The sequence below is a fragment of the Trachemys scripta genome, chromosome 1 (assembly GCF_013100865.1).
Source record: "Trachemys scripta elegans isolate TJP31775 chromosome 1, CAS_Tse_1.0, whole genome shotgun sequence".
Lineage (NCBI taxonomy): Eukaryota > Metazoa > Chordata > Testudines > Emydidae > Trachemys > Trachemys scripta.
The window spans coordinates 297,726,818-297,786,821 of NC_048298.1; the positions used below are offsets into that span (position 1 = coordinate 297,726,818).

Genomic DNA, 60,004 nt, shown 5'->3' on the forward strand with positions numbered 1-60,004 from the left:
ACTTCTTCTCCAATCCCATAAGTGACACTTGGTTTGGTCAGTGAATCTTTTATTAGAACTGATTCAGAGACATCCACTTGTCTTGCAGACTTAACAATGATGCCAGATACAAATTAACATAATAAAATGTAACATGTAATTCTTTATTCCCCACACCTCAACTGAATCGCCAAACTTTTTTTACAGAAATTTACAAGATTATACCAGGGTGGATTTGATTTAAATTAAGAGTAACAACTGTATTTTTTGCTCAAACATGAGAATTCAAGAATAGTCCAGAAGGAAGACAGGCAGTCCTTAAGAAAGAAGTATGAAATAAAAAGTTTACCAACCTGAAGATCCTGCATGTTCAGACGTGTTCCTTTCATCATTTTCAACGCAGCTTCCTCCTGAGAAGGAACACTTTCATTCGGGCAACCAGGCCTTGCAATTCTTTGTTGCATTGTTTACATTTTGCACGCATGCTTGTTTTACCCACAGGTAGAGGAACTTTATTAAAATATTCCCAAACTGGATCTCTCTTACAGCCTGCTACCATTATAGGTTTTTCCTCCTAGTGAGAGAATGGCATGGTGGATCTCAAATCAATGAAGGCTACACTGGGAAAGAGATTCCTGGAATATGCTGCTCAAACAGTTTCACTTTTGTTTCTACTGCCTGTCTCTCCCTTCTCACATTTATCTCCAGACTTCTTCTCCTTGTCCTATTTCGCCCCCAACAATCTCCTATTCATTGAACTTTTTGAAACTTTGCACTTTCAGAGAGAGGTAAGGGATTGACTCTGTGTACTCAAATTTGCAGAGGGACAATAGAGTTGAGGTCTGTTATTTCTCACCTCTCTACAGATATTTATTTATTAAAAACATTTTTGCTGTTAACAAGCATGTTATCTCTGGAGACACAAATCCACAGTTTGAGAACTGCAAAACTAAGCATCTCTGATGGTATCTTCTAGACCAAGCACTGAGTAGATAGAAAGATTGGGTAGATAGAAAGATTAACCTAAATAATCTATACAGAAGGCCCTGGAACCCCATAAGATTGGGTCCCTAATCCATGAACTATTGGAACTCATTTACAAAACTTTTCTTAAACATAATATATTCATGTAGTCTCATACTATAGAATTAGAATTTATAATCCCTATTCCATTATGAGTTATCTTTGAGCTATGATGTATCTTAATTAAAACTATCTTTAGATAGGTGTCTTTTTTTTTTTTTTCAAAAAGCATTTTATCAAAAAAATCCGATTTTTTTTTTTTAAATAATTGATTTTTATCCACCCTGGATTATACCAATGTTCCTGTTTATAAGGGCTGTTTTGTTATATATCAATACATAATGGACTTGATTTTTCATCTCTTTGCCCTCAAATAAAACTAGTGTAACTCCATTGATTTATGCTTGATTGATAGATTGATTTAGTCTTGTCAATGTGGGAGTACCTGCCAGTGCTTTTATTGTTTTCACACAATTTCAAAGCTGTTAGCTTGTCTGTTTCTAACAGGAATAAAAAATATTGGAAGTGAATTTGCTTTCACAATGTGACTTTGAAAATGATGCTTATTGACATTTCTGTTTTTATATAAAATGTGTGTGTATAAAAAGCCCTTTTCTTTAGCAATAATTTGGGGGCAAATTGCTCTGTGGTATAAATATAGAATACATGCACTAAATTGACTACATACTTCAGTGGAGTTGTTTCAAAGTTATATCAGTGTAACTGAGCAGATTTTGGCTCCAGTGTCTTGAATGTGTGCATAACACCCCTTTTTAAAGAGCAATGCTTCGGAGAATGGGCCAGATTCACACGTTTTTTACATTATGGAACCTTTGCATTACAAAAGTAAACTCAATTTAACTGGCCCAGAGCAGCACACAGCAGCCAGGGGATAGTGGTTAATATTGCCCAACACTGGCAAAATCTTCCTGAGAAACCTGGCTGGATACTGGGCTGAGGAACCTGTACAGGGGGAAGAAAGTGGATTCCTTCCTCCACGCTGTGGAGTCTTTCCACTGCCCTTCTGAGCTGAGGTTTCCATAGCTATCTATTACAGGACCTGAATTCCCAATTTCCATTGGGATTGTGAATCTGTATCTTTTAGGCAGTTTTGAACATCTAAGTCCATGAACCTAGTACTCCCATCTGTGATATGAAAGGGTTAGAACATAGTTAAGTGGTGAATTCCCCCTCCCCAGGCTCCCCTCTACTCTGTCCTATCCCTGTCTTTTCTACTCCCACCCCTACTTCTCCACAACAGCACTCAGGGAGGTACAACATACTGTGGCTCCTTGCTGTGGGGGAGGAGTACATTTCTTTTATACAGCTGTAGCCAATCTTAGCCCTTCTCACATACCGGCATTGCAACAGCTACCCTGCATGTGGGGCCCTCCAAACCTATGGAGGGGAGAGCAGGATTTCCCCCATCCTCACCGCTTGGATACTTTGAAGGCACAAGTAACTGCTTTTTATTTTAATTACTTTACATTTATTATGACTGTTTTTATTAGGTTGAATAGCACCCTGGCAAGGGCAGAGAAATGTTTTACGAAGCCGTTATGTGTTAAATAATATATGCAAATGGGACCATAGCTGGTGTAAATCAGTGTAGCTCCACTGAAGTCAATTTATGCCAGCTGAAGACTTGGCCCATAACTTTGTGGTGAATACCTATGGCAATATCCATATGTTACTAATTTTTAGGAGCTCACTTACAGCTTTAAAACACCTGTAAAATAGAGGGGTATTATGAAAATGCTGATAGGCTTCTATAAAATACATACAGTGCCAGATTCCTTGCTCTGTCATATTGGAATGAAGCCAGAGTAACTGTTGAGTTACGCTGTCAGAGATGAGAATCTAGCCCACAAATGATTGATTGATCCTTAAAACCTAAATATTGGTTTTGAAGTCTGTACGGATTTCCCTTTGAGTCTCTCTCTCTCTCTCTTTGTATTGTGATTGTCTTGACCTGCAATAATTCAGGGTTTATTCATGGCTCTTCCTTGTTTTTTATTTTTGTCTGAAGATAGTTCTAGAAGTTTTTTGTTTAGTTTCTCTCAAGGTAAAAAGAAATGCTGTTATCTCTTCCTTTGTGTGGTAGAAACCAGTGGAGAAGAGCTTCCTTGCCCTGGAGATCTCTAGGGTTTTTTAAGTTCTATCTTTCTAAAGCTGAAAGGGTTTGCAAAATGATGATCCTCTTTCTGTCTGTTTTCATCCCAACAACAAGGACCTTCAGGCTATTCAGGTGAATATTTGCAGACAGGTTAAATGTTGTATTCTCGAGGCCTACAAAGCTAGAGCCTTGTGACTTAGCTGTCAAAAGTAATTCTTGCCAGGAATATGGCAGCTTTGTAGTCAACATCTATAAAGCAGCCACTTGGAATTGGCTGTGAGTGGAGGACAAAACAATAGGCACATAGGTTGTATTATCAAAGACAGCTGCAAGAGAGGAATCCTGCAGGCTGTGTTTTTTAGCATCTCCTGTCTGGACCATTTTGGTGCTACCGTTCAAGTTCTGATGATCCTTTCTGTGTGGCTGTAGACTGCTTTGCATCTTCTTTCACCTTCTCTGTGCTAGTCTTCCCTCAAGCTCAAGTACTGGTTGTATATTAAATCCATTGTGAAACCAGTTCTGAACTCAAATATTTGAAGTCCTGTTCTGCTCCCATTGATGTCAAATGGAATATGATTGGTCCCTAAATTTATCAGCTTTGGCCCTACCGTATATCTTGTCATGTTAGTAAAGATGTTGATATTGAATTGAATACAAATTCCCGTCTCTTTTTCTATGTGCTGGTGTACGTCAGATACAAAACTTTCTAGAATAATGGATCAATAAGTAGAGCTCTGTGTTGTTACTTCACATTTGTGGGAAAAAAAAGAAATAAAACAAAAAAACAGCCTATAAAATGGAGAAAAAACAAAGCTCCTGTAGCTTCCTGTCCCTCATGGCTGGGTCCAGCTTCTCACTCCGGGGGTTGGGACTGGATAGCCTGCCTGTTCCTGTGTCATGAGAAACTGGACATGGGGCAAAATTTGAGTGACAGTGGTGTGTCCTGGCACACAGGGTTGCAGCACCACTCAGTCAAATTTGACCCATCCACTCCCCCCATCATTGTGGAGGGGCAGACAGCCCAAACCTGAGCAGCACTACCACACCATGGACTAGGAAGCAACACCCAATACGGGGAGCCAGGCCCAGTCCTGCAGGACAGGAGCCACTGCTGACAGCTGAGTGCAGGGAGGGCATGCTCTGAAACCTACCTTGCCCCCCAACTCCATGGCTTTCCTACCCACCCCCGAGGCAAGACCTGACATTTTCCCTCCGGATCTCCCGCAATAGAGAAAAAACGAACAAAATTCCCCCAAAATAAAATTGAAATTCTTTTTTATATTTTTTCGAGTTCTATCAGTAAGCTTATTCAAATGTGCAGTGCAACTGTGTTCTCTGTTTGCTTTTGATCTTCTCATCCTGAACAAAACTACTCAGGTTAGTCCACCTTTGATCATTTTGGCTTCAAAATTTATTTTTCACCAATTCTTCCTGTATATTCATTTCCCCCGTTTTGGCCTAGATTCCCCAAACATGTATGTGTACAATAGTCCTTTTGAAGACAATGGGGCTTCTTCATGATTCAAGTATTTTTCATGTCTGAGACCCATGTTTGTATGCTGGGGTGGCTGGACATAGCTATAACTTTGATATAACTTTGGTTTATTATGTACATTTGTCCCAGACACTGTTGTGAGATAGGTGTTCAATAAACCAGTTGAGGACCTGATTCTGTCACCCTTAGGTTAGATCAGTGTTACTCCCAGACTGCAGCGCACGAGCTGCAAGTGGTTCTTTAATGTCTCCCCTGTGGCTCTTTACAGTACATGATGTTAAAACACTGTGATTTAATTATTAATCAATTGAGATGCTTTTACTACGTTATTAGTGCAAGTTGATAACTTGGTTATCAACGTATTTGCTCGGAGAATTGTATATATTTTTATATATATAAAAAACTAAATCTTTCCCCTGTCATGCTGTTTAAATATGAATTGTACTATGGTAAATTCACACTACTGTGCCTCTTTTGGGTAATGTTGATTGCTAATTTGGCTCCTGAACCTCTGAATATCACTGCGTTAGTAACTTATTCTACAAGTAGTCCCATTACTACTGGGCAGCAAGAAAGGTGGTAGAATCAGGACCTAATTAAGTAAATAAATTAGGTGGAATCCTGTCCCCACTGAAGTTAATGAGAATTTTGCCATTGATTTTAATGGGACCAGGATTTCACCTCTAAGATTTATTTTTTTCTAAGCTGCAGAACTTTCTCTTTTCCGTCCTTAAATGTATTAGATTTCCCATCTTTCATCTTCCAGGCATTTTCCTGTTCATCTTGTTTATATATTTCTTCATACTCTTTCCTTCCCTCCCTCCCCATTTTGTCTGTTGTCAACTAGGCATACTGATCTTTGCTGCCCGTTGGCTATCTGCTCGACTTTATTTTTAGTGTGTATGGTATAAATCAATATTCTAGCAGATAGAGAGCAGAAGTGGCAAGAGAACCTTCTGTTATGGAGCTGTTTTACAAAAGATATGCTAAGATGGGCAATGGTTTCATTTTTAGACTAGCTTATGTTTTTATGACAATTCAAACATAATTTAGACATCAGGTTATCGACTTCTATTTCATGACTGCTAATCTTAATTGCTGTTTTGTACCTGCTTTGAGTTTCCATTTACTATGTGCTTTTGAAAGCTGTGTAATCAAATAAGGCATGTAGTGATGTGTTTATTTAAAATTTTTATTTCAGAAGCAAACAAATGGGCTTTTGCATTACAAAAGTAGTAACTGTCACAAATAAAATACAGCACTTGGTTTGACTAAAATTGTGCAAACCCTTTTATTATAGAGATTCTCTTTTTAAACTGGTTGTAGGTTTAATGAGGAAGGTCCCTTTCTTCCCACCTGCTCACATGGGAGAATATCAGGCAAGGAGCCCCTGTCATCCACCCATGGCTAGAGTCACAACCAGGAGAGTAGCTAGGGAGTGGGCAGCTTATTTGCCCTTACTCCTATATGGATCAGGAAGACCAAATGCAATAATTGAAGTGTGTAATGGACTGATTTTGGTTCTGCACTAAGTACAATCTCAGTGCAGCCTTCACTATGGAGTTGCTGTCTCCAGAATAACAGCTGTGATCAAACAAACAGAGATCAGAAGACACAGATAAGATTGGGGATGATCCAATAGCATTATAAAACTCTTGTATCCAGAAGACACAGGTAGATTTGTAAGAGGTGTCAGATCATCACACGTATGGGGTGGGTTAACAAGAACAGTAAACAGTATTTGTTTGTAGTAGTAGAACAAGAACATAGCTGTATCAACAAAGGAAGGCCCTGATCCTGCATGTGCAGTTATTGACGTCTGCTGCATGGGTGGAGAAGAGGAAGCTGCTTACCTGGGCAGTTGGCAATGTTTTCACATCTTGTTCACCGCCAGCTGCCTCCAGGAAGGAACTGTAGTTACTCCTGCATGCATTAGGGGCAATTTTTTTTCTTTCCTTATGGCTGCTCTGATCCCAAGTGAGAGGGCCGCAATCCAACAGTAATCTGTCTGGCAGTGGCCCCTACCTATGTATCGCCCACTCTGTCATCATTTCCCTCTTGTGTGTCTGCTTGTAATATTGAGGCGTTGCACAGAGATTGCCACTGGATAGACTGTTGTAGACACCGACAGTGCCTTATTGTGAACCAGGGGCCTGATTCTATATGGGGCTACCCATCCTCTGCTCCTGTTGCACTCAGTTGGATGTGATGGAAGGCAGCATCTTTCAGGATCGGGTCCCAGCCAATGTTCCCTTAAATTTTTTACGTCCATGTGCAGAATGAATTTTGTTATGTGCACCAATTTGGAGGTGATGTGTGGCAGAGCTGGGGCTGAGGGGTTCGGACAGAGTGTGGGAGTGGGCTCGGGGCTAGGACAGAGGGTTAGGGTGCGGGGGGTGAAGGCTCTGGGGTGGGGCCGTGGATGAGGGGTTTGGGGTGTGGGAGGGGGCTCAGAGCTGGGACAGAGGGTTGAGGTGGGGGGGGTGAGGGCTCTAGGGTGCAGGCTGCCCTGGGGCTGCAGGGGGGAGAGAGAGATTTCCCCCAGCCCTCTCTCGCTGCAGCAGCTTGGGGTTGGGGGAGAGGCTCCTCTCCTGGGCAGCAGCAGCTCTGGCTGGGCTGGGCCAGGCCAGGGGAGGGGTCCTCTCCCAAGCCGCCACAGTTTTGGCTGGGCTGGGCTTGGGGAGGGGTGCCTCTCCCCGGCAGCTCCAGCGGGGGGGCTGGACAAGGCCAGGGGATGGACGCCTCTCCCTGCCTGTGTGGCCCTTGATAGCTTGCTGCATGGCTGCGCAGCTTAGAGGAAACATAGGTCCCAGCTAGGAATAGCATAACGTCTCAAAACACCCATCCATGTCATATAGGGCAGGGCAGGATATGGTATCAACGCAGCTATCTTGGAACCCATCTATTGTCCACCAAGGCAGCTGTGTTCATCAGCAAAGATGAAGTGATTAAGGCCTAGAGTGAAACTTTCATGAGCCAGAGGAAGAGCATTTTCAGCGGAAAATCCTCATCTGTGGGACTGTCTTCTGGATGAAATCCAAATGAGCCTAATCTCTTACTGATTTCTGATCCCATTGCAAAATCCACCATTACTCAAAAGCCTTCCTACAATATCAGCACCTGTGGAGAGGGGGAAAGAAGAAAAGAAAAATATGCCAAATCTAAGCAGCTAAACCAGAATTGGAAAGTATAAGGATTTATGTCGTACACATTTCTGTTCTGTAAGTATGACCTACATTCTTTGTTCCTAGATACATACATTTACATTTAGCTGTACTAAAATGTATATTATTAGCTTGTGCCTAATTTACCAAGCAATCTAGATCACTCTGTATCAGAGACTTGTCCTCTTCATTATTTACCACTCCCACAGATTTTGTGTCATCTACAAACTTTATCAGTGATGATTTTGTTTTCTTCCAGGTCATTGATTAAAAATGTTAAATAGCATAGGGCCAAGAATCAAGCCTTGCGGGACCCCACTGGAAGCACACCCGCTTGATGATGATTCCCTGTTTACCACTACAATTTGAGACCTATCAGTTAGCCATCTTTTAATCCTTTGAATGTGTGTTATGATAATTTGATATTGTTGTAGCGATGGCGTGGGCACTTTTACTCACTTGCCACAAGTTACAGAACAAACTGGTTTGTAATCCATTGAGTTATCTGAATTATTGCTAGGAGGAGTGTTGGGACCACATTTCTATCTGAAAATGCCATGTATTGACAAGCCCTCAGAAATGTAGATTGCATTAGTCATTTCACTAAACAGAGAGCTCAGAATATGAAAAATTCACCACATTTAGTTTCTTGATGATCTGGTCAGCCTACTTTTGTACAGAGAAACCTGTATCTAAAAACCAAAACAAAAACCTATTTCAAAGGATTTTTGTATATGTCTCTGGCATCCCTTGAATTGTCTATCATGTCACATACTATTTTACTCAATTGACTAACTGTGTTTGCATCTATGCAAAGAGAGAGCAGGTGGGTTGGTAATATCTCTTATTGGACCAACACAGCTACAACAATATTCCAAACAATCTATAAAAAGACTCAGTCTTCAGTGGACAGAGGCTCATCATATTATTTTCTTCCCCCTAATGATTTTTTCCACCCACAAAACATTGAAAATGTAAATGTGAGTTCGATGGTTATTGAAATTTCTTATAAACTTTAATCTTTCAAGTATACTTCAGCTATGCAAAATGCGGATTCTGAGTAAATATTAGTGCAGTTAATGGAAATTGTGTAGTAAATGCTTAAGCACAAAGCTGAAAACGAGTTCCTTTCTTTGTTCCTAACAGCACAATCCCCTTTCAATGCTTCAGAGGGTGTGTGTGTGTGTGTGTGTGTGTGTGTGTGTGTGTGTGTGAGAGAGAGGGGGGGGGGGAAGGATGTCTGAGGATTTGGCCATAATGCAGCATGTAAAGAGAGATTTTTTTAAAAAGAACTCGAAGAAAAAGGACAAAATTCTTATGGATTACACTTTATTCTATTTAGTTTTATACTTTTTCATTTGTATAAACATGCCCATTTTATAATAGTACAAAGTAGCACTACAGCATTCAATCCAAGATAATCCAATTACTGTTTCACTCTGTTTCTCACTGTTGTATTCTATGGCTTTGTATACACGTTTGAGGTGTGTGGAGGTGCCCCTTCTATTTTCCTGTCCATCTCTTTAATGGTGTTACTGTATAAGGTTCTGTACCATCAAAAGAGATTATGAAATTACTTCTTAAAGCTAAAAGTATTAAATGAACACACTTATTGCAAACAAATTTGTCAGTGTCTCAAACAGCTGGAACTTGACTTTCTAAAAAGCGGTGTACCACTGTGCAGAGTTTAATTTAGGCACTTGGGTTTTTGCGTGACAAAGAATTTGATTTTGTAGAAATCACATTTTGTAGAAATGCTGCAGGTCAGGCTCCCAGCTTGTCTGATGGAAGTGCATTTTGAGGGGCTTATTTAGTTGGATGATGGTGCCCCCGAGGCTCTGCATTAGTTGCCTTGTTTAAAATTTACATGCCATTTGGCATACTGCTATCAGGCAATGTCAGAGTCTGCTATAATCTGGGTATTCATTTTTATGTCCATTTACTTGGTATTAATACTCATATTTACTTAGCTGTCCTACAGACTCAAAATGTGGCATTGTACTGACTATTTGGCACTTTGACATGTTTCTACCATGCACTCTGCATAGATGTACTGAAGAGGGATTTGCAGAATGGTTTGAAAGACTATATTACAGTTTCTCTGCCTATTTGGGGGTTGGTTTGTTTTTTGTCCACACTTGTTATGATCTATATGTCCAGAATAGCATCAGCTTTCTCGGAAACACGAAGATTTGTTGCAGTGTCTCAAAGTGAAGTTGAATTATACAAGTCCCTCTGCTGGATATATGTCTGGATCAGGCAGGCAAGGTATAATTATGTAAATTTGTTGATTACCAGCGGCGGCTGCCATTGTGTGTTTTATAAAAATTCTCTTTAGATAACAAATGAATTGAGCAGGACATCCAATTTTTGTCATAATTGTAGCTAAATAAAATTAGAGCTTCTGTTTTAAGTTTTAACCATTAAACACCCATAAACACCCCTGATACAAATGATGATGATGATGATAATAAAATTGCTGTTCATACAATACACTTGGGGGGGGGGGGGGGGACCACCAGAAATGGATACTTGTACCTAAGGGCTTGTGTACACAGAGCAGTAATGAGGACTACGGGGTTTGATTTCTAAAGTGCACGAATGCATTGCACATTAATTGGACTTTATAGATCCTGCTAGTGGGCACTATTGGTTCCATAGTACACTTTAACATAATGCTGTTTGAAACAGTACAGTGTTAAAGTACACTAGAGAACATTACAAAGAGATTACTCCTTACAATATATACAAAGGGAGAATCCCAAAAATCCCCCAATTTTTGGACATCTACATAAAACTCAAAAATTGCAAAAAATGAAATTAATAACCCCCCCCCAAAAAAAAAAAAAACAGAAGCCCGCTTATACCAACCACATTAGTATTGTTTGCAGAGGTGACAAACCACATACACATACAGACCCCAGAAATCTTTCAGGCTCTGAATATATGAAACTTATTTGGAAAGAAACTGTTCCTGCATTGGAATCTCTAGGGAGAGAGATGTGTTAATACCCATCCCCAAAGAGGCTGAGTTTGTGGGGGCCTGCATCAGTCCCAGTGTCTGCTGATCCAAGGCGTGAGCAACCAAGCTTGGTACCAGATTTTGAGGATCTGTCACCCAGCCCAGCCCCCTTTCTGTTGGAAGGAGAGGCAAAACCTGACCCTGTTTGCTTAGTACCAGCCACATGATGCGTCTTTTATTTAAAACCCAGTAATCTTTGTACGAGCATATTTTTACGGTTATTTATTTTACCATTTTTAAGACAACATTGATGGTACAGGTACCAGCAGGGCCGCCGAGGGGGGGGAGCCGGTACAAATTACCGGGGCCTGGCGGTCCGGAAGGGGGCCCGGCTTCCCTCCCCCCCTCCCCCCCCATCGCCTTACCGGGGCCTGGCTTCTCTCCCTCTCGTCGGCCCTGTTTAGCCGATCTGCCCTTGTGGGGGGTCCGAAAAAATTTTTTCACCGGGGCCCGAACCCACTCTCGGCAGCCCTGGGTACCAGATAAGGAGAAAAATTAAACAATCCTAAAAATCCTTAAGGTAATAATACCTATTTAATAGAGAGCAAAAAAGATTGTCACCTTCTCTCACAAAGTAGTAAAATAGCTATGTCAGAGAGATGTTTGGCTGGTTTTTTAGCTGCATTAGGCCAGCATTGCACCACTCTGCTGGTACAAAGCTACCCTAAAAACAAATTCACTTGCTGCTGGAAATTTCCCCTGTGTAGCTGATTAGCAGCTGCTCTTATGCCACCTCTCTACAGTCAGCACAGGTGGGAAGGCATCTCCGTGTCCTGTTTCTAGAATGGTTTGTTGAGACCTTAGGCAGCCAGGTCTCCTAAGATTCTGCAGGCTGTTCCAAGCTTGTCTTGGAGGAGGGGTGGGACCAGTGCAGAGTAGCCCTAGGATGGGAGGTAGAGTGTAATGGTGGCTTCGGGGTAGTCAATTATTTTTTGCCAGGATCCATATTACTTGGTCAAGGTATAGTCAAGGTTCAGACTCCAGAGAAAATAATAATTATAATTAATAATAAGTAAATAAAAACATTTCAGGGTCATTCAAAAGCATCTGGCGGTCTGGATTTGGCACGCAGTCCGCCTATTGACTACCCCTGTTTTAGGCTACCTTTGCACCTCCCCATTCTGAGTTGTACTAAGTGCTCTTGAGCTGCAGGTTAGGATCTTGCCCAAGATTTGCACAATCCTTGACAACATTCACTCCTGGAACTATATAACCACAAGCATTCAAATAGTGATAAGAATTTCAATTAACTAATCATTTTATAATCTGGAGGGGGGCAGAGAGACCTAACAGGTAGCTCTGGGGCAAGTAAGAATTGGCATTTTATAAAATTTGGAACATGTTTCTCTAAAAGATGCCCTGTATCAAAAGGAAGCCCCCTTACATTAACAATCCCAGCCTTTACAGCCCAGATTAAATCATAGATTAGCTGAGTCATATTCAACAGAGGGTCCTGTGGCACCTTTAAGACTAACAGAAGTATTGGGAACATAAGCTTTCGTGGGTAAGAACCTCACTTCTTCAGATGCAAGTAATGGAAATTTCCAGAGGCAGGTATAAATCAGTATGGAGCAAGTTTCTTCATGAGGTTGATAGATTTCCATTCCATACGGCTAAATGCAGTGCCTTGCATAGTGTCAAGTATCAGAGGGGTAGCCGTGTTAGTCTGAATCTAAAAAGCAACAGAGGATCCTGTGGCACCTTTAAGACTAACAGAAGCATTGGGAGCATAAGCTTTCGTGGGTAAGAACCTCACTTGCTCTATACTGATTTATACCTGCCTCTGGAAATTTCCATTACTTGCATCTGAAGAAGTGAGGTTCTTACCCATGAAAGCTTATGCTCCCAATACTTCTGTTAGTCTTAAAGGTGCCACAGGATCCTCTGTTGCTTTTTACAGATTCAGACTAACACGGCTACCCCTCTGATACTGAGTCAAACTGACATCATTGACCTCTACCCAAAGTGGAGAATTATTTCTTGATTAAGATCAAAAAGAAAAAAATCCAACTTTTTTACTTAAAAAAATTTTTTTTCAAGAAATCTCTCAGAAAAATAGAAATTGCAGCACACAGCGGAACAAATTCTGCTCTAGATCCAGAAGCCCAACCATGACCTCCCCACACTGGGATGGGGCAGGACTGCATTATAGCTGAGTGGATTGGTGTTTCTGTCATAGTTAGAACATAACATAACATAAGAACGGCTGTACCAGGTCAGACCAAAAGTCCATCTAGCCCAGTATCCTGTGTACCGACAGTGGCCAATGCCAGGTGCCCCAGAGGGAGTGGACCTAACAGGCAATGATAACATTCTACTTAGAACATAACATAGTTCCCCAAACAAAGTGAAGTCACTCAGGCTTTGTGGGGGCTTTCATCTCATGAGGACAGTCGTAGGTTTCATAAAACATATGTAAGTAACAAATAAACGATCACTTTGAAGACAGCAGCTTACAATGAATCTTAAGATGTTTGATAAGCACAAATTTAATCTAATTTTCAATCAAATTGTGCCAAATTTAGCTAAAGAATATGTGACAAATGATCATTCTGAACTGGTGCTGTGTGCCTCTTAATTTTGCTTTTCACCCAATCCTTCAGAAAAGCATATTTTATTTTGTATAAGATAATAGTTTGTTTGTGTACTAAATAAAGTATTTACATTCCCAAAAGTCCTGTTTCTGAACCAGCATACAGTCCAAATATAATTATGATATTGCATAATATGTACACCGCAGAAGCAGTCTCTTCCTTAGTGACTGCTTAGTTCCTACTAGTTCTCCCCACGTATAGGAACTTTATTCCGAGAATGCCTTTCTGGATTACGCCTTTACATTTGGCAGAGTCCTAAAGTGGCTACTATCTAAATAGATGCTGCTGCTTCTTTCTTTCTTTCTTCCAGCTGGTAAGTACTCCTAACTCCTATTACATTTTCCTCTAATTTTCCTTTTCTTATTCCAGAGGAGAGGGCATTTTTACACGGAATACTTGTTAAATTATTTTGCCATTGAAGTTTCTTGCCTTTTTTTTAAACATCTAAAGTAAGCCTTTGTGTCTCACTTTTACCTGTCACCTACCTATTTTCTTGCATTATTGTATATTTGTTTGTTTTAATGTGTCTCAAATAGGAAACAAGTTTTAGGCTGTTCATCCTTTGAAAGTAAGGTGTGCTTAGCAGGTGCAAACTTGAAAACTTAAACTCCTGCTTTTAAACATAACATAAACAATACCTTTCCACCACTCCCTTAGGCTGATATCAGCCTACAAGTTATTTTCTCTTGTGTAATAAACCGATAGCAAACCTTTGAAATGATGTTGCAGGTTCTTCAAAGAACAGTTTCCCTTTTTATTTCTCTCTCCTCAATATATTAGATAGTACATCATCTTCCCCTTGAAATTACTAACAGCAGAGCATTTCAACTATTTCCGCCTGCATTTTTCTGAAGGTATTTTTTTTTTCAACAAGCAGTTTGGTTATTATGAAGAGTAATAATAGTAATTAAAAAACCCTTCTCCTCCAAAGCTCCTTGCATACACTAATGCATGTGATTAATTTTAGGCCCATGAATAGTCCCATTGAATTCACATTCAGCGAGATTACTCATACATGCAGAGTTAAGCACCTGTATATGTGCTTGAAGAATGGTGACCTTAAGCCTCTGCAACAGCCAAAGAGGAACACGTTGCTGTGCAAGAAAGACTAAAACAAGACAACTAATGGTCATTACAATTTCTCTTTTTCTTTGTATGTGCATTTCTAAGGTAGTCATCATTGCATTATCTAGACACCATCACTTACATTAAAAAGAACAACAGTGGTCTTCCAGGGTGAAAAACCAGTTCTCCACCCCTCTCCTATGCTTTAAGACATTTTCTTGGGATCATAAGAATAGCCATACTGGGTCACACCAATAATCCATCTAGCCCAGTATCCTGTCTTCCAACAGTGGCCAATGCCAGATGTTTAAGAACAGGGCACTACTGAGTGATCCATCCTAGCATCTGGCAATTGGAGGCGTAGGGACACCTAGAGCATATGTTGCATCCCTACCATCTTGGCTAATAGCCATTAATGGCCCTGTCCTCCATAAAATCATCTAGTTCTTATTTGAACCAGGTTATACTTTTGTCCTTCACAATATCCCCTGGCAACGAGTTCCACCAGTTGACTGTGCATTGTGAACAAGTAGTTTGGTTTGTTTTAAACCTGCTGCCTATTAATTTCATTGGTGACTTCTTGTGTTATGTGGAGGGGTAAATAACATTTCCCTATTCACTTTTTTCCCCACAGCATTCATGATTGTATAGACCTTTATCGTATCCCCCTTTTTAGTTGTCTTTTTCCTTTAAAGATGAACAGTCCTAGTTCCTCCTCGTTGTTTTTGCTGATACAGACTACGGCTACCACTCTGAAACCTAGTCTGTTCAGTTTCTCCTGATATGGAAACTGTTCCATACCCTTAATCATTTTTCTTGTCCTTCTCTGTACCTTTCCCAACTCTAATATATCTTTTTTTGAGATGGGGTGACCAGAACTGCATGTAGTATTCAAGTTGTGAGGTACCATGGCTTTATATAGTGGCATTATGTTATTTACTGTCTTATTATCTATACCTTTCCTAATGGTTTCTAACATGGTTAGCTTTTTTGATTGCCACTGCACATTGAGCAGCTGTTTTCAGAGAACTATCCACAATAACTCCCAAGATCTCTCTTGAGTGGTAACAGCTAATTTAGACCTTATCGTTTTGTATGTATGGTTGGGATTATGTTTTCCAGTGTGCATTACTTTGCATTTATCAACATTGAATTTCATCTGCCATTTTGTTGCCCAATCACCCAGTTTTGTGAGATCCCTTTGTAACTCTTTGCAATCTGCTTTGGACTTCACTATCTTGAGTAATTTTCTATCATCTGCAAACTTTGCCTCTTTGCTGTTTATCCCTTTTTCCAGATCACTTATGAATATGTTGAACAGTATGTTACCCACTTAATTTAGGGCACCCTGCCTATACCCTACCGAGAGCTCAAGGCGTGACCTGGTCAATTTAGGGCACCTTGCCTATACCCTACCGAGGGCTCAGGGTGTAAGGCACCTATCCTTACCCACGGGGCTCAGGAAGAAACCTGGTCAATATAAGTACCTTCCCTTTGTCTCAGGGCTCATGGCTCTATGGGTCTGCAGAACCTTTTCCTTGGAAAGAGCCTTACACAGTGGTGCTCTAAACATCTATTTATTTGCAACACACATAGAATATATATATACCAAGCAAATATCTTATGCTCACCACTCCCTATATACAGACAAATTTCATCTGATGGCCAGTCAGGATCCACTCATCTGGGGGTTCCCGGCAATGCCTCTGCACATCAGTCTTGAGGTCAGAATTCCAGCAGCTTCATGTTGTACTGCAATCTGGAAATGATTCCCAAAGAGCATTGTTTTTCACTTACATTATATAGGTAAAACTAGCTACCTCTTTCAATTTTACTAAACCTATCACATTATCCCACACTCCTAAATAAAAATTTTAACCAATTACATACTGGCACCTGTGTGTCCTTCTTCCTGCCCAAGTTTTTTTACATTTTAATTTTCATGCCCAAATGATAACTTAGTTGTGACTTCTGTTTATGCAGAAAGTCAACATAAAAACACTGGTTAGAGCTTATTTACTGAGTCTCTCTCTGTATCTTCCCTAATTTCCTAGCGCCTGGGTGTCTCTACTTAATAACCTTGGTGGTTATAACACTCATTAGGGACCCCTGGTTGAGAACCACTGTTCTAGGTCAAGGCACAGGGCTTGGCTACACTGGCACTTTACACCGCTGCAACTTTCTCGCTCAGGGGTGTGAGCAAGTTACACTGGCGCTTTACAGCGCTATAAACAGTGCCCCAGCGCCGTAAACTAATCCCCTCATGGAGGTGGAGTACCTATAGCGCTGGGAGAGCTCTCTCCCAGCGTTGGCGCGCGACCACACTCGCGCTGCTGCGGGAGCGCTCCCACGGCAACGCTTTGAAGTTTTCAGTGTAGCCAGGGCCATAGTAATCCAATCTAAAGGTGACAAAAGGATGGATTGCTATGGCTCAGAAGTGCAGAGTGTACTAGAATTGGCTGTGGGTGTCTCCTCTGGTAGTTGTAATGACTTCCATCAGCATGCAGGGATCGTAGTTCAGCAATGATGCTATTAAAGGATTTTCATAGTGGTGATGGCCCTGATTTTGCCACTGTTTCTGACCTTGAAATTAACAGGACTATCCAGTATAAAGTATTATTTACACAATATGATACTCCTGGGGGAATTGTGCGCCACTGTGCGCACTCATATTTCATGTGTTGTGCATATTTTAAATATCTTTTTGCAGAAAGTAGCTTCTGCTGAAAAGTTGCTGCAGTTCCACCTTTTGCTCACCAAAAGGTGCTGTGGCACTAGAGCAGAGCAGCAGCTCTTGGCAAGCCCCAGCTATCACAGGCAAGAGAAAGAGCCTGCCTTCTTCACAGTGCCTGTCGGGCCACGTCCGGAGACGGGGTCTATGGGGAAACAGACAGCGTGGGGCTGCTGCGGGGTTAGACGGGCTCATAAGGGCTGGTGGGGGAGGACAGACTGGGGTAGTGGCTGAGTGGAGGTGCAGGTCCACATGGGTAGAGGGGTGTGTGTGTGTGTGTGTGTGTGTGTGTGTGTGTGTGTGTGTGTGTGCGCGCGCGCAGACCTACAGGGGGAAAGTGGATGGCTGAGTGGGGTCACAGAGACACGTGGTGACAGGGGTGGATGTGCCTGACTGAATTGAAGAGGCTAGGAGTCAGCCAGGGTCTGCATGGGGATGCTCCCTAACAATCCCTCCCCACCCCCTAAAAACCCTGTTCCATACTTTTCCCACCCATACCCAACAACCCTTCAAGTTCATACCCAGGTTCCTTCCCAGCAATTACTTCCCTCTCCCTCAGCTCCTTTGTTACCCCTGACTCCCCCAAGCCTTTGCACTGCTTCTGAGGGATGCGGGAAATACGGTTCTGTATTGTAGTTAAATGAATTATTACTCAGAGTTCTGTATTAATATATGCCTAGTAAGGAATCTGTTTGTCAAAAAAAAAAAAAAAAATCCTGAATCCCATACTTGCTGACAAGTATTTTGAAATAAATTACTGAAATAATTGAAACTGGTGTGATTATATAGTATTATTTTGACAAATAAAATATGCAGAATTTTAAAATATTGTTTACAGATTTAAAAAAAAAATGGGTGCAGAATTCCCTCAGAAGAAATGTGAATAAGTGTTGCTGATTTGGACGCAAAATTAGCAAGTCTTAGTCACGAGGACAGGTTAAACAATGCTTTTTGCCTTAAAAGTCTTGCATGTGAAACACTTATTTATATCATACAATGTTGTATAATGTCAGAAAGCAACACAAATTAAACAGTGCTTTTTGCCTTAAAAATTGTTTCTCTTTGTTTATGATGATAACTCATCCCAAGTAGTAAATGGAGCTTCAAAACCAATTGCATAATACTACTTAAATTTTATGGTTGTATTTTGGAAAACGAGACCACACAGGTTTCTGAGATGACCTTCTTTTTTCTCCTTTCTGCTGCTTTAGGAGTATTGGATGGGGCTCAATGAGGTAGTGTAGCCTTTTTGTGATGGAGAAGGAGGCAAGCCAGTTGGAGAAGGACCATGTCCATAGTGTGTATGAGAAAATTGCTCCTCACTTCCATGATGCACGCTACAAGGCTTGGCCAAAGGTACAACAGTTCCTTTCAGATCAAGAACCAGGCAGCTTGATTGCTGATATTGGTAAGTTTCATCCCTGAGTATGACAACTGTTTAAAAAGGAATTTAATTTGTTTAGTGTTGATAGTGATCAAAGCCAGGGATGCCTCTTCTCTGTATTAAGCAGTACTTTTGGGGATGGTCAAGGTCACCTTGCCTTAAGCTGCAGGGTTTGAAATGAGTGCTCATCTGCAAAACGAGTGTTTTGGAGCTGGTAGGTACTCTTTTAATCATCATAGCCTGTCTGCCTATCAAATTTGTCTCTTTCTTCTATAATGGACCTGCTTCCAGAGCCACCCATAGATACATACAAGCCATGTGGCTGTGCAACTTTTCCCATTATCTACTTGTGATGGAGTGTACCAGGCCTTTGAGGCCCCTTGCTGGAGGGCCCATGGTCTTACCATACCCTGCCCCAAGAAAGGAGCAGTGAAGATGGGTCCTCCAGGCCTGCCTAGAGAGGCTGCACAGAAGCAGCCAATCTGAGCCCAGCAGGCTCAGCTAAAAGGCGCTGCAGGGCCTGAGCAGGTCAGTAGGACCAGAAGAGCAAGGAAGGGTGCTTCTTCCTGGTCACAAGAGCCCGAGAGAGAGCCAGAAGATGGTTTTTGGTGGCATTTGTATTTCATAGAATCATAGAATATCAGGGTTGGAAAGGGACTTCAGGGGGTCCTCAAAGCAGGACCAATCCCCAACTAAATCATCCCAGACAGGGCTTTGTCAAGCCTGACCTTAAAAACCTCTAAGGAAGGAGATTCCATCACCTCCCTAGGTAACCCATTCCAGTGCTTCACCACCCTCCTAGTGAAAAAGTTTTTCCTAATATCCAACCTAAACCTCCCCCACTGCAACATGAGACCATTGCTTCTTGTTCTGTCATCAGGTATCACTGAGAACAGTCTAGATCCATCCTCTTTGGAACCCCCTTTCAGGTAGTTGAAAGCAGTTATCAAATCCCCCCTCATTCTTCTCTTCTGCAGACTAAATAATCCCAGTTCCCTCACCCTCTCCTCATAAGTCATGTGCCCCAGCCCCCTAATCATTTTTGTTGCCCTCTGCTGGACTCTTTTTCCAATTTTTCCACATCCTTCTTGTAGCGTGGGGCCCAAAACTGGACACACTACTCCAGATGAGGCCTCACCAATGTCAAATAGACGGGAATGATCATGTCCCTCGATCTGCTGGCAATGCTCCTACTTATACAGCCCAAAATGCTGATGATTTGGTGAGAAGGAAGAAGATCTGAGAACTTCAGCCCTTAGGTAAGAGTGAAGAAAAAGGGGCTACATGGGAAAAGGCTCAGGCTAGCAGCAGCGAACTGGAGGCAACTGCTGTTGATAGTGTCTCTGTGTTGGGACCCGGAATAGTGGGTGGGCCCTGGTTCTCCCACTGGTGAAGTGGTCTAAGCCCCAAGCAGGGGACAAGTCTTAGAATCCCAAAGGCAGGGCGGGATTTAAAGGGCCCAGAGATGGGGCTGAATACCCTGATGAAGGCAGGCAGTGTGTTGAACTCTTTGCTACCCCAAAAGGGGTTCATCCATTTGACTGTGTGAGTTAGCCTGGCTGCCTATCAGATTTGCCTCGTGCTGCCTGCTCTCCCTTTTTCTTCTGTAATGGACCTGTGTGAGTTGGCCGGAGAGCTGAGCCTCTGAAGACCTACAAAGAAAGGCTGACACCCTACTGAAGGCACTAGGGGCCAGAAAGGCTTGCAGTATCACACCCAGCCATTAGGAGACACTTGGGAGGTGAATGTCCTGTCACCACTATTAAAGGAAAGTATGAAAGGGCTAAATAGCTGAATAACGTTGCAAATAATTTTCCCTTTTTTATTTTAAGATGTTAGTGGATATTAAAACTCTGAAATTTGAAGTTTTCTATTTTTCTAAAGTTAAAACATGGACCATGCCAGGGCAAGTTTCCCTGTACTACCATGCCAGTGTGCTTCCATGCCTGCAGGGACAACAGGTGCTGGCCAGCTGGTAGTTTTGCCACTGTCCTCCTTCATTCTTTAAGAAGTAACATTGTCGACAAGGATGTTAATAGTGATATGGACACCTCCCCATTAGAAACTAAACTAAGACCATGGAAGGATTTCACGTTGACCACCAAACAGAGGTCTGATATGGCCAGCTTATGACTGCTACTGACCTGTGCTGGATTCAAACTAAAAATAAATAGCTTCTCTACTCCTTTTTCAGTTTGCTAAAGTCATCTCTCCAGCCCCTTTCTTTTTTTCTTTCAATTCTTAGTGTTGATGAAAGTGAAGTATCAATAACAATGGCTTGGACCAAACGTGTAATGTCCGATGTTACACTGACTTCCCTACATTGCTCTCTGTATGCACACTGGGCTTTCTGCTCTGCGTGTCTCTTTTATTTCTGGGTGTTCTCATGAATGGTTGGGGTTAATTTCATAGTGGTTTTTAGTGTATTGCAGGGGTAGGCAACCTATGGCACGTGCGCCGAAGGCGGCACGCGAGCTGCTTTTCAGTGGCACTCACACTGCCCGGGTCCTGGCCACTGGTCCGGGGGACTCTGCGTTTTAATTTAATTTTAAATGAAGCTTCTTAAACATTTTAAAAACCTTATTTACTTTACATACAACAATAGTTTAGTTATGTATTATAGACTTATGGAAAGAGACCTTCTAAAAACGTTAAAATGTATGACTGGCACGCAAAACCTTAAATTAGAGTGAATAAATGAAGACTCGGCACACCACTTCCGAAAGGTTGCCGACCCCTGGTGTATTGTGAACTGTGAAAACTGATCAGAGGAGGGCACTATAAAATAGGCCTCACTCCTTTCACGTGAACAAATACATATGCATTATGAACCATCAAATTGAATTTTGCCTGTGACATAGAGGATTTGAACTGAAGTCTCCAGAAGTGAAAGGCTATTATATTAACACAATGCACTTCACTCCCTTTTCTTAATTGGGTCTGTGATTTCAATGACAGTCATTCAAGCAAGAGGTGAGAAATCACATTTGGTAACTTTTTAGATTTTCAAAATGTAAACAGTTTTTCAAACTATCAGACTTAATAGTATAAGGATTCAGATACCTGAGCCCAGATGAAAATGCTAGCAGTAAAATAGTTCTAGTCTAAAGTTTTTGTTATTTCAACACAGATTTTTTTGTAGTGTGGGAAGGCTGTACATCTCCACATCCGAAGCATACAGTTATGAAGAAACTGCAGGGAGATATCAGACAAAGAAAGTTCCAGTTGTCATGGCAACAACAATTAGCAGCAGATAACAAGAAAACAATGGGTTTAACAGCTTGGTCTAATAGTGATTTAATTACTTAGCCTTCTGATTTGTCCGTTTGAATACACGGGAATAATTCAAAGCTGTGCTGCTGCCATATGATGCTTTAATACTTTATTTTTGGTCTCTTACAAGCAGAAGTGCAATAGCGTCATTAACATAAACGTTATTGATTCTGTATGCCCTGAGAAAACCAAGACAAATGCTCTTTAGCAAATCCGTCTCATCACTTAATGTCACACAGCAAAGAGCCCACTGTTTGACAGATAGGAACAGTCTGTGCTCATTGTGCTAAAATGATCACAAGACACAATAAATTCCTCTATAATGTCATCCTGTTTTTTTTTTTTTTTTAAGTGGGCAGAGAATTTCAAATTATTGAGGTCAGACCCTGGCACATTTCATTGCTCATGTCAGGAGTACATTCTGTTGCATACAGAAACTGAATGACACTCTTTCTCTTCCTTATTTTACTACTTCAGGCTGTGGAAATGGCAAATACCTTCATATCAATTCTCAGACCTATAAGGTGGGCTGTGATTACTGCTTCCCTTTGGTGGAGTCAGCACGAAATGATGGCCATGAAGTAATGGTGTGTCATAGTCTGTGCCTGCCATATCGGAATGAGTGTTTTGATGCGGTCTTATCCATTGCTGGTAAGTTTTGTACATTGGCAATTTCTGTTGGCCAAAATTTCAAAGGATAATCATGTTTGGAGCTTCTAGCCTGGCTTCACAATCTCTGCCAAGTGTTTTGGCAGAGGGCAACACAAGATTTGGGTAGACCAAGGAAATTTTGCATCAATCTAGTTATACCACTGCAAACCCCTCCTCACTTTGCCAGTGCTGTGCTGTTAGTAACTTGCTAAGGTAGGTTTCACTGGTACATGCACTGCCTACACCAGTGGTTTGCAAAAACTCAAATATAGACCAGGTTCTATTTGGGCTTTTCCCAGTGGCAAAAATGTGAAATGATGACTACCTGCCAGCAGGAAAATATGATGAAAAGAGCCGGCAAAGGAGTCTCTGGTAAAACAGATTTATGTGGAGAGGAGTAGACTGGGCCCTGAGTTGCAGGGCCAGCATTCATTCAACCACAGTAGTGGGAGGTGCTGCCACTCTACTAGCAAATGAAGGATGAGACCCAAAACTTACCATTGTTTCCTGTTGTTGAACTCTTAAGATGCTGGCACAGTTTGGTAGGGAGGCAGGGGCAGAGTTATCTTGCTTTTTGGTTTGAGAGAAGGTAGAAGCCTTATCTTTTGGACTTGTGGAAACCCAATATTTGTACATTCTGATCAGGTAATTACAAGCTGAAGTGTATGTTTCTATAGGCAGGAAGATGCACATGATAAGGGAACCCATTGGAAAGATGGCACTGATGGCTTTGTACACTTACACAGGGTTTCGGGTGAAGTTGTGATTACATTAATTTCCCAGTCAAATGTGTAAAATTCTGCATGAAATATCTAGCTGTTCAATACTTGACAAATATCAATCACTACAATATACTGTGAAATTTTAAAATAATCACCAGTATTCCATCTTTTCATAACATGCTGTAGTCACCTGCATCACCACCAACTCCTGTCTCCTCTCTGCTCTTAAGGCTTCTTTTATTTTGTTCCTCTTTCCTTTGCAGCTCACCTTAATGGGAGAGGACGTCTGTCCTTGCTTCTGTAACTGAGACCTCAAGTAAGAGTGAGGCTGCAGAAACTTCTATATCCTTCACTACCTCTCCTTAGAAGCTACGGGGCTCTCCTCTCTTTGGGACAATCTTCATGAAATTACCTAACAAGTCCACAAGTCAAATAATCATATTAAAAACAGGATTGATTAAAAATAGTGGAACTAAAACAAAAGACATTATTTGCTTAACAGAGGAAGATTTACTTTTCCTGTAAATTAAACAAGATGAGACACTCCTAGCTTCATTAAAGCAAAATTTAAATGTGAATATCTTACATCTCTTTAAATCAATCACTGATCAGGCTGACAGCTTCCTCTCCCTATCTCAGAAAGTCTTTCTTTCAGCCTCTTGGGACTCTAGTTTTCAAATCCCAGATCCATGTCAAGTCTTTTGATGTTCAGAGTTGCTTCCAGAGTTTATTATCATACTAGATACAGTGTTCTGTTCTATGTAGGTATTCATGCTTAGCACTGGAGTATCTGAGCACCTTACATTAGTTTATTAAGCAACATGACGACACATGTGTAACATGTTTGCTCTCTCATCCTTTCCCCAGTTGGAGAAGTGTGTGCAGTGGGGTGTTTTTCTTTGGACATTTTTTACTGTGTGTTAGAGAAGGCCAAGCTCACAGACAGGTGGCTTACACTTAGAGCAAAAGGTGTAATGGTCCTTAGTTCCTATGGAAGTTTATTCCACAGTCTAGGGCCAACCCCCAAGACAGCTTTGTCTTCTGTACAGATGAGCTTTACCATTATTGTAAAGAATTCCATTACCCTGGAGGAGCATAGTTGTTCACCAGTCTTCATCCCAGAGCTGTAGGTAGTTTTCTAGGTCCAGGACATGGAGCACCTTGAAGATATGGACTGAACCCCTGAACTTGATCTGATAGTCTATGGGAAGCCAGTGTAGAGAGCAGAGCATGCTTACAATAGCCCATGTTGCTGAGGAGATAAACTAGTACAGAATGCTGCAGGGTGAGTTTTCCAAGGGGTGATGGCTTCATGCCAAGCTATACTGCTGTCGTCCAGCGGAGAGGTGGTGAAGGTGTGACTAATTGAGGCCAGGTCATTGTCTGCCAGATGAGACTGAGATGGTAGAAAGCATTACTTGCAGATGTGGCTATGTAAGCTCTTAGAATCGACAAGTTATCTAAGAATCAGAGGGGGTAGCCATGTTAGTCTGAATCTGTAAAAAGCAACAGAGGGTCCTGTGGCACCTTTAAGACTAACAGAAATATTGGGAGCATAAGCTTTTGTGGGTAAGAACCTCACTTCAAGTACTTGCATCTGAAGAAGTGAGGTTCTTACCCACGAAAGCTTATGCTCCCAGTACTTCTGTTAGTCTTAAAGGTGGCACAGGACCCTCTGTTAAGTTATCCAAGAGTACTCCTAGACTACAGACTGAATTGACCAATTGTTGGTGCGTACCTTCATCAACAGGTGACTTCATGGCGGCAAACTCTTCAGAGTGCTTTCGTCTGCCTACTAGTATAATCTGTTTTACTCAGGTTCAGCATCAGTCAGCTGTTAATGCACTAGGGCATTGGTGGTAGTAGTGTGGCCGTATGTGGTAACGTATAATATTGCCAATTCATGATTTATTTTTTTTATCATGCATCTCATGATATTTGAAGTTCTTCTCAAAGCACAAGTTCTTGGAGTAATAGGATTATATGAGAATCTCAGCTTCTGGTTGTCATTTTTTTTAAATGAAGCTTCTAGCCCATGTGGTTGCTGAGAAAAGCTTTAAAACGTGCACTTTAAAGGATCAAAAACCAAAAGGCAAATAAAAAGAACTCCAGACTTCTTATTTAAATCTCGTGCTTTCTAAGCCAATCTCCTAGGTTTTGGACCTGACTCATTTTTATTTATTTATTGTGAGCGATGGGTTTTGGCAATACTGCAGACAGCCCTCCCATCTCTGAGTCCTGTTTGTCCCCACATAATCTTCTGAAGATAGATACACACCAGAGGTGATGGTAAACAATTGCATTTCCTATCTTCCAGGAGATTGTCTAGTGACAGGAATAAGGGCCTTCAGCAATGCTCAGGCCAGGACTAGACTAGAAACTTTTGCCAGCATAGCAATGTTGATTAGAAGTAACTTCATGATTTTTTGGCCACATTTCTATGCCAATAAAAGCCCTAATGTAGATGCAGGTACACTGGCATAAAAGTGTTTTTGCCACTATAGCTTCTTTTGCTCAGGGAACTGGTATAAACTACACCAGAAAAAGCACTTTTTGATCAGTACAAGCTGCATCTGCATTCAGAGGGTTTTGCAGTAAAGCTACACTAGCAAAACGTATAAGCATAAAGTAGATCTAAATAGATTCCTTTCAAATGCGTAACTCCTAACAGACAAATCTTCCACAGCTCTTTGCCTGCATTTGGAAAGGTATCCTGTACGTTTTCTCCATTTACTCATAACACAATTTTACTCCAGTTTAAATATCGCTCACTGACAGAAACCAGCCCCTTTATCACAGTCACATATACTGATGGGGTTTTTGTGTGATTGTATGCATCAGAGTGCCAACCCTGTCCCATTGAAATCACGTGGAGGTTAGCCATTGACTTCAATGACACATGGGCACCAATCCTTCTATCTCCCTTTCTGTTAAGGAATTATTAATGCTGTCTGAATCCACTTGGCATATCTATAGCTCTTTCAAAATGGCTTTATCTCTATCCTAGTGAGATCATGCTCTTTATGAACATAACAATGGCCACACTGGGCCATTGTGACATTCCCCAGGTACAATCTGGACTGCTGAATAGCTGTGTCCTGTCAGTTCTCCAGTCTGGGGTGCCTTTTACATTGCTTCGCTGTGAAAGCAACCGCTCCTGGCCTTGCTCACACACAGCCTCTAACATGTAAATTACTCCCAGCTATACTGCAAGAGTGTTTCAGCTAGCCATTCCTGAATTATATTGCAGTGACACCAGCGAGTTCTTGTCCCCAGAAATGTGCGTCTTGTACTGTCCAGCTCTTTCCTTCTGTGCAGTACAAGCTCACAGAAAGTACGTCATCTCAACATGGTTTGTGCATAGTATTTTCTATTATTATCTTAAATCTTCTTAGCATATGTGCAACATGCCTCTTTCATCACAGAATTTGGTCCACTGGTTGGATCATTAGTTTCCCTGGCTTGGGATGGGTACTGATGGGGAGTTCGACGTGAACGCTGATCCATGCCCCCCATTGGGAAACTTCATTTCAGATAACAAACACTTTAATCCAAACACACACTGGTTTAGATAAAACAATAAAACAAGTTTAACTACAGAAATATAGATTTTAAGTGATTACAAGTAATGAGGCATAAAAGTCAGAATTGGTTACAAAGAAATAAAAGGTAAAATGCAAAATAATACCTAACTTACCAAGCTAAATGAATTCAAAGCAAAGATTTCTCTCACACATGCTTATAGCTGTCTGACTGGATCCTGTTGGCCAGAACCCCTACCCCAGTTCAATGACGCTCCTTAGTAGAGATGAGGGGAGAGAGGTAATTTGTATCCTCTCTTCTCCTTTATAGCATTTCTGTTCTTTGAAAATCCTCTCCAACTGGGGTTCAGGCGACAGCAAGTCTGTTTGCCAAGTAAATTTCTCGCTCACACTCTTCTTCCTGCCAAAGAATGGCTGCTTAACCAGGTAATAATCCATTTGGTTATGCTCACACCTGGCAGAGGTGTCATTTTGCTTATTGTCTCTGAGGAACTGTTTTGTGCCTGATTTGTAAACTTGGAGCGTGTCTCAGTAAAGTCATACAGTAGAATCTTATTATTTTACATACAATGTTGCCACACATATTTTACCAGGACAGTAATGTTCAGCACATTGAGTTTTCAAATGATACCTCCTCACAAGGCATACTTTGTACAAAATCCATTATAGTCTTGTAAAAGTGGTGAACATAGAGGTACAGTCCGTCACAACCATCTAGCCTGTTATCTTGTCTTCCGACAGTGGCCAATGCCAGGTGCTTCAGAGGGAGTGAACAGAACAGACAATCATTGAGTGATCCATCTCATTGTCCACTCCCAGCTTCTGGCAGTCAGAGGCTAGGGACCTCCAGAGCACGGGGTGCATTCTTGACCATCTTGGCTATTAGCCAGTGATGGATCTGCCCTCCATGAACTTATCAAATCCTTTTTTGAAAACAGTTATACTTCTAGCCTTTACAGCACCCCATGACAATGAGTTCCACAGGTTGCCTGTGCGTTGTGTGAAGAAGTACTTCCTTAGGTTAGTTTTAAACCTGCTGCCTATTAATTTCATTGGGTGATCCATGGTTCTTGTCTTATGTGAAGCAGTAAATAACACTTCCTCATTCGCTTTCTCCACACCATTCATAATTGTATAGACCTCTGTCATAGGCCTCCTCAGTCGTCTGTTTTCCAAGCTGAAAAGTCCCAATTTTTTTACTTTCTCCTCATAGGGGAGCTGTTTGGTACCCCTAATCATTTTTGTTGCCCTTCTCTGTACCTCTTCCAATTCTAATATATATTTTTTGTGATGGGGTGACCAGAATAGCACACAGTATTCAAGGTGTGGGTATACAATGGATATATATTTGGATGAAATCTCGTTAAACTCTCCTATGTATTGAGTTCCTTGACTACTTGAGATGGGGGCAGCGGTGAGACCAAGCTTTTTCTTTTAATTAAGATATGCCATTTCTTTCCTTTGTATGTAAAGGCAAAGTCATCATGTGCTGCTTCTCTCTCTCAGCCAGATATGCTGATAATTTGGTAATAAATAGAAATTACTTTACTATCTGATCAGTTTCCTTGTCCCACTAGGAGGAAAGAAGCTGCTAGAATGAATAGCAAAGGGCTTTCCTTAAAGTTAATGCCATTATATGAAAGAACTTCAGTTTAATCTGTCATGTTTTTGTCAGTACAGCAAACTAAACATAGAGGGCCAGATTCTGAACTGGTGTAAATCTGCCTAGCCTCACTGAAATCAATGGAGCTCTGCCAATTTGCACCAGTTGAAGACTTGGCCCAGTGTTGCTAGGAATACTCTTCTGCCCACGCTACTTTTTTAGTTGGAGAAAGTTTTAACACTGTTAGGAAATGTGGAAAGATCTGAACGTGTGAAATGAGAATAATTAGCCTCTCTTCAACGGTGAAATCAGAAGAGTATCAGTTGTGACTCATCGGGGATATTATCTTGCAAGCCATGATACTTCTTCTCTGTATGGAAAAGATTTTTAGAAAAGGGATCACTTTTATAAAGGGCAAAATTCTCCTCTCAGATCCGCATTGCAAATACCTGTTGCCTAGAAAACTCCTGTAAAATGTGTTAGTTGTCAATACTACAACATAGAAATCTGTGCTGAGAAGTTCTGCATTAATGGAATCCCCTTCTGACATTTTATCACCATGAGGAATTTTTAAAAGCACTCTACTGAAGTTGATAGGCCTAAAATTAGCTCCATTAGCTGTGTGTGCACATCATGTTCTCTCCTTTGCTCTAGCTGTCTATTCTGTATTTGTGAGCTTTAGAGAACAGGATTCTTTCATCATTCTGCCTCTTCACAACCAGGAAGAAGGAATTCAAGATCTAAACAAAGTGCAGCGTGCCTCCTCTTGTTTCATGTGCTTGTGTTTGTGCTCATACAGAAACCTGCTGCCTTGTTGGGTGGTTGTAAGGACTTCCAAGAGAGAGATCTCAGTTGTCATTGTTGCAGCCCAGGTTGCAATGGCAGTTTAAAAACTGCAAAATTATTTAAATTACTGTGTGTATTATAATATAGGTTAAATGTTATTTCTTTCAGGAGTCCTTTTAATGCCTTCAGTGTTCCCTATGGCTTTCATGGGGATTCTTGCCTGAAGGGCAAGATTCTGATCTCAGTTACATTGGTGTAAATCCATAATTAACTCCAGTAACTAATGCCAGATTTAAACCTGTATAACTAGGACCCTACCAAATTCACAGTCCATTTTGGTCAATTTCATAGTCATAGGATTTAAAAAATCATAAATTTCATGATTTCAGCTTTTTAAATCTGAAATTTCATGGTTTTGGAATTGTAGGGGTCCTGACCCAAAAAGGAGTGGTGGTGGGGTTGCAAGGTTATTGTAAGGGGGGTTGCGCTGCTGCTAGCTGCAGCACTGCCTTTAAACTGGGCAGCTGGAGAGCAGCAGCTGCTGGCCAGGATCCCAGCTCTGAAGGCAGAGCTGCCACCAGCAGCAGTGCAGAAGTAAGAATGGCATGGTATGGTATTGCCACCCTTACTTCTGCGCTGCTGTCTTCAGAGTTGGTTGGCCAGAGAATGGCGGCTGCTGACCAAGGGTCCAGCTCTGCATGCAGCAGCGCAAAAGTAAGGGTGGCGTGGTATAGTGTTGCCACCCTTACTTCTGCACTGTTGCTGGTGGGGCACTGCCTTCAGAGCTGGGTGCCCAGCCAACAGCTGCTGCTCTCCAGCTGCTCAGCTCCGAAGGCAGCACAGAAGTAAGGATGGCAATACCGAGACCCCCCCCCAAAAAAAACCTGCCCCCCCCCCCCCCCCCCCCCCCATGAGAAATGCTGGTCTCTCCTGTGAAATCTGCATAGTATAGGGTAAAAGCACACCAAAGGCCAGATTTCATGGAGGGAGGCGGCCAGATTTCACAGTGCATGACACGTTTTTCATCGCAGTGAATTTGGTAGGGCCCTATGTATAACAGTATGTACAGTACTATACAGAAACCAATGACAAATCCACAGTATTGTAGGTGACCCTAAAAACAGCCTTTACACTTTTTTCTTTTTTTATTTCACAATGTACTCATGCCTCACTGCAAACAATTTCAAAAACTCTATCAAACCAGAGTGTCAGCGTGGTAAACATTGCACAGTTATAAATAATGGTGCGAGACAGAGGAGAATAAGGTCCCCTCTCTATTTAGAGACCATTCTATTACATAATTTCTCTTTTATTATTATTTTATTATTAATAGCAGTGATAATGGTTAACTTTTATATGCCCCAATCCTGCACATGCTTAACTTTTATTCATGTGAGTAGTCCCATTTAAAGGCAGAGATTCATCTGAAGTCAATGGGAATACTTTACTCAGATGGACACTCCGATTTCTTTCAGTTGAGTAACTGTCTTCAAATAGCACATTTCCTCCATAGCTCTCAAAACAGTTTACTAGGAGAGGAGTTGTTTGACATTTGCGTGAAAACCTGACCCTTGTTTTTAAGTGTTCATCTGCTCCTGCTGCATTTTCTCCTCCTGAAGTCATAATCCTCCAGTTGAAAATTATAATTATTGCCACAGCAACTAATTTTTTATATTGTAAACAAGGGATTGAGGTTTTAGGTGAGTAATAGATAGCAGGAGACGATGAACTCCTAAACCACAATATCTTACATTTGTATAAAAATATCTTACATTGTCTGTGCTCCTTCCTCCAGTTTCCCATGTGATATGCTAACATGATGTTCACAAGTGTAGGAGTTCTAATGGAAGCTCACAGCCTGATCTAACGAACCCCTGTGCATACTTCTCTGCAGCCAACATCTTGGAGTGCTTTTATGAAAGGAAGGAAACCCAGAATCCTATTAATTATTATGGTAAACCCAAAGGACCCAGTCAGGACTAGGGTCCCACTGGGATAGGCACTAAATAAACACAGACACAGGTATGGTCCCTGCCCCACAGATCTTGCAGCCTAATTGGAAACAATATGCAATAAGTGAATGTAGCAACCAAAGAAGTGAAGATGGTAGAGAAGTGGAGTGGATGAAAGTAATGACAGTAAGATCAGGTGGTTACATAGGCTGGCTGTGGAAGCAGTTTGATGGTCCTTGGTGCTACCAAACCATCTGAATTATTTATTTAATTTAATAAATAAATTAAAATCAGCTATCCCTAAACCAGCAAATCCTTTGAGACAGAGAAAATCCAAGATGGTAGTTGCAGTGTTTGGTGGGACTGGCAGAACATCCCTGCAGTTTGTTGCTGAGGAATGCTGTCCTTATCAGCTGACACCACTGGATATCAGTGGAATTCTTGCTAACTATTATGGGCTGTTCTTATCTCACTTACAATGGTATAAACCAGGAGTAACTCCATTGAACTTGTATGTTCTAGTGTCCCTGGCACTGACAAATCTTTGAAAAGAGGCAAGTTGTAATGGATTTATGAAGCAAATTGTAAGTTTACTTCTAGTGGATATTACACAGGCAGCTCTGCCTGGTGCATCCCAGAAAGCTTGACCATGATATTAACTAGAGTTGCTGCCTCCTCCTTCCTCTAGGAACTTACATCAATGAGGAACAACCCTATCTCTAAGGTTCCCTATTCTGTTACAAGTTAGAGCATTGTAAAACAGGTGTGAGCCCAGAATCAGGTCTTGTGTTTTTTCCATGTTTCCATTGGGCTGTCAGTGGCCTGTTAAGCTTTTTGCAATTTAATTATTCATTTTAGATTGTAATTGGTCATTGGGGGTCTTATTACTGCTGTCATGTTGACAATATATCTTTGTTTCAAATCTTAGTCACATGCACTTAACAATCTGTTACCTGGTTACTAGGGCTTGGCCATCTGTTCCATGTCATTAAGCTAAGTGACAGCTTGTCACTGACTGAGCAACTTGTAAATATGACTGTTGTCCTCCAATCGCTCACTGCGCAGAACACCACAACTATGGCTTTGGAATAAGGAAAAAGTTTTCAGGTTTAAACAACCTTCACAAGATTTCTTCTCAAGTTCATATTGTCAATCTAGAAGCTCTAAGGAAGCCACAGCACAGAATTTTCATGGTATAACTCAATAAAATCACTGCCCTGCTGCATAAGGCACTAAAACTGCTCTAGTCTTTACTTGGGCAAAACTCCCACTGACATCAATAGGAGCTTTGTTTGAGAAAATGTGGTGACTCTGGAGTAGCTTATGCTAACTGTAAGGAGAGGCAGAGGCAAACCAAGACAAGGGATGATTTTAAATTTTTAGAACTTTATAAGGGGAAACCTCAAAATTGTACCAGGAACATAAATAATATAGAACGTTACCAAAGACTTACTACTTAATGTGGTTTGATATTTTTGTGTGTGTGTGTTTTCTCCCTAAGTGCTGTCCCAGCTTTGCGCAGACACTTGGCACAGCAAACCTCGAGCGAACTGCCCAATGACCAAAGACCTGTTAAGGTACAAAAGCACCCAGTCAGGTTTATTGTTGACGAAGCACGGTAATAGCACCTGGCAGACTCTATGAGGGTACTAAGACATGTATGCCCGTGACAACGGACGCAGCTCAGTCAGTGGCAGGACTTTCCACTGCCCCCTAGGCTGGCTGAAGATACTCTCTCTGAGATACATCTTTATACCCTGAGAAAAGCAAGTTACGTACTGTCCTCCTGACCTTATCTTTTAGGAGGGGTCAGTGTGTTTCTGTACCATCCTTGATAGGATGTGCTGGTACCACTTGATATCGGGATGTGTTAGCGTGGGTACTCAGGTTCTTCTTAGGAATGTGTATTTGTGCAATATTAGCCCTGTTCTTGCCAGATTCTGGAGCAGGTCCTGCCTCATACCAGGCCTCTGATACAAGGGCTTATGTCTCAGGCTCTCTTCCTACTACACTTATAATAATAAACAACTATAGCTTACCAACACGTTAACTGTTGTGAGCTTGTACATGCTGTGCAGTTAGTACCAAATGCATTATTATTAATGAGAGATCACTGCAGAGAAGAATCAGCTTTTCTTCTCTTTGGCTGTAAGTCCAACTGTCCTGTTCTTTTCCTTCTCTTGGGCTTGAAGAGCTCCTTAGATTCGATGTTCTGTGGCTGTACCTCTTTTCACTGCGTTTATCCACAAGTGGGGTTTCTTCACCTAGTGGGCCCTTGCTTCTCCATTTAGGCACCTTTGAACTGTCTTCCGTCAATAGATGTTCAAACAGTCATTCTCTCTGTTCATATACTTGAGATCCTTTGTGGATGGGCTTCTTGTTTACTGCTTCCAGGATCTGTTTTCATCTTACAGACCTTTGTGATCAATTATCTCTGTCAGCAAATATTTCCTTTCAATTATTTTCCCTTAATACTCTCTTTCTGGCACAGCTGTAGATTTTATTTCCCTCTACTTCCCTTCTCTAACAGTGTCTGCTAACATACCCAGGTATAGCGACAAAGAGTCCTGTGGCACCTTATAGACTAACAGATGTATTGTAGCATAAGCTTTCGTGGGTGAATACCCACTTCGTCAGACGTATGACGTATTCACCCACAAAAGCTTATGCTCCAATATGTCTGTTAGTCTATAAGGTGCCACAGGACTCTTTGTCGCTTTTTTTAGAACCAGACTAACACGGCTACCCCTCTGATACTGATACCCGGGTATATTTTTGTTTCTGCTTCTCCCGACCTGCAGCCTTTCCTATTTTCCTTCTTTCCTCCTTCTTACTTCCTAGGCCCCTACTTTTATTCTCCTGTTCTTCTTTTATTTTATCACCTCCCCTCCTACCCAGGATCCGGTTCATCCACCAGCTCACATCTCAATTCTTCTTCTTCCCTAGCAGTTTTTTGGTCCAGCTGCCCCCCCTCTGGTGGATTCCAGGCCCCCATCCCAGCTCAAGCTGCCCTTTTATTGGCTGTTTCTCGCCCCAGGACAGCATTCTCTGCTGCTGCATCACAGGTGCTAGTGCCAGGGTAAGGGTTACTATGAAAGGACTGCAAGGTTGCACCCTGTATGGAGAGTGTCGTGAGCTCTTTCCTTCCTCACCTTATGCTCCATTTAAAATCCCAGCCCCCTCCTTGGGTCTACTAGTGAGCAACTCACATTGCTCTCCAGTAACCTCCTCATCCAGCTAGATAGAGCAACACTGAAAGGGAGGCACAGCTGTCTGTGTTTAATTACTTACGCTAAACAATCTGTTCCACCTTGTATTTAGCAATGATATACTGACTACATTTCCCAGACTTGAGGAAGAGCTCTGTGTAAGCTCGAAAACTTGTCTCTCTCACCAACAGAAGTTGGTCCAATAAAAGAAATTACTTCACCCGCCTTGTCTCTCTAATAGACTGTCTCAGTGAGTGTCATTCCAGGCTCACACACAGCAATAAGCTCTTCTTGTTAAAGAAAAGCAATTTAATATGAAGAAAGGACCAAAGGAAGGGAAGTGTATGTTTGTAATAGATTTACCATTTGAATCATGAGGTTGCCTCAATGGGACCAGTCCTGCAGCCCTGACTGAGGCAAAATTTCAATTGATCTCAGTGTAAATTTAGGATGACTAAAGATTATGGGATCAAACCAGTGTAAGTTCTTTGAGGACAGAATTAAGTAAAGAGAGAGATAAGAGGCTCAAAGAGGATTCTCCCCCCAACCCTGCTTTTTTTTTTTTAAAACCCAACTTGCTGATATTTTACAGTGGTTACCCCTACCTCCCTGTGACCAGTCTTTTGCTGATGCTGACTTCACCCCTTTACAATTGTGCTTAACTTTAAACACAAAGTAATCCCGCTGTAGCCAATGTAGCCAGATTCTTAAAGCTAGGCACATGAGTAAGTACCTTGCTGAGTCAGGGCCTTAATAAACCGACAGTTTATAATTATAATTGTTTATATTAAGGTTGCATCCACATGTGTGAAGTGCTGTCCACAAATATAGGAAAAATCTAAGGTGGCAGGAATTTTACCATCTAAGAAATTTGTAAATGGGTAAGTTGTGGGGAAAGAAGTAGTTCTTGGGAAAATAATGAAATTTAGCTAGTAAATTCTCTGCAGTAAGTAATAGGCATTTTAGTTTATTATTATTTTTCCCTCACCTTCTTTTAATACCATCGTAAGGAGGAGAATAAAATTGCATTTTATTTGGAATCATACATTCTGTATCTATTCCACGTGTTCCTATTACTGGAACTGTCAAAGATAAAGTGACATCTAAAGTATATATACAGTCTATAAAAAAAAAAGGCTCTGAGATAGTGATTCTCTGATCCTTGAATACTTTGTCAAATGCCTTCTAAAGAGATTTAACTTTAGTATAAAAATTTGACAAAGTAATTTCTGAATACACTATTTTCCTTGCACTTTAACAGCATTTAAATTGAATCACTGACCTAAAATACTCATTTTGAAAATTCTTTTAAAAAAAAATAAATTCAAAGTTGTGGATGCTTTCAGTTTTGTTCTTTGAAGACAACTGAATGGCATAAAAGTGTATCTTACATTGTCTGCCTTTTCTAAATAATCCCTTTTAGTAGGATTAGTCTCCATATTAAATTAACAGAAGAAGCAATTAATTATATTTTTATGAAGCGAAGAAGAGGAGAATCTTTGAAATGCTGTTCTCCCCCCCCCCCCCCCCATTTCATATCAGAATTACATTGTGTATTTTTCAGATGTGGGAAATCTTTTAGTCTTCAATTTAAATGAAAGTGCTATGAATGAACAGCACCCAGTACAAAATTCATTTGGAATGACTTTTAGATCTGCTGAGGAGAGTTGACACCTGGCTGAAATTAAAAGGAATGTGTAATTTAGAACAACTGTTAGTCTGCAATGTAAGGTGCTGATCCTGCAAACAGTTGTGTTAATGCAGACCCCTGTCAATTAAGTTTCCATTTGGCCACAGATACGTTACGCTATACCCTACTTCAGTGGGACTCCTCATCAGTGCAGGTGTCCACACAAGTGCAACTGTTCACAGGAGCAGAACCTAAGTCAGGACCGAATACCTTGATCCCAGGATGACCATAACCAGAAAGTCAGGAAACTTTAGCTCACCCAATCAAATAGTTGTAGCCTGGATCCACAAAGGTACTTAGGTGCCTAAGTCCCAGCTTCACAGTAATCCACATAACTCTTGCTCAGCTGCTGTCTAACCCTGTAAGTGCCTAAACTTACTTAGTGCCTAAAGCTTTTGCAGTAAAAATTCTGTCAGTGCCTATGTTCCTGCATTTGAGCATGTGCACTGATGCCTCCCTCTAGGCAGCCAGAGACCCATCTCCCGCCTAAGCACCAGAATGATATGTGAACCAGGAGAGGACAGGTGCTCCTCTGTCTATCTTGCCTGATCTGGTATGTGAGCTCATAGGCTGCCTCACTCCCCACAGAATAGCTGGGGCAGGGGAGGATCTCCCTTATAACCTTTAGCCCAGTGATTAGGGTTCTCACTGGGGATATGGGAGACCCCTACTTCAGACCCACTGCCCCACCCCCAAATGAGGAGAAGGGATTTGAGAAGAGATCTGCTATGTCTCAGGGGAGTGACCTCATCACTGGATAATGGGATATTCTGATTTGGGGCTCCCTCAATCTCTCCTATTGAAGGTGTTCCACGTTAATTGAATGAATAAATAAATATTAATTGTGCCAGAGAAAGAGGGAGACTCTTTCTATGGTCTGATGGTTAAAGCACTCGCCTGAGACATAGCAGATCCCTCTTCAAATCCCTTCTCCTCAGGCAAAGGGAGGGCTTGAACCCATGCTTGTCCACATCCCTGCTGAGTTCCCTAACCACTGGGCTAAAGTTTATAAGGGAGAACAGCCTTCCCTAGCTGTTGTGTGTGGAGTTAGGCAGCTTCTGAGCCTGCCACCCTGACTTAGGCACCTATCTCCAGCAAAAGGGTGGTTCTCCCATTGGCTAGCTGAGGCGGCCCCCGGCCTACTGTGCTGGCTTTTGTGGATCACATTTAAAGGCACCTACCTCTCCCAATTCATTGTACAGGGAGACTAGGTGCCTAACTCAGGCTTTGTGGATTGCAGTGTTACTCCTGTTATTTTTCTAGGTGCCTCAGAGTTAGGTATTGCAGCACTGAGCACTGCAATGCTTAAGTCCCTTTGTGGCTCCAGGCCTTTGTATCTAGATTTCTCCTTCACATTGACTTGTTTGGGGGAATTGTAAAATTCAGTGTCTTCCTACTAGTTCCCATCATGCAGTATATGGTGTAGGTTCCTAGCTTTAACCTTTCATACACTACCACCTCACAATGCTATCTTTTTTTCCTAAGGTGCCTGTCACAATGGTATCTAAGCACAGAACAACAGTTACAGAGGACACTGAGTGTTGCAGTAGACAAAGAACAAGATTTTCAAAAGGGACTTGTGATTTTGGGGTACCTTAAAGGGACTTTGTGTTCCAGAAAGTTCTGAACACTTACCCTAAAAATCAAGTCCCTTTAACATGTCTTAAAGTTGAGCAGCCAGAAGTCACTAGTCACTTCTGAAAATCATGGCCAGAATTCTCAAAGCTTCCTCTGTTCCTGGTGTATAAGCTTTTTGTTTTGGTTTGTTTTTTTGTTTCCTCTTGCTCCCTTTTTCTTTCTGTTTCCTTCTCTCCATTCTTCCCAGTTGTGTGTTGCTCCTGCTTGAAGAAGAGGTCATCAGTGGGTGAAATTTAAAGTTCCTGTTGAAACTGAACTGTGTAGGCCATGATGAGAACATGCTTTCTCAGTGCCTTTAGATTGTATATTGTAACTAACCCATTGTCATACAGAAACTTAGGGGCAGCTCCTTACCTGGTGTAACTCCGCATACCTCTATTGACTGTAATAAAGCTGCACCGTCTGAGAGTCTGGACCCCTTAGTGTCTGTCATTGTAATGCAAACAGGGCCACTCAGAGCCAGCCAGAGACATCAGCCAGCAGGAGCAGAAGCAAGCAAAGCAGGAACTGGATGGAGGGGGTAAAATGGGGGCTAAATGGGCACCTCCCCCCCCAGCACCCAGAACTGTGCAGGCTTGAAAGACTTCCCCTGCCCCACACTCTGAGCGAAGTCCAGCCAGTAGGAGCAGAATCAGCTCCTTCAGCTATCAGAGGGGTAGCCGTGTTAGTCTGAATCAGTAAAAAGCAACAGAGGGTCCTGTGGCACCTTTAAGACTAACAGAAGTATTGGGAGCATAAGCTTTCGTGGGTAAGAACCTCACTCCTTCAGCTGTCATTCCTCCCCTTCCCTTGCCAGCTCTGCTGCCCGATTACAGGTGCAGGTCACAGGCTCCCGTGAATTTTTGTTTACTGCTTGTGACTTGTCCCTGACTTTAACTAAAAGTAACCATGACACAATGTTAACCTTCCTTATCACACTTGTGAATTGTTCATCCATCATTGATGTACAGCAGCTTCTGAAATGGATCAGAGCAGCAAAGCTAAACAAGTTTAGAACAGAAATTGAATAATACCTTCTGCAGATCAGGATATAGGGGGAAATTTAATTTATAATTACCCATGTTTAAATGTAACAGTGGCACTTGGAACAAATCCTCTACCTAGGAGAGACGTATTGAATCTCTAACCCTCAAGATATTGGCTAATTCTAGAATGTAGAACACCTTCAGGGCTACCCATTTACTTGAGAATTTCAGGGGGTTACCATGGCATGGTGGAGTAGGGCAAAGGAACAGTGAGTGGGTGGTGGAGGAGATGAGTAAAACCCACTGATTCATAGAGTCCAGGGTTGGAGGGGACCATTGTGATCATCTAGTTTGATCTCGTGTATCACACAGGCCATAGACCTTCCCCAAAATAATTTCTTTTGAACTAGAGTAGATCTTTTTTTAAAAAAAAAAAAAAATCCTCTTGATTTTGATTTAAAAATTGTCAGTGATGGAGAATCCACCTAATATCTCCACCAGTAATCAGGCCCTGTTCTACCTGGCTGCCCCATCTCTTGCCAGGAGCCAGCAGCAGTCCAGTGACAGCAGAATAAGCTATGATGGGGAGAAGCTGGCACAAACCTAAAAACATAAGAATTGCCAGATTAGATCAGACCACTGATTTTTGCCTTGGCAGTCTCCCTTCCCAGAACAGACTAGGCCCACCCTAAGTAGATTTGTGAGGTCCAACACACAACCAATGGCTGTAGGGAATTTAGGTCCTACAGTGTGTGTTTTCCTCCACTGGAGAGTCCACAAAAGTTAACTAGTAACCTCTGTTCTTCTTCGAGTGCTTGTTCATGTCAATTCAACATGCATGTAAGTTGGAAGATTTTTCCCATAGCAGCATCCATCAGGTCGGCCTGGGCACCTCCTGGAGTCAAGCCTCCATGGTGCTCAATATAGGGCCCTGCCGACCCTCCACCACCTCAGTTCCTTCTTACTGTCAGTGATGGTTAGCTGGAACGTCCCATAGCTCTTGCTTCAGCAAGTGCCTCTATCTTCGTCGTTTGAATTTAGAGTTAGTTGGGGGGAGGGGTCTCACCCCCACTTGTGAATCCCCAGAGCCATGGTATGCTGTGATCCCCGGGATTTAAAAACTGTAAGCTAAGCGCATGCCAAAGAGTGACCCTTATGCCTCTTCCTTAGGATGCCTAGGGGAAGGTCACCAAAAGGAGCGTTGTAAAATCTGCCGTGAGTTGCGGTCCAGAACTCTTAAAGGAAGGGAACAGTGGCTTAAAGTTCTACTTATGGAGGCAGGTCTCCACCCCTAGTCGGATCCAGGGTCAGGGGACCCTGCTCCCAGCACATCTTCGTCGCCGCGGAGCACCCCGGTGCCATCATCCTGGGAACCAGTGCCGAGAAAGGACTCTTCCTGAGACGCTCAGCACCGGCACGGTTCCTCCGGCAACCACTCGGAGAGTAGGCACCGTTCTCAGTCGCCGGTGCCTCAGAAGAAAAAAGCCGGAGAGGGTTCGTTCTCCCCCAGCTGAATCCAAGGATCCAACGACTGTGAGACCCCAGTCAGGCCACAGCACTAGATCCCAGGGCAGGGCCATGTCAACTCCTGGCCAAGCGAGGCAGTTGACTCCAGACCCGCCATGTTTGCTAGACCCTAGTGGCCAGCAACTGCCACTCCCCTCGACACCAGAGGCTTTTGCAGCGGCTCAGGAGTTGCTGTGCCTCACGGTGCCATTCTCGCCCCCTAGGACAGAGGAGATACCCAGCACCATCCGCACCAACCCACCCCCAGGTGCAATTAAGAGGGAAGCTGGCAATGATGTCCCGGGGCTCTCCTTCTCCATGGCATCCTCTGGCACCTGCTCCTCCGGCGAGAGAGCCAAGTCTGTCCCTGAGCTCCCAACGATTGGTGCCCCGAAGTACGGCTCCTCCATGGTCTTCCTTTTCGGAGACCTTGGAGTCCAACTCCTACTCCTACCGCTCCAATAGGAGCAGTAGCCAGGAGGTCCAGGTCATGGTGGGAGAGACGGGCTTATCCGGCACTGTGGCCGCTGCAATGGCAGAATCCATTGCAGTGGCCCTTCTGGACTCCCTGGGCCTTCCACCAGAGCCAGGGGTCTTGCTCGGCTGCAGCTTCGGTAGCTTTGGCCACCTTTATTCTGCCTTCGCCAAGTGACTAGTCAGTGAGTTGCCACCACCTACGTTGTCAAGTATCAGGGGGTAGCCGTGTTAGTCTGTATCTACAAAAACAACAAAGAGTCTGGTGGCACCTTAAAGACTAACAGATTTATTTGGGCATAAGCTTTCGTGAGTAAAAACCTCACTTCTTCGGATGCATAGAGACTACCACCTACGTTGACGCCATCGGCTGTTGCACCGTCACGAGCACCGGCTTCGGCACCAACATCAGCTTAGGCAGTGGCATCAGCACCAATAGCAACTCCTGAACCATCTGCGGCAATGACAGCGGTTCCGATACTGATTTCGGCACCGAGTTTGGAGCCGACAGCCCCAGCACCGAGGGGCCTGGCACCATCAATGTCGTCACCTGCTCAGGACCCCTGAGAGTCATGGGACCCTTTGGATGCTGATGGCATGGAGCAGCTGCCGTTCATGGGGCTGCCGCCTCCTCGTCGCCGGACAAGGCATTGGCAGGCACTGCCATAGCCCCAGTGCTTGAAGACAGCAGGGTGGTACAGCAATTGCTGCGCTGGGTTGCCAAGGTTCTGGGCATCAAGACAGAGGATGTAGTCGAGGATTCTGATCCCATGGTGGATATCCTCATACCCTCTGAATGCCTTCCCGTATTGCCCTGCCGCTCATAAAAACCATCGCGGACACCATCAAGACCCTGTCCCGAAACAGGACTTTTGAAGGTACAGTCAAGGACAGTGCACCAGAGCAAGATCTGGATCCACCCCACCTTACCTTTTCATCCCGACTATGTGCACAGTCCCGTATTAATTCAGACCACCAAGGGTGGACTCAGGCTCATCCTAGACCTGCAAGAACTCAACAGGTTCGTGAAGAAACTCAAATTCTGCATGGTCTCTCTGGCCTCCATCACCCATTCATTGGATCCAGGAGACTGGTATGCCGCCCTCGACTTAAAGGACACGTACTTTCACATATCAGTAACTCCGTCCCTCAGATTTGTAATGAACAACACCCACTACCAGTTCACAGTCCTCCCGTTCAGCCTGTCAGTGGCACCTTGAGTGTTCACCAAGTGCATGGCAGTCGTGGCCGCGTTCCTGCACAGGCGACAGGAACAGGTGTTCCCATACCTCGACGACTGGCTGATCAAGGGCCAATCCAGGACTCAAATGGAGATGCAAGTCGCCTTCATAAGAGCATCTTTCCACAGGTTGGGTCTTCTGCTGAACAAGGAAAAATCAACACTGTCCCCAGTTCAGAGGATAGAGTTCGTGGGGGTGATACTGGACTGAACACAGGCCAGGGCATTTCTCCCAGAAGCAAGATTTCGAGCCCTCGGCAACATCATTCGAGGTCTCAGTTAGTTTCCCACCACCACAGCAAGGAATTGCTTGAAACTTCTAGGACACATAGCCGCTTGTACCTACATAGTACAACACGCCAGACTCAGACTTTGACCTCATCAGTCGTGGATAGCGTCAGTGTATAGGCCAGTCTGGGACAGCTTGGACAGGATCGTAACCCTGCCTCACCTGGTACTTGACTCCCTCCTGTGGTGGCTCAACCCACAGGTAGTATGTGCAGGGGTCCCGTTCACTAGCCCTTAGCCATATCTCTCCGTAGTGATGGATGCATCAGCCTTGGGCTGGGGAGCAAATTTGGGAGACCTCAGGACACAAGGCCTCTGGTCTCAGGCGGAACTCACTCTCCACATCAATGTCAGCTGAGAGCGTTACGCCTGGCATGCCAGACTTTCCGAGCTCACTTGACAGGGAGATGTGTATCAGTTATGACAGACAACACCACAGCGATGTTTTATATCAACAAGGGGAGGGGGATGGTTCACGCTCCTCTCTCCTGTGCCAGGAAGCCCTCATGCTGTGGTACTTCTAAGTAGAGCATTCAATACACCTGAAAGCATCATACCTCCCTGGAGTACAGAAAAAGTTGGCGGACTCTCAGCAGGTCGTTCCACGGCCATGAGTAGTCCCTTCGCCCGGACATTGCAAACTCAATCTTCCATCAGTGGGGCTTTCCCCAGATAGACCTGTTTGCGACGCAACAAAAAGTGCCAGCAGTTTTGCTCTTTCCTGAATCACAGCCTGGGCTCCATCGTGGATGCGTTCTCCTCCAATGTGGAGGTCATCTCCTATACACGTTTCTGCCCATACCACTCGTTCACAAGGTGCTCCTCAAGGTACGGAGGGAGCAAGCTTTGGTGATATTGATAGCGCTAGCCTGGTCCCACCAGCACTGGTACGCATCACTCCTGGAAATGTCCATGGAAGCTCCAGTCACCCTGCCACTCTTCCCGGACTTATTAACTCAGGATCATGGCCGTCTCCAACACCAGAACCTCGAGTCGCTGCACTTCGCGGCATGGAAGCTCCATGGCTGAATCCGATGGAGCGTTCTTGCTTGGATGAGGTTAGACAAGTCCTCCTTGGCAGCAGGAAACCCTCCATGAAGGTTACCTACCTTGCCAGGTGGAAGAGATTTTCAATCTGGTCGGCACAGCACCGTTCGTCCCTGACGCTCACCTCCATGCCACTTCTACTGGACTATCTTCTCCATTTCAAGCAGCAGAGGTTGTTCATGTCGTCAATAAGGGTTCACTTGGCTGCCATCTCTGCCTTCCACCCAGGCGCAGAGGGCCACTTGGTCTTTGCTAACTCTATGGTCAGCTGTTTCCTTAAAGGTCTCGACAGGCTATACCCACATGTCCGACAGCCTGTCCTGGCTTGGGACCTCAATCTGGTCATTTCCAGACTCATGGGACCGCCCTTTGAACCTTTGGCGACATGCTCCCTGCTCTGATTCTCTCTCACAATGTGACATTCCTGGTAGCAATAACCTCAGCCAGGAGGGTGTCTGAGCTCAAGGCCCTGACATTAGAGCCCCCTTATACCGTGATCTATAAGGACAAGGTTCAGCTCAGGCCTCACCCTGCTTTCCTACCGAAGGTTGTGTCACAGTTTCACATCAACCAAGACATCTTCCTCCCAGTGTTCTATCCTAAGCCATACTCGACTGGCAGGGAGCAAAGGCTTCACTCTTTAGATGTCCACAGAGCGCTAGCTTTCTACATCGAGAGAACGAAGCCATTCCAGAAGTCCATCCAGTTATTTGTGGCAGTGGCGGACAGAATGAAAGGTCTTCCTATCTCTTCTCAACAGATTTTGTCCTGGGTCACGTCCTGTATTCGTGAGTTCTACAAGCTGGTGGGGGTTCCCACGCCCCCAGTCACTGCGCACTCCACCAGGGCTCAGGGCTGGCAAGAAGGAACTGAGGGGGTGGAGGGTCAAGAGAGCGCTATATTGAGCACCATGGAGGCATGACTTCAGGGGTGCCCAGGCCGACCCAATGGAGACTGCTATGGGAAAATTTTTCTGGCTACTGTGCATGTGCGCACGCACACACCTGATTGGAATGGACGTAAAGAACACACCTCGATGAACAACAGTGACGAGAAGGTGAGTAGCCATTTTTTTCCACCTGTACTGTGGGTGGTAGCTGCGCCAAGAAGGAAATGGGGTTTGATCTGCAAACCCTTACTCATGTTGAAGTCGGTGCTTTTGTGACAGAATGCGCAGGACAGAACTTTTATTTTGTATATGGCAACACTCCTTCTGTCTCTTTCACGTCCCCCCAGCCTTCATTATTCTTATGGTTGAGAACAAAACTGATGCGAGGTAATTTCAGCCAATGGGATTTTTTTTTTTTATTTAAGACAAAACAAACACCACTTTTCATTTAAAGTATTGGTCACTGTCACATTAAGACATAAATATATTTCAAGGTCATGGCAACAGGTCCAGATTCTGGCCTTTAAGGCTCTTTTGTGGTGTTCTGGTGCCTTAAAACAACCTTAAAGGTAGCTTGACCAGCTAACTTGGAAGTCCCCTGGCATATCAATTCTTATGTTTCCTAGCTCTTGTGTAGGGAGTGCTGCTGGAGAAAGTGGGGGAGGGTGATTGGACCACTGCTGTACTCCGCTAATCCATGATTGTCCAACTGGCCCTTTGGGGGCTGGTGCTGCTAGTGTAATTTAAGCAGTCCTGAGGCTTTAGTGGAGAATCAGGCTCAATGCTGTTTAATTTGGTGCTAGTGGAGAGTGAAATCCCAGGTTCAAAATGAATATTTATATATCCTTCCCGACAAAGTTAAGAAAGCAAGTAGCTCTGTCTTTGAAACAAGACCTAATTTGTAAATTAACTAATATTTAGTTATAAAGATTTGAATGTATAAAGAGAAAGCTAAATGATTTTTCCCATAAGCAGCCTGCTTTAGGTGACTGGGAGTGTGTTCTAATTGTGGTCCCTGACAAGCGTACCTTTGGTTAAAAAGAAAAATGCATGATAAGACTCATGAGGATCTGAAATTTAAGTGCAACTTGATGTTATCGTAGGAGAACACTTCCTCTTTGCTTCCTCAGGTTATGCCTTTTTTAATGTAATGCATCACTCAGGGAATTTCAAACTTACTCCTCATTCCACACACATTCATTGTACCAACACTAAACTTTTTCTAAGCATCTGAAGGTTTTATTAATAAACTGTAACCCTTTAAATGCTACTGGAAGCCTTTTTAATTAAAATGACCAGAATGTTTCAATGTCAGACTCTCAGCTATTGCTGTAGAATTTGAGCATTTTTGGAATTGATTTCTGTTCTTCTAGAACCAGTGAAACATACAGGCAGAGTAGCTGAATAACTAGATGTTGAAAGAGCCTATTTCTTTAAAGATTAGCTTTTGATCTTCGCATTGCTGCAGAGAAGGTGAATTCATCATTCATTTCTGGCAGTGTTTCCCTATTTTAGCTTGATTCCATGCTGTTATTCTTTTAATTGTAGAAGTATCTCTTTCCTCTGAGGGAAAGCAGATCTGGTTGAACATTGCTCACCCTGACAGATAAAGATGTGCTGAACATCAAGCTATGCTGCCAGCATTTTGTGCACATACATTTCTGAAAGGGGGGGGGACAGTTTTTCCCAGTGAGATGTATAATTTGCATATGGGGGCAGGCACTTCAGCACTGTAACGCAAAGTTACTTTATCACCGACGCTTGAGGTGATAGTGCATAGAAACACAGGCAGTAATTTGTGTGGACATTTTCACTAAAGAAAATTTAGGGAAAAGGTTGGATTAAAAAATTGAGCAAAACCATTTCCATCCCCAGATCTCGTGAAGATGTGTAGTCATAGCTTGTGTTCAGCATCTTCCCCATCACAAATGTTCACAACCTCCGTGTTCTGTTTGACTTTTCTCTCTCTCGTCTTCCCATATCCAGACTTGCATCAAATTTGGTTGCTCTATCTTGTACATCTTTAATATTAGTCCTTTTCACTCTACCACTACTACTAAAATCCTTGACTGCTCCTTAGTTATACCTTGCCTTCAATGTAATATGGAATTCATACCCCTATTACCAATCAACCAAATCCTGAAGTCCCTACTGTATACCAGAATCTGATATCTGTCATTGTCTACCATGGAATTTCTCCAATATAATTAAGATCAGTGTTCATTCAGGCAAAATGCTGTGCCAAATCCTGAGCCTACGCAGGTGGTATTTGGGCAAATTTTTTATTGATGTCTGTCAAATCCTGAACTCAGTTCTGACTCAAGCAAAGCTTTTGTGAGTAAAGTCTTTGGGAGATTTGTCTGAGTTTGACTTCAGAATTTGGCCCATCCAGTGACGACTATTTATTGCAACATTCTGTAAATAATTATCCACCAAGACACAGCATAAAGGGGAGCCTTGTAGACATGGGAACATTTCTACTGTGCATGCTCAGTATCCAATCTTCAAATGGTCACATCTTTGTTTAATCAAAACTAACTTGTTTTCACACTTGGCCTCAGTGAGGCCATGTTAAGTTTCAAACTTCAGCCATTTTTTTCAGTAGTGCTGTCTAAAAGAGTGAGATGATAATTTTTTGTGATGGGAAAATGTATTTATTTTTCATTTTCTCATAACTTAAATGTGGCCTAAAGGATTTTGGACCAAGCATGGAGAATTTCAGCTGCAAAACTGAATGGTTCAGAAAGTTATGAACATAAAAACAAGACTATATCATAGTAAAATAATAATAATATAGAACTTCTTATCAGTAGCGCTCAAAACACTTTTACGAAGGAGGTAACAAAAATCTTTATGCTTTTAACTACCAAGTTCTCACTATACTTTAACTATTGGTAATAGCACACATATTTTACTAAATAAAAATAGGACTAATTATTCAACAAGTTATCTTTAACACTGTGAACTAGCAAGACTAGATGACTGGTAAGTGGTTATGGACCCTTTCACTGCTATGTCAATGGTTTAAATTCACCCAGAACTAGTAGTGACAGATTATCTTTATTGTATTAGTTGTTCGGTGGCTGTTCAATTACTTAAGCAAAATGAGTAGGTGATTTCAGTCCAGTTTTTATTTAACAGGTGTCCACATCACAATAATTGGCATCCTTGTGTCACTCTTATTGGAGTAAATTTATATGGACTGGGTAGACCCCTATTCCCTTAGAAGCGCTCTCTTCAGACCACAGTTGGGCCATGCTAACAGGGTAAAAAATAGGAAACTACCCGTCTTGTACTTATTTCGTGAGTAAGTGGAGCTGCAGTTGCTGTCAGTCTGGAACTTGTCACTAGCACCAATACATGCATTTTAATTTTATTGTATTTATATAAAATAAATCTGCTTTGAGTTCCTTTCACATATGGAAAGGCTGTAGCATAGTGTAGTCAGTAGAAGACAGATGATCCTTTCCTGGTGTTCAAGCCAGTGTGTCCGAACCAGTATTTTTCTGTGTTCTATTCATTAGTGATTTGAGGGATATTTATTCACTTTATATGTTCTGTTCCAGTGATCCACCATTTTTCAACAAAGGAGCGGCGCGTGCGAGCGATAAAGGAGATGGCTCGCACCTTGAGAGTAGGTGGCCAGATGATGATATACGTGTGGGCAATGGAGCAAAAACGGCGAAAATTTGAAAAGCAGGATGTCTTTGTTCCTTGGAATCCTTCACCACCTTCCTGGACCTTGAGTAACACTTGTTCTCGTGGAATACAGAAATCAATTAATCAAAAGGACAAAAGGCTGGCTTTGGACCAACACTCCCCTAAGTTAGCTGGCACTTTAAAAGCACACAGGCAAGCAAAAAGCTCATCCTTTGTGGGGGAGAAGGAAACCACACACAACTTATTTGAAAAATCCCTGAGATGGTCTCTCTTTTCAAGATCACTTGATTCAATATTAGACTTGAGTAATCAGTGGCACCAAAGAGAGCTTAGCACATTTTCCAATGGCAGTATTCAGCTGGATGAATTAAACAGGGGAAAGCTTTTTGAACAAATCAGGCAAGGTGGCTTCATGAAGCATATTTCCAACTTGTCTTTGCGTTGCAGGCAGAATTCTGAAGATAATGCTTCTGAAGTAGCTGTAGAACCAGGGTCACCTATGATATGTCACCCAGTGCCTTTCAAAAGTTGTTATTCAGAATTAGGCCAGGACACTAAGCAGCCCCCAGTGTCTCCAGCTATAATTCATGACTGCAGCAGAGTGTGTTTACCTGACCTGGTTTCCCATCAAAAAGATGTCAAACAGCAACTTAAAATAGATTATCACCCAAAACAATCAGCTTTCCACCAACTCCAAAACAGAAGGAAAACAGTCAGCTCTCTACAGGATACCAATAATTATTGTTCCATGGCCACATGGAACAAACAGCCGCAAAGGAGTCCTAATGGGGCTTGTCTTAGGTACTACCATGTTTTTAAAGAAGGGGAGTTGGTTGAACTGATAGAACATCATGTTCCTGAGCTACATGTTATTCATTCATACTTTGACCATGCAAATTGGTGTGTGATTGCAGAAAAGATTCACGTGTGGAAGATCTAGGGGAAGATTTTCAAAGGCACAAGTGACTGACTGCATTTGAAAGTTAATGGGAGTTCGGTGCTTGATGCCTTTGAAATTGTCCCCCAAGCTTTTTATCCCCATCTTGTGCTTTGACTCTCTGTGTGACTTTGTTTCTTTTGTTCTGTACTTGACTGTCACAGTCATATACCCTTTTAAAATCATTTTATAGAAACATTTCCTTCTATAATTGTAATTTCAGGTTGGATGCATTTTAAGAGCTTTTTCCATGGCTTTTTAACAGTAGCTGTCAGTTTTGGTTTTTGTTGTTTTAGAATAGTTAAAATGCATTTATAAGTTTTCCCATTGGGATGTTTTTATATGGATATTAAAGATGTTTGTTACTCATTTATAATAATTTATTATCTTTAATGTCTTTTTATATTTAAAATGTATTGTGTGTTTGAGTCTTGGAATAATACAAGGCTGATGGTACTTTGAGACGGATTCATTATTTTATTACAGTCTGCCTGTCATTCTATATGATACCTCAAGTCACAGTAGAGAGAGTCCTCATAAAAGAAGTACCAGGTATTTATAACCCAAGTACCAGAGACAGTAGCTGGGGACACCCTGTCAGATAAGTTTAAGACAGCTCATCTGTTGCCCCCTAACTGTCACAGTCAAGAATACAATGGACCTACTCGAGTATATATCACAATATAACCTCCCCCCAACACACAATACATCTTAAATCTGTGTATTTCTCTGAGTTTGACATGTATGTTCAAAACGAAAATCCTCTTCTCTGTCACAAAATCTGGGAGAAGAATCAAAGGAATTCTTAATAAGCCATTTAAATCGCTAAAATGAATGATAATACAGAAAAATGCTTGATGAAAGGTGAATGCAAGGAAATAGTATTTATCAGCACTAGCATGCAATAGTTATGCTTTTAAGACTTTTTTCATCAATAGACAAAGTCTTTTACAAAGGAGGTAAGTTTCATTATTCCTGTTTTACAGATAGGGAAACTTACTCAAAGCCACATAGGAGGTCAGTGGCAAAAATCATCACTTATTGCTGTCCCTAATGGTCACTGTTTTAGGTGGTTTGTGTTCTTGTTCAAAGGTTTTCACTAGTTTCTTTTCTTTGGGTTCTGGAATCACCACACCAAAAAGTAATCCTGTTTTCTGGGGAAAGACACTGTCATGTCCAATGCCTTTGCAAATTCTTAATGTGTCTTACTAAGAATTTAGCTTGATGTATATTGTATCTTAAAGAGTAGTAAGGAACTATGCAGTCATCTGAATGTTTTTAATGTAACTTTAATTCAGTTTGGCTGTAATATCGCTAATGAAATTTTCTCTACTTCCTGAAATAGAATTTATGTAATCAGCAAAGTACTGCGCTACATATTATATTTGCAGGGAAAGAGACTGCTTAATCTAATTGTTCTCTTCCATCTATAGTGTCTGTTTCCACAATACTGGGCTTTTCCCCATGATGTTAGTACTTTTCTGCAAATGAACAAAAAATCATTATTCGCTTCAAAATATAAATACAGTTATAATTATTTTATATCATTGTTCCACAGTGAAAGGATTTTAATAGTTTCCCCTACTCCCTAATGTGACTTTATAATGTATTAAGTGGCAGTGATGTCATTATACTTTACAGACTTTCATTAATGTGTCATCCATTTTCCCATTGTTTAACAGATAACCTGAAGAAAAGCTAACAATGTATGAGTGTGTTTGTCTGGAGCAGCCAGTCCCTCCCCTGAACTCTGGTATTTCCAAAGCAATCTGATCCATCATTATCCTAGCAAATGTTCAATCCTCCCAGACACCAACTAAAGTATCTCAGCTTGACTTTCTTCTCCCAATTACAAAGTTGCATCCTGCTGCTCCTAATAAATGGTACCATCCACCCCAGCAACCAGTTGTGTCTCCCTCCCTGCTCCAAAATGTGATATGCTACCATCTGATTTCTAATACTTCTGGTCCTACTCCTGTTCCTCTTCCACTAGACACGTGCCTGAACAGGAGCCGTGTGACAGATGGTACCCAGCTTATCTTAAAGGAATTTTATCTTCTGTAGAAATACTTAGGATTCTAGCAACTTTTATTCTTTGTGTGCGCTTCTCAGATAAATTAATTTCTCTATCTTGAGCAAGGGCCTATCTTCATGTGCATGGTGCTACTAAGAATGTTCATTAGTCAGCCTTAGAGAAGAACAGTAAATAATGACTTTTGGTCCTGTGCTGAAAAGTGGTGAGTGCCTTCGACTCCTATGAAGTTCAGGGGCAGTTGAAGGTACTTAATCCATCACAAATGATGCTCAGCACCTCACAGGATAGGGCCCTAATTATGTGAACTTTGCAGGAGAAAAAATAAAAACAGCATTAACATGGACAGAGGAAAATGGATATTGCCCTATAATATTGCCTAACATCAGTGCACGTTTAGAAACACTCACTACCCGAAATTGCCATTTAAAAAGGAGTACGTTTTCTGTGGTTACCATTGACAAAGCCCAAGAATCAGTTACCTCAGGATTTACCACTTTCTCTGTGCTCACCACAAAGCCTCCTTTATCTGGAATCCCCAGGGCCTGGTTACAGGAGCAGAGGGAAGAGGCGTTGGGGAAATGCTGACCTAATATTTGGTGTTATGTTAACCATTTGAAGAAGTGCTTAGTTCTTCTGAATGGTGTTTTTTCGTGAGTGTGTCCTTTGATAGGACATCATCCCTTTTGCTTTTCTGCACTGAATTTTAGAATCTAATTATTATTCAAATTCCCTCTTTTGAGACCATAGTAATAGAATTAATATATTGATTTACTTTTTTCACTCTCATCCCACAGTACTACAATGAATCCTTACTTTGTTGTATCAGCTGAATTATGGGATTTCACTACAAACCAAAACCTAAGAAAGAAAAAGGTAACCCAGATCTGTTCTTCTCTCAAGCTGGAATATCCCAAGGGAGTGGTCATTTGTAGCCATTGAAACCTTGTTCATACCAGAGACATTTCCCAATGTTGCTAACACTATTTCAGTTCCACCAATGATGACAACAGTGGGGGCCCTAGCATAGGCAGACCATTAGTTGCCACTACCATTTTTAATAAGTGTGTAGTCTAGTCCAGTGGCTCTCAACCTTTCCAGACTACTGTACCCCTTTCAGGAGTCTGATTTGTCTTGTCTACCCCCAAGTTTCACCTCACTTATCAACTACTTGCTTACAAAATCAGACCTAAAAATACAAAAGCATCACAGCACACTATTACTGAAAAATTGCTTACTTTCTCATTTTTACCTTAAATCCACTGGAATATAAATATTGTACTTACATTTCAGTGGATAGTATATAAAGCAGTATACACAAGTAAGTGTATGAAATTTTAGTTTGTACTGACTTCAGTAGTGCATTTTATATAGCCTGTTTTAAAACAAGGCAAATATCTAGATGAGTTGATGTACCTCTTGGAAGACCTCTGTGTACCCTGGTTGAGAACCGCTGATCTAGTAATATTGAGATGAGGTCTAACTGACACATGATTGGCAGTCAGTAGCTCCTCTACAAGAGGAGCGTACCCAGTATTGCTAACATTGATGAAGCTGAAACAATGTTAGAAACTGTTTTTTGTTGTGGTTTTTTTGTTGTTGTTGTTTTTGTTTTTAATTCCTAGCATAGATGGGATGGATGATTGTGAGATTTCCATAAAGGACTTTTACCTGCTGGGTAAAATTCTGCCCTGTCCTAATTGTCTACAAATTGGCTAGTAGCTAATCCCACTTGATCATATCTAAAGCTTTCTTTGCATCACTGGAAAAAGCTCAAACTACAGTATCATTCATCTTTGTTCCTCATATCCTACAATATTCAAAATTGTTCAAGTATTATGTGGTAGGAAACACCCTTGGATGATAACTATTTGATTTGGTTAATAATTTTCTGCAAGGTTTTCTGTGATCTAGTTGGGTGTCTTTTAACCAGTATCTTACCATCTGTCTTAATTAGTATTTACTGGCCTATTGTTGTCATGTATCCTGGGGGTCGCTGCTGACTTTTCAAATTAAGATCACCAAAGGAACTGGAAATGGAAGAGACCTGTTGGGTCACCTACTCTGTCCTCCCATGTGCATTATTCATGATCTGTGTTAGAGATTCCAAATTCAGGGGAATATAAAGAACATTAAATAACATTGCAATTAACTAGTGTTTGAAATGCAAATAACATTGAGTAGTCTTCTCTTCCTTTAGGATCTGACTCTTGCTGCCTCCTATAATGCACTTTTTTTCTCTTCTTTGACTGGGCTGTTAATTTCCTTTCCTTCATTCTTACCTACTTTTGGAACCTGAACATTTTCCAGGTATGTTCTTCCCAGGGGCATTCCAGCTGGAAGAAGCACAAAAAGCATTTGTATTTGTGTGTGTGTGTATGTATATATAAATAAAACTTCTTGAAATGTACAGTTTATAAGTATATTTCTCTTCTAATTACTAGACCTCTGTGAACTGTTCTGAGCCATTTCGCATGGGCACATTTTGAACAAGGAACCTAGCTTGCCTCTGGCTGAATCTCACTGCAAGCCCATATAGGGAGTCTTTTAATTCAATAGGACTGTGCCCATGTACTCTGTCAGTGTTCACCGGTAGTGGCTATAGGGTGCAGTTTTAATGCAGCTGCACAGCTGTAATCTTAAGCAAAAAAAAAAAATCCTTCTTGGAATATACCAGATCTCTGCATGCATTAGGACAGCAGATCTGAGGCTCTAGTTCATGACCACTGATGGTCCACAGATAAAGACTCCTTTCTTCTTGCCATCTGTAAACTATCACATTAGAAGGAAATAAAAATCCTTTCTAAATGCATTTTCTATATAAGAAATGATGGAGTAGTTCTTCGAGTGCTTGCTCATGTCCATTCCATGTTAGGTGTGGACATGCACCCGGGCTGGAAGTTTTTCTCTCAGCAGTATCCGTAGGGGACCGGCTCTGGCACTCCCTGAAGTGATGCCTGCATGGCACTATATAAGGGCGGTCTATGGCCCATCTTCGACCTGCAAGACCTCAACAAGTACCTAAAGAGGCTAAAATTCCACATGGTGTCTCTGCTTCTGTCATAACTATAAAGGGAAGGGTAACAACCCTCCTGTGTACAATATTATAAAATCCCTTCTGGCCAGAGACACCAAAGTCCTTTTACCTGTAAAGGGTTAAGAAGCTCAGGTAACCTGGCTGACACCTGACCCAAAGGACCAATAAGGGGACAAGATACTTTCAAATCTTGGGAAGGGGAAGGCTTTTGATTGTGCTCTTTGTTTTGGTGGTGTTCGCTCTTGGGACTAAGAGGGACCGGACATCAATCCATGCTCTCCAAATCTTTCTGAACAAGTCTCTCATATTTCAAACTTGTAAGTAATAGCCAGGCAAGGCGTATTAGTTTATCTTTGTTTTTCTCAACTTGTGAATGTTCCTTTGTTAGGGGGAGGTATCCCTGTTTTGCTGTAACTTTGAAACTAAGGCTAGAGGGGGTTCCTCTGGGCTCTGAATCTGATTACCTTGTAAAGTTATTTTTCATCCTGATTTTACAGAGATGATTTTTACCTTTTCTTTCTAATAAAATCCTTCTTTTAAGAACCTGACTGATTTTTCCATTGTCCAAAGATCCAGGGGTTTGGTTCTTTGATCACTTTGTAACCAATTGGTTAGGATATTATTCTCAAGCCTCCCCAGGAAAGTGGGTATAAGGGCTTGGGGGGATATTTTGGGGGAAGAGGAACTCCAAGTGGTCCTTTCCCTGTTTCTTGTTAAATCACTTGGTGGTGGCAGAGTACCAGGTTTTAACCTACGCTGGTAGAAATAAGCTTAGGGGGCTTTCATGCGGGTCCCCACATCTGTACCCTAGAGTTCAGAGTGGGGAAGGAACCCTGACAGCTTCTATTATCCCCTTCCTGGATCCGGGAGACTGGTATGCCACACTCAACTTGAAGGACTCATACTTCCACATAGCGATCTTTCAAGGACACAGACGCTTCCTTCCAGTTTACAGTCCTCCCGTTTGGTCTGGCGACAGCACTGAGGGTGTTTACCAAGTGCATGTTGGTGGCACCAGGTTACCTCCGGCACCGGGGCATCCAGATCTACCCGTACCTCGACGACTGGCTTGTCAAGGGCAGCTCCAGGTCTCAAGTCTAAAGGGATGTTGCAGTACTTCAAGCCACGTGCCGCTCTCTGGGCCTACTGGTAAATGACAAAAAGTTAATGTTCGTGCCAGTGCAGAGGATAGAGTTTATCAGAGCGGTCCTCGACTCAACCTGTGCCAGAGTATTCCTGCCACTGGAAAGGTTCCATATGTTGACGAACCTCATTGCAGAAGTCTCCGCATTCCCTCTGACTACAGCCAGGGTCTGTCCGCGCCTGCTGAGCCACATGGCAGCGTGCACTTACATGGTCCACCATGCCAGGCTCCAGATGCAGCTCCTGCAACAATGGCTGGGGATGCTCTATTTCCAGTCCCTCTGGAAAAGATTTTTACCACTTCCCAAGCGATACTTACTTTGCTGCAATGGTGGACTGACCTCAAGACAGCCCTAGAGGGGGTTCCATTCAACAACCCTCCTCACTCCATCGAGCTGATGTCGGATGCCTCGGACTTCGGCTGGGTGTGCATCTCAGCGTCCTCCAGACTATGGGGATGTGCTCCCCCGAGGAGGCGCAGTTGCACATAAATGTCAAAGAGCTCCGACCAGTCCGGTTGGCGTGCAGAGTCTTCCTGCCCCACCTGTTGGGCAAGGTGGTACGAGTCCTGACGGACAACACAGCCTCAATGTTCTACATCAACAGGCAAGGAGGAGCACGTCTGTCGACTCTCTGCCAAGAGGCACTCCGTTTCTGGGACTTCTGCATCAGCCACAAAATCCACTTGGATGCTTGTCACCTTCCCGGCGTTGGGAATATGCTGGTGGACCAGCTCAGCAGGCAAGTCTCTTCTCACCGTGAGTGGTCACTCTATATAGAGGCAGCCTGCATCATCTTCCAAAGGTGGGGAACTCCCCAAGTGGACCTGTTTGCTACCAGACAGCACAGGAAATGCCACCGGTTTTGCTCTCGGCAAGGTCTGAGCAAGGGTCCCCTCTCTGGGCCCCGCCCAACTGGCTGGACTTGCTGTCACAAGACCACAATTGGTTCTTACACTCCAACCTCGGCTCCCTCCACCTCTCGGCATAGATGCTGCATGGCTGAACCCGGAGGAGTGGACCTGTTCAGAAGGGGTCCAACAGGTCCTCCTGGAAAGTAGGAAGCCCTCAACTAGACTGACTTACCTGGCCAAGTGGAGGGAGTTTTCCCATTGGGTGTCCGAACGTGGCATCTCTCCCTCGCGTTCCTCCATACAGGCTGTCCTGGACTACCTGCTCCATTTGAGGAACCAGGCCCTGGCACACTCTTCCATTAGAGTGCATCTCGCGGCCATCTCCACTTTTCATCCAAGGCCAGACAGTGTTTTCTCATGACATGACGGTCAGATTCTTGAGAGGGCTTGAGAGGCTCTTACCACAGGTACGGGCTCCCATCCCACAGTGGGATCTTAACTTAGTCCTCTCTAGGCTCACTGGTCCGCCCTTTGAACCGCTGGGTTCCTGCTCCCTTTCCCACCTGTCATGGAAGGTCACATTCCTGGTGGCGATGATGTTGGCGAAACGGGTCTCCGAAATTTAAAGCCTTGACCTCAGAGCCTCCGTATGTGGTCTTCTGCAAACATAAAGTTCAGCTGCAGCCCCACCTCGCCTTCCTGCCAAAGGTGGTCTCCACCTTCCATATGAACCAGGACATCTTCCTCCTGGGGTTCTATCCCAAAGTGCATGAGATCAGTGAAGAGAGGCGTTTTCACGCCCTGGATATCTGGAGGGCCTTGGCTTTTTACTTGGAGCATACCTTCCTTTCCATAAATTAACCCAATTCTTCATCGCTACAGCGGACAGGATGAAGGGTTACTCGGTGTCTTCGCAAAAGATTTCCAGTTGGATTATCTCTTGTATAAGGACCTGTTATGACCTGGCGGGGGTTCTGCCACCACCAATTGTCAGAACCCACTTGAAAGCACAGGTGTTTTCGGCAGCCTTCCTCGTGCACATCTGTATCCAGGACATTTGTAGAGCCGCAACGTGGTCCTCTGTCTACACGTTTACCACTCATTATGCCATCACTCAACATGCCAGGGACAATGCTGGTTCGTCAGAGCTGTGTTGCAATCTACACGTCCGTGAACTCCTACCCACCTCCGGGGGTACTGCTTTGGAGTCACCTAATATGGAATGGACATGAACAAGCACTCAAAGAAGAAAAGACAGTTACCTTTTCTGTAACTGGTGTTCTTCAGGATGTGTTGCCTACTGTTGGAGTTTCCAGCAAGAAGGAACTGATAGTGGGGGGAGCTGGCGGCGCCCCTTACACCGCACCATGCGGGCTCCTCTCCGGGGGCGCTAGAGCCGGTCCCCTATAGATACTGCTGAGGGGAAAACTTCCTGCTCCGGTTCATGTGGGGAGCACACACACCTAATATGGAATGGACATGAGCAACACATCTCGAAGAACACCAGTTATGGAAAAAGTAACTGTCTTTTACTCCAGGGCTGTCTGATATCACTAGCAAGAAGGGAAATCTTCATGAGAGAAGCAATCTGTTAAGATGTGGGCTATCCTAGGCTAAAAGGTCGGTATTTTTTTCTACATTTTTCCCAGCTGGATCAAGAGAGTTCCAGACAACTTTGCTACAATGCTAATGTAAAATGGCTTTTATTGCACAATGGCATGTGACCTCTTAACAAAAACAGAAACCAGCTTGAAATGCACAGTGAACAGCAGCCTGATGAGCGTCAGACATAGCTACAAATCTGTGATTCTCAGCCTTTTTGAGTTGGAGCCTCCCACTAATTGCAGTGAATTGGCCTGTGACTGCTTCTCCCATCAACATATTCCTATCCCTGCTTCTATTTCTTCCCTCCCGTTTGGTGCTTGCTGTCCATGAAACCATCTGCTCTTGCTCCCTGCTCTCATTTACTGACAATCAATAAAAACATTTAAAGTTCAGTTGTAAAGCAGCTGGGGGTCATGCTCTCCTGCAGCTAGCTAGTCACTAGAATCGGGTGGCACAGAAACAGTTTGAAGTGACCCTCAATAGAGCACAGCATATGTAGTAAGACTTCAATACTAGTGCTAGGAACTATTATCAGAGCAATTACAATCACAGTGGGAACTTCATGAATAATATAGCAAAAGTAATAAATATAATAAAATTAATTGAATTAGGCTAGTTTTAGATGGTACTGTGAGTTGTTACTGAGTCAGAGAGTGAGAGAAAATGACCCTATAGCTTGGTGGTTGGGGCCCTCATCTGGGAGGTGGAAGACCTAGGATCCACTACATTGATTCCAATTGCTCTTTAATTATTTATCCAAACTGGAACAGCTTCAAGAGGAGAGAATGAGGGAGCCTTACATTAGACAAGCCCATAAGCTCAGTGGTTAGAGCATGCTCCATGCTCCTCACTGGTGGGAGATGCCCTGTTCAAATCTGTTTTTCCCCAACCAGGTGGGGGTGGGGGGAAGAGTTGAACCAGGTTCGTCCACAACCTGGGTGAGCCTGCAAAACACTAGGATAAAAGTTATAAGGTGGGTACCACCTCCTCTGGCTATTTAGCAAGGAGTGAGGCAGAGCCTAACTAATTCTCATAAGAAATGTCTTAGGTCCCTAGGCCACCTGACACCAGGAAAGGGGTTCCCAGTTGTGGCTTGCTAGCAGAGACAGGCACCTAACTGAGAGGGGTGAGACTTAGCACTCACCCCAGTCATTAGCATCTCTCAGTGGCCAACTTAGGTGGCTCCCCACCTAGCATGCTGGCTTCTGTGGACTGCATTCCTAGGCATCTAGCTCTCCCCTTTTGTTGTACAGTGTAACTCAGGTTTTGTGACACACATTGTTCCAGTGATTTTCTAGGCATCTGAAAATCAGATGGCACAACAAGGTGTGTTGCAAAACCCAGGTCCCTGTGTGGATCCAGGCCTAAGTGCTTACAGCTATTAAAATGAGGAACTGAGACACAGCTGATTAAGCTTCTTTCTAATGTCTCAGGGGCAGAAGTTCCCCTGGTGAGAAGAATGGAGACACTTCTCTGAGCTGCAAATGGCTCCCTTTTGTCAATGTAGGCAACTATAGATGCATTGGTACCTGCCTACCCAGGGCCGATGCAAGGATATTTTGCGCCCTAGGGAACAGAAAACTACTCATCCAGTGACTAGTATATTTGCCCTCTACCAGATTCCTGTACCCCACTGGTCTGGGTCTGTCACAGTACAATATATTGCTGATAATCCTATGAGACACACCCAATAGTGGAAGGTTAATTCTTTGTTGCATGCTATTACATTTCTTTCTTTCTACCCACATTAACAAAATATTCAAAATCAAGAGTGAAATGTTTAGAATTTCTGACATTTAATTATCAGTTTTTATTTTGTGAACTGCAACTTTAGGCTCTTATGAGTTATTGACTGCAATAATTTTGTGCAGCTCTAATGGTTAGTGCAGGCAAAAAACACACAAAGGATTAAGGATTGCTGACGCATACTGGAGCAGTATCCAACAAGATGAATTACACCTATTACTTTATGTCAATGAACTGTAATAATCTTGAATTTCCTGCGCTGGAAAGAAAATTTGTGATAATGAACTCTTCTCTCATCCACCTGGCCTTCTAACCTACAATAATTAGGCTGCTGCTTTTATAAAGAAGAGGACGTATCTCACATCAGTCTTGGTCATATTAATTCTTTAATAAAATACATTTTAAAATCAATCTCTTCCAGCCGATTAGTGTCCTGTATTGTAGGACTGGAAGGGACCTTGAGAGGTCATCTAGTTCAGTCTCCTGCACTCAAGGCAGAACTAAGTATTATTTAGACCATCCCTGACAGGTGTTTATCTAACCTGATCTTAAAAATCTCCAATGATGGAGATTCCACAACTTCCCTAGGCAATTTATTCCAATGCTTATCTACCCTGACAGGAAGTTTTTCCTAATGTCCAACCTAAACCTCCCTTGCTGCAATTTAAGCCCATTGCTTCTTGTCCTATCCTCAGACGTTAACCAGACTAATTTATCTCCTTCCTCCTTGTAACAACATTTTAATCATTGTTATTATGTCTCTCCCTCCCCACTCACTCCCCCCCAGTCTTCTCTTCTGCAGACTAAATAAACCCATTTTTTTCAATCTTCCCTCATGTTTTCTATACCGTCCATCATTTTGTTGCTCTTAGGATCTCCAATTTGTCCACATTTTTCCTGAAATGTGGCACCCAGAACTGGACACAATACTCCAGTTGAGGTC

At 42.7% G+C, this 60,004-nt stretch overlaps 1 protein-coding gene across 4 annotated transcripts; it reads left to right on the top strand.

The window, feature by feature from the left end:
• Nucleotides 1-7,345: 7,345 nt before the first annotated feature.
• On the top strand, nt 7,346-51,825 carry LOC117871043 (probable tRNA methyltransferase 9B). Of its 4 annotated transcripts, none has more exons than XM_034758631.1 (4): nt 7,346-7,834; nt 18,401-18,597; nt 22,324-22,497; nt 47,615-51,825. In XM_034758631.1, the coding sequence occupies exons 2-4, from the start codon at nt 18,444-18,446 to the stop codon at nt 48,646-48,648; spliced, it is 1,362 nt and encodes a 453-aa protein (XP_034614522.1). In that variant the 5' UTR covers nt 7,346-7,834; nt 18,401-18,443; the 3' UTR covers nt 48,649-51,825. The 4 variants fall into 4 exon arrangements, with proteins under 4 accessions (XP_034614522.1, XP_034614523.1, XP_034614525.1 ...); XM_034758632.1 differs by lacking the exon at nt 7,346-7,834 and adding an exon at nt 14,329-14,521; XM_034758634.1 differs by lacking the exons at nt 7,346-7,834; nt 18,401-18,597 and adding an exon at nt 19,714-19,832.
• The last annotated feature ends 8,179 nt before the right edge of the window (nt 51,826-60,004 follow it).

Bases quoted from the DNA above. Each gene is read 5' to 3' on its own strand.
- LOC117871043 (XM_034758631.1), top strand. From the start codon at position 18,444: ATGGAGAAGGAGGCAAGCCAGTTGGAGAAGGACCATGTCCATAGTGTG. The intron at 18,598-22,323 runs GTAAGTTTCATC...TTACTACTTCAG, and splicing joins CAGCTTGATTGCTGATATTG to GCTGTGGAAATGGCAAATAC. The intron at 22,498-47,614 runs GTAAGTTTTGTA...GTTCTGTTCCAG, and splicing joins TGCGGTCTTATCCATTGCTG to TGATCCACCATTTTTCAACA.